Source organism: Solanum dulcamara, chromosome 2 (genome assembly GCF_947179165.1).
Source record: "Solanum dulcamara chromosome 2, daSolDulc1.2, whole genome shotgun sequence".
NCBI lineage: Eukaryota > Viridiplantae > Streptophyta > Magnoliopsida > Solanales > Solanaceae > Solanum > Solanum dulcamara.
Genome location: NC_077238.1, coordinates 3,854,357 through 3,926,445, shown reverse-complemented (window position 1 = coordinate 3,926,445; position 72,089 = coordinate 3,854,357). Strand labels below are relative to the sequence as shown.

Below are 72,089 nucleotides of genomic sequence, written 5' to 3'. Positions count from 1 at the left end.
GCTTGGTCTTATTATCATTATCATCATCACCATCATCATCATCATCATCATTATTATTATTATTATTATTATTATTATTATTATTATTATTATTATTATGATTATGTTGTTGTTGTTGTTGTTACCTTCATAATTTTCCTTAAAAACTTAGAAATTCATACCAAATATATAAAGCAATGGCAGAAGAAAATCGTCAAGGATAAGATTGGATGGATGTAATCTTTTTACTTTTATCATCGGATTTCGAGATCTAAAAATGAAAAAGTTAATAGAAAAATGCATTTTTTTTTATGGATCTTCATGGTGTGATCGAATTCGAATAATCGAGCTAATGAATGTAGTTATTGAGTAAAATAAAACCTTCCAATATTGCAATGATCTCTTCAGTTATGAATAAATAAATAACTTATAAAATTATTTGATAAGTATGTATTTAATTTTGATATTCTTTTACCAGCACATGGTGAGCAGCATAACTATTTTGAAAAAAAAAAAGGCGAAGGAAAAGGATTAGAAAAAGAAAAACAATAGAAACCGAACATGCTTAAGTTCAATTTATAATGTATATATATAATATAATATGGACTGATTACTTTTAAAAAAATGATAAAGTAAAATATGTTATAGTTGGTTCAATTGTATTGATTGCTTATAAAAAAGAAATAAGGAAGGTGGGACGAAAAGAGAATTGGAAAAAGAATATATGTGGTATAGTTGGATGAAGACAAGTCAAACTCAATGTTGTATATAACTATGGACCATAAAATATTTTGGAAGTTCACTAGAAATATTATATTATATGAGCAACTAACCAAGAAGCACGACATATCCATAACATGATAATAATCACGAGTAACAAGTTAAACACGTGTTTTCAAAAAAAAAAAATGGATGAGAACGGCGTATATATCCTCACACCATCTTTTTTTTTTTTCACTTCCCAAAATATGTAAAAAGGATAATATATCAGAGTCGTTATATATGTGTCAGATAGACGATATTATATGGCCAGGCTTAAAAGAATTTGTAGATAAATATTTGGTGTAGTCAGCATCTAGGTATGCATCGTTAACTATTGAATAATAATATAGGTAAAAAACTCATCATACTCTCAATCATGTATTCAGATATGAAACACAAAAAAACTGAGATAGTTTTAATATATTTTTTATCCTTAATTTAAATATATACTAAAATTAAACATGATCGTGAACATATATACACTAATTTCTACAAGTTGTTTTTTCACTTTCAGTTCACCACTTCATAACAATAAATTGGTTTGCATAGTTTTGGAGAAAATATCGTACTAAATATTTATTGATGAAATATTATTGATATCACGCTTTTCAATTTATTATTTAAAAATTTAGTGATGTCATGAAATGTTATTTTCAATAAATATTTTTAATTAGAAAAGTGATTTTAATTAACAAATCATTAACTTTTACATTATATACTTTTTGTACATATTTTATTTTATTATTTTAGTAATAGTTCAGTAGAAGCACACCGTGCATGGAATTATGAGAAAGGGGTTTTTTTTAATGTGCTATTTTATTTAGTTAAATGATTTTATGTTGGTGAAATTATAAGATTACAAATTACAATTGAAAAATAAAAATGAAGAAAATAACTTCACTTCTTGGCTGAGGCGCGGATATCTCGCTCTCTTTAAGGAGATTCAAGCCCACTGCAGTAAATCGTTTCACTGATCCAGCAGTAGTCCTCTTGACTTGTCCCCTCCAGGATACAACAGCCTTATCACAAAAATGTAACTCAACAAACTCTGGACAACAGTTGAGTTTTAAAGCTCTACACAAAGAACACCTCCCTTCAACTAATAAGAACTCTCTTTTTTATATAAACTTAACTCTCTCAATTTTTTCTTCTCATATCTTCCTTTCAAAACAAAGAAGACCTCTCTATTTATAGGAGAGAAAATCATACAAAGATGAAAAAATAATAGAATGCCATCATTATCATCATTTAGTGTACCATTATGATTTAGTGCACCATTATGATTTAGTGCACCACTTATTAGTAATAATTAGATTAAAAATACATAATAATATGATTTAGTCTTGCACTAAATAAAGATGATAATGAAAGACATTTTTATGCACTAAAGAAAGAATAATAAAGATGACATTAAATGTCATCAATGGACAATTGCTAAAATTGCAATTTAATAAAATGTTAAAATGATCACACTAACAATCCCCCACTCATTTTAATATTGTATAAGAGAGTTTATCAGCTGAAGGAAGATTACTATACATACTGAAGGTGTGCTCTGCATTGAACCTCCACTTAGTGAAACAATAACTTTTACTCCAGAGTCGTAGTGGTCTCAGACTTAAACTATGACTGCTTAAGGGACATAAAATGTTACTGCTCACACATAGTAATCAAGGTATTGTCACGAGCTTTATAAGCCAGCACATTACGGCCTTGTGCTATCCCGGTTTTATGAGTGCTTTTGAGAATAAGCCTAATTCTCATAGGAAGCGGCCTACTTCCATACTCACATAGGTGATATCTGTCGAGAGTGCTCCTGTAAATTTAACACTCCACCCATACGGGCTACAGATTTTCATTAAGAGTTTTTTAAACTCAACCTCCACAATTCACTACAGAAAACAATGCACTCACATCATAGGGAAGGAATAAAAAATAGTGCATTTTTTTCACAACAAGTCATCATATGATTTGTTTTTCCCATTGAACCTGGTTATAGGATCTCTAGTCTCCAGGTTGGGTTTCCTCATATATGACTCATGGATTTATAGGCTTCAATCCCATCCCCCTCGATGTGCTCCAGACCTTTTCTCTTGTTAAGGCCTTAGTAAGAGGATCTGCAAGCTTTTCACAAGATTTGACATAATCAACATTAATGGTACCACTTGTCAAATATGATCTTACATTACTGTGTTTCCTCCTTATAGGTCTGGATTTACCGTTGTAATAACGATTTTGAACTCTACCAATTGCTGCAGTGCTATCACAATGAATTAAAATTGGAGGAATTGGTTTTTCAAAATAAAGTATTTGAAATAATAAATCTCTTAACCAAATCGCTTCCTCACTAGCTGAAGCTAAAGCAATTAGTTCAGCCTCTATGGTAGAGTTAGCAATTATAGTTTGTTTTTTTGATTTCCAACAAACAGCACCACCACCCAATGTAAAAATGTAACCAGTGGTAAAACAGGAATCACCTGCTAGAGTGTTCCAATCTGCATCAGAAAAGCCTTCAAGTACAGCAGGATATTTTTTATAGAACAAACCACAAGCTTTTGTTCCAATTAAATATCTCATAACTCTTATTATAGCATGTCAATGTTCATTACCTGGATTGCTAGTAAACCTGCTAAGTACTCCTACTGCATATGCAATATCAGGCCTAGTGCAATCAGTCACATATCTCAAACTTCCAATTACGCTAGCATATTCCTTTTGATTTATCACATCAATTTCACTTTGAACAGGAAACAAGTGTACACTTGAATCAAAAGGAGTTAAAACATGCTTGCAATCAAGAAAGTTATATTTTTTTAAAATTTTCTCAACATAATGTGACTGGTCAAGGAAAATTCCATCACATGTTCTAGTAATTTTTATTCCTAGAATAAAATTTGCCTCACCAAGATCTTTCATATCAAAATGGATTCTAAGAATGTTCTTAGTATTATCAATAACATTCATATTCGAGCCAAAGATCAATAAATCATCAACATATAGGCAAATAATAACATGTGTATTATTCCAAGACTTATGATATATGCACTTATCACACTCATTTGTTTTAAAATCATTTTCAATCATGCAGGAATCAAACTTTTCATGCCATTGCTTTGGTGTCTGTTTCAAGCCATATAGGGATTTAGTAAGTTTACATACTTTGCTTTCTTGGCCTGCTTCAACAAAACCTTCAGGTTGTTTCATATAAATTTCTTCATTAAGTTCTCCATTTAAAAAAGCAGTTTTTACATCCATTTGATGAATATGCAAATCAAAAATTGCAGCCATAGCAATTAAAAGTCTAATGGATGTAATTCTTGTAACCGGAGAAAAAGTATCAAAAAACTCTAGGCCTTCTAGTTGCTTAAACCCTTTAGCAACTAGTCTAGCCTTATATTTATCGATTGATCCATCTGGTTTTAACTTTTTTCGTAAGACCCATTTGCAACCAATTGTTTTATAACCTGGTGGTAAATCAACTAACTTCCAAGTTTTATTAGAAATTAGTGAATCCATTTCATCATTTACAGCCTCTTTCCAAAAAATAGAATCATACAAAGATAAAGCTTCTTGTAAAGTGAAAGGGTCATCTCCAACATTAAAAACATAAAAATCAGACCCAAAATCTTTTTCTACTCTAGCTCTTTTACTTTTTCTTAACTCAAAATCATCAATTTCTTTATTTTTTAAAATGGAAGAAGAAGAACTAGGTAGTGATAAAATATTTTGTTCAATTCTTTGACCCCCACTATTTTTAGAATCAAAAGGAAATTTATTTTCATGAAAAATAGCATCACCTGATTCTATTACAATATTATCTTCAAGATTAAAAAATCTATAGGATGTACTATTTGAAGCATAACCAAGAAAAGCACAAGTAGTAACTTTCTTACCCAATTTTGTAACTTTGGGATCCATTAGCCTCACAAAGGCTAGACAACCTCAAACTCTTAGATATCCCAAATTTGGCTTATGACCTTTCCACAACTCAAAAGGTATTAGTTTAGTCTTTTTATGAGGCACTCAATTTAACACATAACACGTAGTCAAAATAGCTTCACCCCAAAAATTCAAAGGTGCATTTGACTCAATAAGCATGGTATTAGTCAATTCAACCAAAGTTTTATTTTTCCTTTTCGCTACACCATTAGATGAAGGTGAATAAGGAGGAGTAGTTTCATGAATTATTCCTAATGATCTAACAAAAAAATTAAACTCATTTGACTCATATTCACGGCTTCTATCACTTCTAATTCTTTTTATTTTCTTCCCAAACTGATTTTCAACCTCATGGAGAAAAAATTTAAAATTTTCAAAAGCATCACTTTTATTTTTCATTAATTAAACATATGTAAACTTAGAAAAATCATCAATGAAAGTGATAAAATATCTATTTTCTCCACGAGTTAAAATTCCTCCAAGTTCACAAATATCAGTGTGAACTAATTCTAATAAATCAGTTTTTCTTTCAACTTTAAAATGAGGCCTTTTAGTGATTTTTGCTTTACTACAAGCTTCACACTTTTCAAAATTCTTTTTAATCACTGGGATTAATCCTAAATTACTCATGATTCCAACATAACGATCATTAATATGACACAAACGAGCATGCCAAAAATTAGTAGAAGAAAGCATGTAAATAGAAGTAGAAATTTTATTCATTTCAACATTCAGTTTAAACATTCCATCACAAGCATACCCCTTTCCCACAAAAATACCTTTTTCACAATTACATATTGATCAGATTCAATAATTTGTTTAAAGCCTGCTTTATTAAGAAGAAAACTAGACATCAAGTTTTTTCTCATGGAAGGAGTATAAAGTACATCTTTCAAAGTTAATATCCTTCCAGAGGTAAAACACAATTCGACATCTCCCGTTCCAAGCACTTGAGTAGTATGAGAATCACCGAGCATGATGGTTTTGGGCTCTCCAAAAGGAGTATATTTTTTAAACCAATCTTTGTCATAACAGATATGACGGTTTGCACCAGAATCAGCCCACCATCCATCAACATTCTCAACCATGTTTATGTTTGTAATCATTGCCACAAAAGGCTCTTCGGTAACGTTTGCCTGAGGTATATGACCACGTTTTCGGTATCTGCAAAATCGAGCAATATGCCCACTTTTGCCACAGACAAAGCACGGTCCTTTATCATAAACTTGTTGATTTTGTGCTTGGCTATTTTCACCATTATTTTTCTTGGAAAGTCTACCATTATTTTTCTTGAACTTTTTCTTCTTAGGCTTCAAAGAGGTATTTTTGTTAGATTCAGGAGTAACATATTTTGAAGTAACTAAATTTACCTTCGTTGTGATGTTGCTCTCTTCATTTTGTAAAAGTGCATCTTGGCCCCTTGCCTCCTCTTCCATGCGGATTTTCATGATCAAAGTCTCAAGAGAGGTTTCCTTTTGTTTGTGGCGCATAGTTTTTTGAAACTCCTTCCATGAAGGTGGAAGTTTGTCTATTATGCCACAAACAATAAGGTTGTCTCCAATTTTGACTTCCTCGGACCTGAGCTCTCCAACGATCATTATAAAATCTTGAGCTTGGTCTATCACTGATTTATCATCCACCATTTGGAAACGAAAAAATCGACTAGCAGCATATTTTTTCGCTCCAGCTTCTTCGGTATCATATTTACTCTGCAATGCTTTCCATATTTTCTTTGCACTAGAGTAAGTTCTATCATAATAATCATAAAAATTATCAGATAGACAATTCAGAATATAATACCGACACTTGTAGGAATCATTATTGTACTTTTCCACTTTCTCTTGATGAGAAATAAGTTCATCATTATCCATGGAGAGGATGTCAACTTTATTAGGATTTTTTTGAGTTAACACATATGAAACATTGACAAGACTTAAGTAGAAAAGTACTTTACCCTTCCATCTCTTGAAATGATTACCATTAAACCGAAATGGTTTGTTTAGATCTCCCATCTTGATATCCGCGGATTTTTCAATTGTAGCCATATTGAATCTCCTTAAGAATTGTTGGTGAAATTATAAGATTACAAATTACAATTGAAAAATAAAAATGAAGAAAATAACTTCACTTCTTGGCTGAGGCGCGGATATCTCGCTCTCTTTAAAGAGATTCAAGCCCACTGCAGTAAATCATTTCACTGGTCCAGTAGTAGTCCTCTTGACTTGTCCCTCCAGGATACAACAGTCTTATCACAAAAATGTAACTCAACAAACTCTGGACAACAGTTGAGTTTTAAAGCTCTACACAAAGAACACCTCCCTTCAACTAATAAGAACTCTCTTTTTTATATAAACTTAACTCTCTCAATTTTTTTAGATCTCCCATCTTGATATCCGCGGATTTTTCAATTGTAGCCATATTGAATCTCCTTAAGAATTGTTGGTGAAATTATAAGATTACAAATTACAATTGAAAAATAAAAATGAAGAAAATAACTTCACTTCTTGGCTGAGGCGCGGATATCTCGCTCTCTTTAAAGAGATTCAAGCCCACTGCAGTAAATCATTTCACTGGTCCAGTAGTAGTCCTCTTGACTTGTCCCTCCAGGATACAACAGTCTTATCACAAAAATGTAACTCAACAAACTCTGGACAACAGTTGAGTTTTAAAGCTCTACACAAAGAACACCTCCCTTCAACTAATAAGAACTCTCTTTTTTATATAAACTTAACTCTCTCAATTTTTTCTTCTCATATCTTCCTTTCAAAACAAAGAAAACCTCTGTATTTATAGGAGAGAAAATCATACAAAGATGAAAAAATAATAGAATGCCATTATTATCATCATTTAGTGTACCATTATGATTTAGTGCACCATTATGATTTAGTGCACCACTTATTAGTAATAATTAGATTAAAAATACATAATAATATGATTTAGTCTTGCACTAAATAAAGATGATAATGAAAGACATGTTTATGCACTAAAGAAAGAATAATAAAGATGACATTAAATGTCATCAATGGACAATTGCTAAAATTGCAATTTAATAAAATGTTAAAATGATCACACTAACATTTTATTATTATCAATTAATAATTAAATGTATCATCCTTTTTTTATTGGTAAATTTTGGTATTTTATTGATGAAGTAATGAGTATAAACATCATCTTACACCACCTCAGGCAAAGCTCATTCCCTACATTGCCCAATCGACTAGGAAAGAAATAAACAAACAATCAAAACTAAAGCAGCTAACACTTTGAACCTCCATGTCCCCTCTATCCCTTAGCTGAATTTACTCTCAAATAGGGACATTTTAGTTTATCACTGTTAATGATGTTTCTTCCTGCTACTTCCAAACTGCTAAAATCTTGGTAGTGTCATCCTCCTTTATCGATTGCAATATTTGCCAAGTAGTTTGCTAGTTTATTTCCTTCCATGAAAATGTGCTGGAATGTATGTTGTTTGTACTATAAAGATGTTTTGATTTCTGTCACCATCTTTGTAATTATCCAGAGACATGACCATTTTCCTTCTAGAATCTTCTACAATAGCATAGAGTCTGTTTGAATAATTATATTATTGTGGTGTTCCTGCCTGCTATGTTTACATGCTTCTACAATCGTTTTCGCCTCTGCTACAGTGTTAGTGGTGTTTTCAATAGTAGCTCCCTCTGCATACAGTAAATCCCCTCTTTCATTCCTCAAACAAAAGGCATAGGAGCTTATACTTAGATTTCCCCTCGAATCCCCATCTGTGTTGTATTTTAGCCAGCATACAGGTGAGAAATCCCACAATACTCTTGTTACCTTCATTGTGGAAATGTAACCTTTCAATTCTTTAATCATATCTGGCCAATTACTAGGACATTTCATATTAGGATTCCTCATTTGTATCATCATGAAAATGTTCATGGTAATATTATGAATAACTATCTGAATTGATGTATTATTTTCCCCATGTTGTTGTTGTTGTTATTGTTGTTGTTGTTATCTTCATAATTTTCCTTAAAAACTTAGAAATTCGTACCAAATATATAAAGCAATAGCAGAAAAAAATCGTCAAGGATATGATTGGATGATGTAATCTTTTTTACTTTTATTATCGGATTTCGAGATCTAAAAATAAAAAAGCTAATAGAAAAATGCATTTTTTTTGATGGATCTTCACATGGTGTGATCGAATTCGAATAATCGAGCTAATGAATGTAGTTATTGAGTAAAATAAAACCTTCCAATATTGCAATGATCTCTTCAGTTATGAATAAATAAATAACTTATAAAATTATTTGATAAGTATGTATTTAATTTTGATATTGTTTTACCAGCACACGGTGAGCAGCATAACTATTTTGAAATAAAAAGGCGAAGGAAAAGGATTAGAAAAAGAAAAACTATAGAAACCGAACATGTTTAAGTTCAATTTATAATGTATATATATAATATAATATGGACTGATTACTTTAAAAAATATGATAAAGTAAAATATGTTATAGTTGGTTCAATTGTATTGATTGCTTATAAAAAAGAAATAAGGAAGGTGGGACGAAAAGAGAATTGCAAAAAGAATATATGTGGTATAGTTGGATGAAGACAAGTCAAACTCAATGTTGTATATAACTATGGACCATAAAATATTTTGGAAGTTCACTAGAAATATTATATTATATGAGCAACTAACCAAGAAGCACGACATATCGATAACATGATAATAATCACGAGTAACAAGTTAAACACATGTTTTCAAAAAAAAAAAAATGGATGAGAACGGCGTATATATCCTCACACCATTTTATTTTTTTTCCAAAAATATGTAAAAAGAATAATGTATCAATTAATAGAGCCGTTAAATATGTGTCAGATAGACGGATATTATATGGCCAAACACGCTTAGAAGAGTTTGTAGATAAATATTTGGTGTAGTCAGCATCTAGATATGTTTCGCTAACTATTGAGTAATAATATAAGTAGAAAACTCATCATACAGCCAATCATGCATTCAGGTATGAAACACAAAAAATTGAGATAGTTTTAATATATTTTTGACCCTTAATTCAAATACAACAATAACAATAACAACAATCCAGTGTAATCCACAATGTGGGGTTCGCGGAGGGTAAATTATACGCAAACCTAATTTCTACCTAGGTAGGACGGCTGTTAACCCTTAATTCAAATATATACTAAATATAAACATGATCGTGAACATATATACACTAATTTCTACAAGTTTTTTTTCACTTTCAGTTCATCACTTCATAACAATAAATTGGTTTATATAGTTTTGGAGAAAATATCGTACTAAATATTTATTGATGAAATATTATTGATATCACGCTTTTCAATTTATTATTTAAAAATTTAGTGATGTCATGAAATGTTATTTTCAATAAATATTTTTTAATTAGAAAAGTGATTTTAATTAACAAATCATTAACTTTTACGTTATATACTTTTTGTACATATTTTATTTTATTATTTTAGTAATAGTTCAGTAGAAGCACACCGTGCATGGAATTATGAGAAAGGGATTTTTTTTAATGTGCTATTTTATTTAGTTAAATGATTTTATTATTATCAATTAATAATTAAAAGTATCATCTTTTTTTTTATTTGTAAATTTTGGTATGTGATTGATAAAGTAATGAGTATAAACACCATTTTACACAACCTTAGGCAAAGCCCATTCTCTACATTGCCCAATCGACTAGGAAAGAAATAAACAAACAATCAAAACTAAAGCACCTAACACTTTGAACCTCCATGTCCCCTCTATCCCTTAGCTGGAGTTACTCTCAAATAGGGACATTTTAGTTTGTCACTGTTAATGATCTTTCTCCCTGCTACTTCCAAACTGCTGAAATCTTGTTAGTGTCACACTCCTTTATCGATTGCAATATTTGCCTAATAGTCTACTAGTTGATTTCCTTCCCTGAGAATGTGTTGGAATGTATGTTATTTGTCTTGTAAGGATGTTTTGATTTCTGTCACCATCTCTGTGATTATCTAGAGACATGACCATTTTCCTTCTAGAATCTTCTACAATATACTACAATAGTATAGAGTCTGTTTGAATGATTATATTATTGTGTTGTTCCTGCCTCCTATGTTTACATGCTTCTAGAATCGCCTCTGCTATAGTGTTAGTGGTGTTTTCAATAGTAGCTCCATCTGCATACAGTACATCTCTTCTTTCATTCCTCAAACAAAAGGTATAGAAGCTTATACCTGGATTCCCCTCAAAGCTCCATTTGTATTGTATTTTAGCCAGCCTACTAGTGGAAAATCTCACAATACTCTTGTTACCTTCATCTTGGAACTGTAACCTTCCAATTCTTTAATCATATCTGGCCAATTACTAGGACATTTCATATTAGGATTCCTCATTTGTATCATCATGAAAATATTTCAGGTAATATTATGAATAACTCTCTGAATTGATGTCTTCTTTACCCTATGTTTCATTCTATTCCTCCTTCTCCAAAGTTCATCTATAGTATGGTCTCATTCCTTTTTTTAACATCTGTCTCCCCCCATGTCATTATCACTTTCCTCAAGTGCAGTCCTTAATTGTTAAAACATGTAAAAGAACAAAAATAGGACCAAGTCCTGTTAGCTAAAAAAGATCTCAGGAACACATGAACAAGTGTCTCATGATTGGGTTTTTCACAACACCAGCACCTATATGGACCTTCCAGTCCCCATCTTCTCACTCTGTCATTTACAGTTAGTTTGAATTTTCATAATCTCAACATTGTAAATGCCACTTTAAAAGGGATGCCTTTTGTCTAGATCCACTTGTAAATTTTATTTTCTCCTTTTTATGCCTTATATACTGCCAAGCTGATTTCAAAGAAAATGTTCATTTATTGTCAATCATCTATACTGGCTTATCTAACTCAATCATTTGTCTAGGAGGTTGAATATTATGACTAATATATTCTACTAGCTTCTGTGGAAGTATTTCATTCAAAACTTTTATGTTCCATTTTCTCATCTTTACTAATTCATCAACTCTTTTGTAGTTTTCTTTCCATTCATAGTCTTCTCATGTAATGGTATACAAGTTTTCCATTTCCATCCAGTTATCATGCCACACTGATGTTGATCTCTTTCTTAGAAGCCAAAGGATTTGATGCTAAATAAGATCTTTGGCCTGTAACATTTTCTTCAACACTTGTGATCCTCAATTTCTTATTCTCCACACCACTTCATTTGCATGCTCCTTTCGACAATACTTATTCTTCATATACTCACTCCATATTGATGGCTTTGTTCAAAAATTCCACCAAAGTTTGCAAAATAGGGCCATTGTTACATCCTTCATTAGCCTGAATCCTAGTCCCCCTTCCTTCTCTAGCAACCATAAGTTGCTCCAGTTTGTCCAATGTCTTCCTCTCCCTCCAATACAACTGCATCAAAAAAGTTATGCCATCATTTTTTGAGCTTGATTCAATCCATTCATGAAGGATTCATGAATGAGAGTGCTTTGGAGCACATGTTTTATTAGAATAACTCTTCCTCTATAAGATAATAATTTTTATTTTCATGCCTGAATTTTTGAAATAATCCTTTGTAAAATCTGCTGATAATATGTTTTCTGCTTACTTTTATAGAATATAAGACATCCCAAGTAAGTGAAAGGGAATTCCTTTCTTAGGATTCTTGTTGCTACTTTAGCTCCCAAGTAATCATAAAGGGAATTCCTTTCTTAGAATTCCTGTTGCTACCTTGGTTATCACTGCTTCTCCGCTTGCTACAGAATGGAGCATATAGATATCACTTTTCTTCTTGTTTATTTTTTTTCCAGAAGTATCTTGATATCTCTTCAAAGTATTTGTAATTATTTGCATTGTTCTCACTTCTGCATTGCACATTATAATTATATCATTTGCAAATGCTAAATGATTCACTTTGAGACTACCCCTTGGCATTCCAAACCTCTTAAAGTCTTTCTTCTGCACTAGAGCATTTAGGGATCTAGACTTAACTTCAGCTGTCAATATAAATAGGGTACGTGAGTGAGGATCATCATGTTTATGTTCTCTAGATGATTTAAAGAATTCCTTTAGTTGTCCATTTAATATAATCGAGTACCAGTTGTTACTGATTAGTATGAACACCATATCAATAACCCTTTCCCTAAAACCTACTCTTCTTAATACCTTAGTCATGAATATCCATTCTACCCTGTCATAAGCTTTCATCATATCCAGTTTTATTACTAGATTTGGTGATTTTCCTCTCTTTCTGATTTCAGCAATGATTTCTTGCACTAATAGCACAGTCTCTGCTATACTCCTTCCTTTCACAAATTCTGCTTGTTTCGGAGAAATAATCTTAGTTAAACTACCTTTAAGTCATTCATGAATAATTCTTGAAAATATTTTATTCACGAAATTATTTAAAGAGATAGGTCTAAGATCTGATAAAGTATTCTAGGTCTAAGATTTGATAAAGTATTCACATTAACTTTCTTAGGAATGAGCACTAAATTCGTATATGTTATAAACCTCGGAAGCTCTGCCCCTCCAAAGAAAGCCCTGACCATACTGTAAATGTCCTCTCCAGTAATGTCCCATGTTTGCTGATAGAAAGCTCCTGTCATTCCATCCGGCCCTCCTGCACTACCCTTATTTAGTCCCATGATTGCCTCTTTGACTTCGTCTACCGAAGGCATTCCCTAAAGTTGTTTTTTTTACTTCCTTACTAATCACTACTGGTAGTTCATTCATCATTTCAAATTCATCCCTATCTGCTTGTTTTGTAAACTGCTTTATGTAGAACTCTTCAGTTGCCTTTGCAATGTCTTCTTGATCCTCTAACCATTATCCATCATCATTCTGGATTTTGTTCACTCTAAGTTTGTTCCTTCTCCCCTTGACTATTGTATGGAAGAACTTTGTGTTTCTCTCCCCATTCTTAAACCATTTCATTCCTACTTTCTGTTTCCAGAATTCCTCCTTCCTAGAAAGTTGTTTTTAAGCTCCGATTGAGTTTTATGAAGCTTTTCCTTGTTGGTTTCTGATGGGTCTATCTCAAAGTGAGTTTCCTAAACTTTAATGACTTCCTCTAAAGTGATTATCTCCTGAAATATATTCTCAAAAGTATCTTTACTCCATTATCTAAATTTACCAATGTGAACAATGTGAAGAAAAAAATATTTCAATCAACGTTAAAATAATTAGCATACAATTTTTTTCTACGACGACGGCTATTTTTAATAAATATTTAGAACAATTTAATAAACTGCATTGAGAATTCCAAAAAGGTAAAAGGAAACATACTTTCCGTCTTAAACTGCGCCATTCTTACTAAAATTAAGTGTTGATTTTTATTTTTTCAATTTAAAAAAATTAAAAAGAAAAATTTATCATTTAGTTCATAATTTACTCTTGTTATCAACACTAGTCATTTCTGCACTTTTCAAAGTATTGAATTTATGATATTCAAAAATTGATATAGTAAAATTATCGTTCTATTTATTGCTCCTTAAGAGATGTGTCAAAACAATACAAAACAAGTAAAAATAAACGGAGAGAGTAATTAGCATTTTAGAAATTCAAGATAAAATTAATTATTTTTTCATATTTTACCCTTAATAGTAATTGTTCTTAAAAACTACAAACACACCAATTATGACGGATAAATACAATAAATATCAATATTCAAAGGCCGGAGTTTATATTTTAAGATATAAATAAAAATAAAATAGTGAAACATCTCATCTAACTAATGTTCTCTCAAAGGACGTGTAAATAAAAAACACGACTAGTATTTTGAGACCGGGAGTATGTTACATATTTTTGTTAAATAGCACTTATATATACCCCTATTGGATTTAGTTAAACTGCAGCTACGCTCATCTACTTTTCATATAGTATAAGGATAGATGTGTAACTTTATTTTTAAGAAAAATGAAATTAGAGTCCACCCATAAGGGATGTTTTAAAAGCCCATTCAAATTAATAATTGTAATAACTATTTTAACCCCAATAGGCAAATAATTTTGAAAGGATTACACAAATTTCATAGTATTAAGAGCTAATTATATTATATCACTATTTTTTTTTAAAATATAAAAAATTCTGAAATTTGGTGGAATCCGGATACATCCCAAAAAGTCCTGATACATCGTATCTCGATTTCGAATACATCCTTCAACGTCCCGAGACATCGCGTCTTGATTTCGAATACATCTTCAGTATCTCGATACATCACATAAAATGATTTATCCGAACGATCGCGTAGACTGATGTAGTCTTTTCATGCTCACTACACGAAGAATATGAAAATTTTCATTTTATCCTTTATACGTTATTTAATTATTTAAGATTTACGTAGCTATGGATGAAAAAGAAATATCAATGTCATCCTCAAAAAATCATAAGATATAAAAAGTCTAATATATTATATATATTCAGTCAAATGAATTGACGACACAAAATGTTGGTTATGTGCAATGAATCCTCCTAGCTTTTGATTGTGATATGTTCCCATAATTGTGAAAAACTTCTTCGATAAATTATAAAAGAAATGAACCTAACTATTAATGACTTGTACATTTTGGTATTTCGTTGAATTATCTGTTCTGACAGTTAAACTTTTTCCAAATTCACTGTGGAAATTGGTTTATTAATTATTATATCCACCTTTCTTTTTTAAAAGTTGAAAAGTATTATAAAGACATTAGTCTTCTGTTGAAAGTATATGATTACAACTACCATATGGGTTATGTGTTTTTTTTTGGAACATTGTGAGGATCACCATTAACCAAAAAAAAAAAAGAAGCTAATAACATTTAATCCAAACACCACCATCTTGCTAAACAATTCATTAATATTAATCTAATTCAATTAAAATGCTTGATATTCTGTAGTGTTACATTAGCAAGATACTTAAAATTGTATTAATTACTCTTCTTATTTCTTATCATCGAGGAAATTCATCATATTATTCCTAGTTTATTTCAGCAAATAGTAGAATCGTGGCTAGGAAACTATACTAGCAACCTACACAATTTATTGTAGAAATTTTATGATTTGGCTAAAGAAATAGACTACCCGATCTATTTTAGTATCACTCGTGATATATATCTTAACTTGGATATCTATTTCAAGTGCACATCTCATTTTTGCACAATATGATTATGAAAATCCACGAAATGTAATTGGACGTATGGTATGTTTCAATTGCCATTTAGCTAATAAGCCCATAGAGATTGAAGTTCCACAAGTGGTACTTTCTGATACTGTATTTGAAGCAGTTGTTCGAATTTCTTATAATATGCGACTAAAATAGATTATATTCTTATTTTACTGTAAGGGTTTGAATTAGCTCCTTCTTAATGTATTTGATAAGTGATCTTTACTTACTCTTTTGGAAAAAAAATTGGCATAATTATACATAGATAGACACCTAGGTTACATATTTGGCTTTAAGTGACAACTAAACAGTATTCTAACTTTGAGGATGCATATCTAATTAAATATCTTAACTTGTCTCTATTGTACATTTGAATATTTCAACTTACAAAATGATCATTTAGACGCACACCTCCAAAATTTATGTGTCACGTCAATCTCGAATGTCCATAGAACACAATTAATGAAGATAAAGTGAAGTGTCTATATATATCCTAAAATTTCTAATCTTTGAATAAGGATATTCTCAAAAATAGACTTGTCAAAACTATAAAATAAATTTGATAACGAGAGTCAGTAAAGTCTTTAAATTTCACAAGTTCTTTTGTTACAAAGTCCTAAGTTACCCAATCTGCGGTGTGGTTTAATATAAAGATAGTGATTGCCGATATTGACGTGTGTTTTAATATAAAGAGACTGATAGTGTAGGTAGGTAAATGGGACAATAAATTGTTGAAATATGAAACTCACAAAAAGGTGATAATTTGATAGTTTAGATGTATTTTTGATCATTAACTCAAATTATATTTTGGAAAGCAAAGTGTTATACCCCGTAAATTTAACCAAAGTACCCCTAGAGGATAATGTATCACCCCTAATTTTTTTGGCCAATCTGAGGCCGGAATATCAATGGGGATGGGGGGATCATGTGGGAAAATGGTCTAGATTGAATTTTAGGCCAATCGGATCAAAAGATAATGTGTGTGACCAGTCCGCGTCGCGGACTTGCTCCCCCATAGTGCAATTTTTTCACGAAAATAAGCCATAAAACGCATGTATCGAATGCGATTTATGTGTATTTTTTCTTACTTTTTTCACTTTTCATGAGGGGCATTCCAGTCTTTTTTTCACCCATCCTATACTTAACCCACGATGCATTGAGGTCGTTTTGACCCCATAACTAGTCCTTAATTAGCATATTTCTGCTATCATTTACGCAAAAATAACAAAAGAAACTAGGGCTACCACGAGGAGAAAGGGGTAGGGTTCAATAATTTCAAGCCAGAATCTTGTCAGTTTGATTGTTTGTCTTCATTCGAGGTATTAAGGCTAAACTAAAGCATGAACCTTGTTCTTCCATGTGCCCCATGATTGTGATAGGTTGATTTGTGAATGAATTGAGTCCCCGTCGTTGTGTTTCTTGAGAATTTCCTTAAATTTAATATATTTTAAATAATATTGCATAATTGATGTTTTCTACGAACTTGTTTCTTGAACAAATGATTTAAACTACTTATTTCATAATCCCTAATAGTATTTTGACTAATATCGGATGTATATGCCTAAGGATTGAGTCTAGAGCCTTGAACTTGTGAATGCATGATTGTGATTGGGATGTGAGCATGATGATAGTCTTGACGAAACTTGATAGTCCTTTATATCTTCAAAAATTGAACCCAAGTGAATGGTCTCAACTGAATGTTGTCATAAATGATTGGCCCAACTACTCTTAAATAAATAATTGGATAATTGATTGGATAGAACTGATAAGAGTCTATATGAGACGATTTTTTGATTGGGATTGATTATCTTATGAGCATTGAGTCTTGGGAAGAGTATCGAGCACCGAATTGGGTAAGAGTAAGTAACAACTCAAACTCAATACAACAACCTTTTTTTGAGGAATTGAACGTAAAACATTTATTTTGTGCTAGAGATTAATTTTCACATGCTCACCTCCCAGCAATAACCATCATATTGTAGGGACTTGATCTTATACAAATGGAGTCCCTAATACATAAATAGAGGAAGAATTATTTTGTATAGAATTAATCCAATTGAGATATTGTAGCTATTTTTACTTATCACATTGAACTTGTATATTTGTAAAAAATTTGGATATATTTTGCTTGAGTCTTACTTTTTGCAAAGTTGATTGTGATATGGAACAATAGGTCAAGTATATGCTCCCCTCAACATATATTCTAATTTTACCCCTAGGTATATTCATATATAATTTATGGCTAGTGGCCTAGGAGGTGAAAAGGTCTTGTGCATGTGCATGGATTTGCAAGTAGTAGGTTTATATATATGAATTTCAAGCACTTAATAGCAGCCCAGTGCACTAAAGCTCCCGCTATGCGTGGGGTCCGAAGAAGGGTTTATTGTACGCAGTCTTACCTTGCATTTCTGACAGAAGTTGTTTCTAAAACTTGAACCCAGACTCCCCTTCTTCAAGCACTTATATTCTTTGAAAATTAAATAATTCAATTAACGTGTACTCACTCTACTTGGACTGGCAAATTAAATTTGGTTGGTGACACTTTTCTTGACCTTTGATCAATTATAATTAAAATATGATTATGGAAAGTCCAGATTTTCTTATTATCGTCATGTTTTGAATATTCTGGTGAAGATGACACTTCACATAATAATGTAAATAGAATATTAAATAGTCGATTGAAAACTTCCAATGATAAAAGATATAGCCTAATTTGAAGTTTGAACCATGTAACCTTTCTCTTGCCATTTTTTTCTTCTTAAATCATTTGAACGTCCTTTATTATAAATTAAACGGAATACTTTTTTCTTGGGAGAATTCTTAGCTTTATATTGGTGCTTCTAAATCATTCATATCACTATGAAAAAATGAAAATTAGCGATAGAATACTTCTGTTACTAAGTAAGAAAAATATATATATGTACCAACATGGGTTGTGGTACATGGTACAGTGGTGGAACTGTTTCACCCTTAATCAAAGGTCTCAGGTTTGAGCCTTGCGTATGAAAAAAAAATTATTGGGAGCACGGGGCTCCAGGGACTCCGGACACTGGGTGAAAAAACCAAAAAACAAAAAATTAAAATAATAATAATAATTTTATGATTTATGACGGATATACTCATTGTTAAAAAAGTAGCGTATGTATATCTCTATCATGTAATAAATGATACATATTACTATTTTTTCTAAACAAACCTATATTTATTGAATTAGTAAATTCTAAAACTGATTTTTAAAATGCAAAAATATTACGTGGCTTTAATAAATTACCCTCACCGTAGTCTTTAATAAAATTCAGTCTGTTAAAACACATGATTTTCGATGACTTTTAAATTTCGCGAATAAGGTTTATATTTCATCGTACACTTTAATTTCTGACCAAAGCAAAAATTATTACAAAAAATAACCTTTCAAATTCATAATTTGAAGTGTACGATGAATAGTGATACGAGGATATTAAAGGTTGAGCGTAACTCAATTTAATTCGTGAATCTGCGTTTATAAATTATTTATTTTTATTAGAGAAGTTAATTTTTTACTTTAAAAAAAAACCCAGTAATTAAGGAGTCATTTGGTTGATGGATGGAATAGATAAGAATATCTCATAAGCTGGATATTTCATAAAATTATTTTATTTCATCTTTATATGGAATAACTTATTCCATCATTAATATTAAAATGAAGGAATAATATAATTCAGAAACTAAATAATCTCATTACCACACGCAAGAAAAATGATTTCATAAATATTTTAAAATGATTAATCTTATCTCACGATCAAACTATAAGTCCAAATTCAAGATAAAAGAAGACAAGTTACATCAAGAGAAGACAGTGAACCAACATGGGTTGTGGTATTGTAGTGCAACTGCTTCATCATTAATTAGAGATTTCGGGTTCGAACCGTGAATATGGAGAAAATTTTGTTGGGAGCACCATTTCCGAATGAGTCATGCAGTGTGCGATCCGAATTTAATTGGGGCTCTAACGGAGCTCCAGACACCGAAAAGAAAAAAGGAAAAAAGAGGACAGTGAACCATAATATACTGTGTAGTTATACTGACAATCCAAATTGACCACATTCACAAAAAAAAGTAAAAACACACTATTTTCTCAAGAAAAGTCTTAACAAAAAGCACGAGCTAAATTTTCAACAAATTATAACCATCTAATTAAATATAACATAGTTAATTACTCAGTCTAATCAACTTACTAATTAAAAGAATCAACTCGTTAATATTTTCTATATCTGAATTTATGTAACGATCTGTTTCCATCATTATGGATAATCCAATGGGAAAGAAAATTGGGTCAAAAAACTTTTGGATAGTGACTTAGAAACATTGAGCCTATGTCAGACTTGAACGAAATTTGAGTCAGGTGAGATCTAGGGTAATCCGGTAATGGATGGGGGATTGAGTTTCTAGTTTGATCATTTGAGTTGATAGACAAGACGATACGAAGCCTGTACGGCTTTACGGAATCTTATTCGAACGAGTAAAACTCTCTAAATTGAATTTAGCATGAAATATTGATTTTAGAACATCATGGGTTGAGGGTGTGTTGCAAAATGTTAGCTTGGCACTCAAAAATTGACTTTCTGTCTTCATGCATCTCGCCAGGGCGGGGCTATTGTAGCGGGATGGTCCCTCTGTGGCAGGATAGTCGCGAATTAAAACGGGAAAAGTCCCAAAACTGTTTTTAATCTTCTCACTTCGTTCTTGAGAGACCAGAAGTGACCTAGGGCGATTTCTTGCAGTTTTCCACCAATTGTTTATGCTAAAGGTAAGATAATCTCCCCCCTAACTTGTCTTTTGATTGTTAGAACCTAAAATCCACGAGGGATAACTTAGGAGAGAGTTCTTGGCTTGAATTTAATGGTGAAAAATAGCCCTAGATGGGTGATAAGATTATGAAAGTGGCCAAGTTTAGGATTTTGATATGATCCGGATATTGTAGGCCATTAATTGTTGATTCATTATAATTATTGTTGTTTTTTAGACCAAGAACAAGCCGAGAGATTTCAAAAAGGGAAAGCTCCAGCTCTTTAGAATTTCCAAAGCTTGGTTACGAGGTAGGTGATGGTTTGTTTTCTTATATGTGCCATAAGTGCTTGTTAACTGCTTCATTTGTATGCATATATGTAAGTGAATAGGGAAAGATGAAATGAATGTTTATTGTCAATGGCATGCAATGAACCTGTTCTTGGTATTTATGATTGTTGAGACTATTCATTGTATTTGTAATTGTGTTGTGTTTGATTGGACCAGGTGTCACGTTCCTACACATAACTGGATTGGGTGTCACATTCTGACACATAAGTGGATCAGGTGTCATGTTCCGATACATAACTGAATAAGGTGTCACGTTTTGGCATATAAGTGGATCGGGTGTCACGTTTCGACACATAACTAGATCGGATGTCACGTTCCTACACACTAATAGGTGAAGTGTAGGTTCCATGAGAGAACCATTCTTGACTGTGCATTGGACTGAGATTGTAGACTTCTGTATATGTGTGTTTACTGTGTTGTAGTTACTTGTTTCACATCTCACTTACTAGAATAGTCGTGTGATCCTACTAGTACACCGTTATTTTGTGTACTGATACTACACTTGCTCTTTCTTTGTTGAGTACAAGGCATCTTCAAGCGACTGTTGAGAGACCACAAGTAGACAATCGGTGAGTTACAGAATTTAAGGGTAAGCAAGGTTTTCAGGCTACCATGAGTTCTTCTCTATCTTGGTCCCTCCTTTCCAGACTTGGATTTTCGACACTTTTTGTTTAATGACTTTTTGGGGTTGCATCCCCTTTGACTTGTGATTTTATCAAAGTTTTGGTACAACGATTTTTAGATTCTAGTGATATTTTTGCATGTTTTAGTTTGATTGGCTGAGTTTATGTGGACTTAGTACCTTTGTCTTATTTAACATGTTTCCACATTGAAATTGCTTATCTCTTCTTATTGCTGATTAGTCTGGATTGTAATAGTTGTTCTCCCACCGGAGGGTTAGGTTGGATGTCAATCACGGTGGGTCAAAGCCGTGACAATTTATGTGCGGCTCTTCTTGTTTTTCTAATTCTTCCTTATAAAAAAAGTCACCTTTTTTATAATTGAAAATTATTTAACTTTTGAATTTTCTTTTTAACCTTAATGAAATGAATTACAACAATATAAATGAGCATTTTGTGTTTTAGTATCATATATTTCAAAAACACTTCTTTTTTTCTTTCTTAAATTTTATGTCAAATTAAATAATGTCACATAAATTAGTATGCAGAAGCTATCAGAATGACTTAAATGGAGTTCTCTCGAGAATAATTTTTGTGCATAGAATTATTATTTTTTGTTAGGGAGCATTTTCTCCTTAATATATATATATATGTATATATAAAAGTAAAAATCCATCAAAACAATTTAAATGGGATGGATCGATAGGAATTAGGATACCTTTTTTTTAACCAAAAAAGTGTTTTTCTTCTTTGAGTGAATCTTACGTTGTGTATATTCATATTTAATTGAAGCTTCAATATAGTAAATTTCTTAATATATATTACATGATCTGAACAAAAGCTACTCTCTTCGGACTACTTTACTTGTCTTCCATACTAAAAATAAATGATCCAACATAGTTGTCATTTTAAAAAATCAAAGTATAATTATTTATTTATTTCCACCTTTACACTAGTCATAAATATAAAGAGATATTAATTTAACACCTACGAGAGAAGTATTACATTTAGAAAAATAATAAATAAAAATAATTTAATTATATTATCCTCCAATTAATATTTTTCTTTAGAGGTGTCCAAATATATATAACTATAAATTCAATTATTATTATTATAATCTTAACTTGAGTTCATTGCATAAATTATAAATTTTGAATTTTCTCTTATCCAACAATATAGTAAGTTTGATGGTACCTTTTTGTTTCCCTCGTTGAACATCTATCTCCATACCTTTTTATCATTTTATTCAATAATAATAATAATAGTCTATCTTGTCTTTTTCTCTTTTTAACTATTATTAAATAAAAGTGTCGTATATTTTCTAAAATAATCATATGGTAAAAGTCACTGCCCCATAATATGGACTCTCTTATCCTCCAAGTTATACAGCGGCAGACATTATTAGCATTTCATTTAAATAAAAAATTTCAAGCTTTTTCATTCTTGAAAAACGTGTAAAATAATTAAGTAATTACCAAAAATAAAAAACTTTTCTTCTGTAGCCTCCCAATTTGCTATTAGTCCTCTACTATATATAGCCCCATTTATTCCCAAAAAAAAGATATACACCAAGCAGCTTTTGTGAGTTTCTTGAAAATCACAAAGGTTGCACATTTACCCAAGAAAAAAAAATGCGACCAGCATCATCACCTATCACTATTTTCCTCTTTTTTCTAGTTTCTATCTATATTTTGAAAAAATCCCTAAAAATGTTTCCACGATCATCGATATCTATACTCTTAAACTATGTCATTTTTATAGTTACTCAGTTGAAATGGGCTTGGAATATTCTTCTCCTTCAATCTTTTACTCATCCTTATAATCTTAGTACAATTTCTTCTCAAAATGATCATGATTATCATGATCATGAGCTTGAAGTTATGCATTATGAACCTGAACCGGGGTCTTCTAATTCGGATTCAGTAGAATGTTCAGTATGTTTATGCAAGATTGAAGAAGGAGAAGAAGTTAGAGAATTGAGATGTGATCATCTTTTTCATAGGGTTTGTCTTGATAGGTGGTTAGGTATGGGACGTATGACGTGTCCTTTATGTAGAAACCATCTCAAGCAACCTCGTCTATTTGTGAATTTGCATCAAGAGGCTATATTGTTTGATTTCGTGGAGGGGGCTAGGTCAAGAGATCGTTGTCAATGGTGGATACGATAAATAAAAAAAGTTTAATGGCATGATTGGTCGAATCTTCTAAAAATTACATTACTTTTGAAGATCAACATGGACATGATGGTGTTTTTGAACAGTATGAATTGAATAACATAAGTGGAAGGAAGATGAACAATATACAGTTGTTAATTACTTATTAGGATGTATCATGACCCTTTTGTTGCACTTTTATTTTGTAAATAATAATGGCATAATAGGCTTTATGATGATGAAGAAAAAGATCCCTAAATTTATAGATTTGCATCCCTTTTGAATCATTCAGTAATAACAACTAATTATTGGTATATTCACTCTTTTAATTATTATGTATAAATTGCAACTTAGAGTCATTATTGAAGACTACTATACATCGTTATTATTCATAGTACATAGTGTGTAATGTAGATTTGGATATAGCGAGACTTGAAGTTGCGATCATTAGGTTAGAACCCTAATGCTCTACTAAATGAGCTATACAGTAACCCTCCTCCCCCAAAAAGAAAAATATCGTAATAAATAAGGATTGGTACGAAAAAAAAGGCCCACATTCTTTTCATCGTATTTAGCGCAACTCTGTCTGAAGTCTTTACTGCATAAGCCATAGCAAGTGGAAGAAAATGTAAGGTCCTAGGATAGTAGTACTACTGCAAGAAAACAGATGTACTAAGGATAATTTCCATATTTTTGTTCGTCTTTTCTTTCTCCTTTTTGTATAGTGGAGACACTGTTGTGTATAGTGGAGAACCAGTGTCGAAGTTATAAATTTTACGATAAATGTTCAAGATTTAATATATCATTTACGAGAGAGAGATATTTTTCTCTATCTCAAATTATATGATGTATTTTTAAAAAAAAATCAAAAAATAATATATTTCCATATTTTAAAAAAAAAATCATTTTATCATTAATAAAATAATTTATATAAGTACTCAAATATGTCTAATTTGATTTAGATCAAAAGTTTAATTATAAGTTATTCATTCTTTTTAAAATTACATATCTTGTCAAAATGCATCAAATAAATTATATTAACAAAAAAAGATATATGTATTTTTAATATTTTTAATAACCTATATATGTAATAGGAATATAATTCTTTATACATACAATAAATATAAATGTTCTGACAGATTGTTCAACCACATCTTTCACTTCATGTGACTCCAGTCCCACTAGGGGTTAGGGGTCGATTTATTTGTTGTACATTTTGATATATTGTCGATTCAAATTACTTTATTCTGACCAAAAGCTGACCACTCAATTCTATGAAACCCTAGATAATTTACTTGGAAATATATTTAACACGTATATTTATTAACCCCCTTCTTATAAGCTTGAATTGATTTGTGTCATGCACACTTGAATTTGATATTTTCATGGGATTAAAACTATATATTCTAGATTATTCTTATTATTACCAAATATTGTTATCACTCTTCATTATTACTTATCGTCTGTCATTCACCATTATTAATTATATTCACCATTCATTTTTAGGTGTGCAAAAATCGAATCGATCAATAAATTGAACTGAAAAAATATTATTCGTTATTACTATTGGGTTATTGAGTTAATAGGTTTTTAATGGTTTTATAAAAAAAAAAATTATCGGGTTATTGGTTCGATATTGGTTTTAACCCATTAAGACAATATAATTTACTAAATTACCCCTAAATAAATATTAAATATGTAATGACCCGTTAGGTCATTTTGAGAACGAGTCCTCTTTCCTTCATAAAAGACTCCTTCCGTATATTTAAATTGGAAATTTTGGACTATTCGATAACTTCATTTAATTAATTGATGGATGAATTTAAATAATTAATTTAATTGATGAGCTAAAGTATTAATTTATCTAATACTTATACCACTTTTCTTATATTTAATAAAATAGGTTAGTAGAATTTGTTATTTTAGTACATAATTAATAAGAAAAAAAAGGAAATAATAATAATAATAATAATAATAATAATAATAATAATAATATATATAAAATCTGATGGCATAATGCCATCAGATGTAAACGAGTATAACGCAGCGGCGGTAGAAAACTGGAAAACAAAAATATACGGAGGAAGAAGGAAAAGAAAGGGGAAAAGAAAAATAAAGGAGAAGAGAAAAATAGAGATTTTCATTTCAAAGCGTCAAGATAATTATTCTCATCCTTTCCATTAAATTTTCATGTGATTATGAACATATTTTTAGGGTATATTGGTGCAGAAATAACACTGAAATAAGAAAATATGATCCTAGGGTTCTTCACATAAAATCTTGATTTGGGGGTCGAATAACGATCCGTTTTAGCTGAAATTTGACATGTGAGGTTATTTTATCATGAGTGAACATAATAGGAAAGAAAATTTTAGATTTGACTTCAATGACTCGGGATGACTTTTTGATCCAATTTTTTATCCGAAAATAAATATAGCAATATGGGTGTCATTGGATTCGTATTCTTATGAAGATTATGTATTTGAACAGATTTTGATCGTTAGAAAGCGTTACGAAAGGCTCAAGTTTTAATGTGATTATTCAATTTAATTGAGGTTTAACCCTAGTTTTGAAATTTAGAAAATATGGAGTTGTCATGTTAAGTGGCATCAAGATTAGGAACGTGATTATAGATTTGTGTGAGTTTTTGGGTCTAGGCTAGACAAATGGTAATAAGGGTGTTGTTAGTTTCAAAAATCTTATTGTGATTATTTATTTGATTAGATTACGTTGATTTGGAGGCCCAACGAAAAGGCAAGGCTCAAGTCCCGGAGTGTCTGCTTGATTAATTAAGGCAAGTAAATTTTTAAACCTCAGTTTAAGCTTGTAGATGCTTGTATTTCTGTGTTATGTGTACTGGAGAGTAATGAGAATTGGACTGATTATTGACTGTATGATTGGCCTTAAAAAAATGGCGATGAGGGGTATAAAATGGTGATCTAATGACATGTATTGGTGGGATTGATATGTTGTGATTATGGGTTTATTTTGGACATGTGAAATGACTATGTTGATGTGAGATGGAAAAAATTATTATTGTTGTCAGGTTATTCTCGTAAATTATATGAACATGAATTGATTGCATTGGTTCTGACATATTGTGTTGAGACTGAAAATGATATGAAACAAAAGGGATCGGGTCTTACGCTCCGTGACAGGTATTATGAAACAAAGGGGTCGGGTCACATGCTCCGTGGCAGGTATTATGAAACAAAGGGATCGAGTCACACGCTCCGTGGCAGGATATATATATTGAGGGGACGGGCCACACGCTCCGTGGCAGGTTACATGGACAGAAATGTCCCCCATGGGTTCCGGACTGTAATTCAACGGATATGTACCGATAGGACAGACATACATCATCTCATTGCATTGCATCGCATTTTTTTTATATTTGTGAAATTCGTGTTTACCACTTATTGATCTGTATATGCTGAACTTGATTTGATATGATTCATTGATAAGACTATTGATGAGTATTCGTGGACTGTAATACTGTTGTTATTGTACAATTGTAGAGTTGGGTTGGTTTTATGCAGGTTGTAGTTAAGGAGGTTCGGTCGGGAGGACATGAGTACTTGTATCTATTGAGCTTTGCTTAGTTTTAGTTGTCCACTTGCTGAGTACCGTATTTTTTGGTACTCACCCCTTGCTTCTACACTTGTGTAGGTTGTGAGCCCGGACCTGCTTGATCTCTTACTGTTTTTCACTACATCCGAGGCTATCATTCCGAGTGTTGAGGTAGCTGTTACATCCATCTAGCGGACACCTCTTACTCTTTTATTATGTTTTAGTCTTATTCTAGAGACAAAGACATTGTGACTATATTTTCTTTTGTACTTCTGTAATGTATTAGTGATTTGTACACGTGATAACCAATCTTGGGGGATTTTGAGGTTGTTTTAGGTGTTTTCGGTTAAGTTAAATTTTGATTTATGTCTTTTTCTTCCGCATCTACTTTCCGTTGGGTATTAGGCTGACTTATCTCGGTGGGTAGAGATGAGTGCCATCACACCCGTATTTGGATCGTGACAAAATATTAATATCAATACCTTATTGGTTATTACATTTTCCTTTAGCCTTCAATTTACATTATTGTCCTAGTTCTTTTATTTATGTTGCACTTGTAGAGTTCTTTTCATCTTAGTCACTATTGTTTTTATTTTATGAGCATTCCGTAAAGTTTTGTTATTGTCTTGTCGCGCCAAATTATTGGAGAAGTCATATAATTATTTTATGAACATTTTTTTATTGGGTAAATCGAAAACCGAGCCGTTAAGGACAAAAATCGATAAACCAAAAATCGATAAAAAATATCTTATTGGTTTAGCATATTTCAAAATCGAAACTCGATAAATCGAACCGATAATACATAAAACCGAACCGAACCAACCGATGCACACCCCTACCCATCCTCATGAACAACCACCGTCGTTATCAATTATTACAATCAACCTTCACCATATAGCCACCATATAAATCATCACTATCAACCACCGTTAGTCTTTACTATATATGTATTTATATAATCAACCATTGTCGTCATTGCATACCATCATTCGCTATCAAGCTATCATCCACCACAATTATTAGTCGCACCATCAATTACCACCACCGATCAACCAATACTGCTAGTCATCATCACCAATAGTTATACAATCCACAATACCATCATTGCTAACACTATCCTCTATCGACACCTACGTACACTGTCGTTGGTGATCAACATCATCGAACGTCATATAATTTCTTTAAATTTTTTTATTGGTCTATCAATAATAAGATATCATGGTCATTCTAAATTCACTAATTTTAGATTTTTTTTGGAATAAATCCTCTGTTGTGTGGTCTATTAAGATGAGAGTATATATTTATCCTCCTAAACATTGTAAATGTTGGTTGATTTTTTCTTGGAAGCTCGAATTAAAAGAGGACAAATGTATTTAAATCTATGAATAATTGCAAGGGAACATACAATCTAAGCTGAATAATTCCACATGACTTTTCCTAACAAGTCAATGATGCAAATCTCCAGAAGCAATATTAGCCATAGAAGTTATTTAGTGATCACTAAAACGTGTTTCTCAATTTAACACAATATAATTAAAAGATTTTGAAAATACTAATAGGTTAAAATTAATTAAACAGCAACAAAAATATTTTTTTTTAATAATTTATAATTCTACGCACGCATGAGTGTATGAAGCCAAACGACTACATAGCCTACAAAATTATTATAAGACACTGCGACATTGGTTCGAAGCGATTCAATCTTGTGCCTCTATTTATGAGTTAAATATAGAGTTCGAAAAGGTCAAATTTGAACTAGACTAAGCTTGAAGATCTTTTTATGGATCATAAAAATGAATTTTTTTTCTTTATTTTTGTGTGATACTTTTGTAATAGCTCGATGAACTGAATCATCGAAGAATATTTGGTTCTACCTTTTGCTTTGACTTCCAAGTAGGGTTGTACAGGGCAAATCGATAAACCGCATCAAACCGACAAATCGAACCAAACCTGAAAAAAAACCGACTAGTGGTTTGGTTTGACTTGGTTTGGTGTTTGGAAAAAAAAACCAACCATTATAGGGTTGGTTTGGTTTTAACTAAAAAAAGTCAAATCGAACCCAAACCGACCTGATTATAGATATACTACTTTTAAATTATGTTATACATAAAAATATTTATTAAAATGTAATTTATAAATATTTTTAAAAAATTTTGTTTTTTTCTTACATTTAGATTTGGACTTGAGAAGCCCATTTAAATAATATACAAAAAAAAACCATCTTATAAAGTTATATTATAAAGTTAAAACTTCAAACAGTGTTCTGTCTCCATCTTATATGTTGATATTTTGTACTAGAACTCTTTTTAAGAAGCACTGCTCTGTGCTTTTTATTAGATACACTGAAAAATCCGAGAAACCCAAAAAAATCCAAAAAACCCGAGAAAAATTGATATCGAAAAACTCAACTTTTATTGATTTGGTTTGGTTTATAGATTTAATAAACCGACACAAATAGTTTTGTTTGGTTTGTAAAAAATCCGAACCAACCCGGTCCATGTACACCCCTACTTCCAAGTTTGAATAATCAAAAAGAAATTCAATTATCTTAGCTCTTAACTTTTTCCACAAAATAATATCTAATCATTACTCCTCTTAGTTAGTCAAAGTTAATTGTCATTACAGCAGGCTCGATAAATATCATCTTAACTGAAATTACATATGTTTAATCAATGTTAATTATTTTTTTTTCTTCTAATTCAACTGTGTTTTTCCATCGAAACATTATAAATCAACAATACGTGGTCATCGTGTAATGGTGGAGAGAAAAAAAAGGTACTGAGAAAGTATTTGGAATTTGAAATTATTTTTGGACATACATTTCACTTTGGAAAAAAAAACTCACTTAAAAATATTGAAAAGATTATTCCAATGTTGAACCAAAAAATGTTTTGAAAATATTTATTTTAAAAAGATCACGTCTAAACTAACAACAACAACAATAACATACCTAGTAAAATTTCATAAGTGAAATCTGAATATATATATATATATTACCACTACCTCGTGAAGGTCAATAACTTGTCTAAATCAACTCCTAAAAACACTTAAAAAGAGGAATTTTCCAAGAAGGAACTTGTAAAAAATAAATAAATAAATATCATGTGAGGTACTAATTCAATAGACATTTTTTTCTCAGCCACCAAATATGAAGCAAGTTTTTAATAGTCAAGTATGGAAAATTTCAATATTATTTTAATACATTTGGGGCTTCTTTTTATTATTATGATAATTCAAGGTAGTTGTTTTAATAAAATTTTCACTTGCTTTAATTAGTGAGTCAAACAGAATTCTTTTTTAAAATTCATTTTCAGGTAATAATAAAATTAAAAAAATAAACACTCCAATTTGGAAAAAGTGATTGAGAATAATAGTCATTATGGTCAGCTAGGAAGTTTTAATTTGATTCAAAATGTTCTCTTTTCATTTCTTATTAATCGAAAATAAGATAAAGTCGACAAGTACGTACTCACATAGATATATAGTGTATTTGTCATATTATAATTTTGTTTGATCAATCTCTTTTCCATGATTATATATTTATTATATATTATATAGTTGTATACACCAAATATATATTAATGACGTTTACAAACTATTATAACTATGTGGGTGAAATTATAATTTATTATATACTGGGAAAAAAAAAGGCGCACCAACAAGAGTTGTGGTGGAGAAAGGGAAATAGATATGAAATAAAAACGGCGAGAAAACATTTTCCTCTTTAATAAATTTTACATGGCATTTCTAATTAAGAATAATCGTCGATAGATTTAGTTGGCCTTTATTATTACACTGGTTAAGGAAATGGGTCCAATATCCAATCCACATCAAAGAGTTTTCTTGTGGACAACTTATTTTGTCATCCAAAATCCAAGTTTAAACGAAAATGTATATCATCAAGTCATTTAAAAGATTATCGACATATGTGGACAAAAAAAGTGAATAGTAAGTTGAAAATTCTTTTTATTAGTAATATATGTAAACTCTTTCATTTCATGAAGATCAACTATCTTCTTAAAAGAAAATCATGTTAGGTATATCTTTAATTGTGTTAACCGCCATTTATTTTGTTGATTATTAGCATTGACACTTGAAATCAGGATTTCTAAAACTGTCATATAATATACAATTATGAGAACGATATAATTTTTTAAAAAAATTATTTTTTTAAAAAAAAAAACGTTTACCTTTGTCTTCCATATTTCGTGAAAAACATTTTTGAAGTGACTATAATGAATAAATATTTGGATATATCGTGCAATGTTAGTTCAAATTTGGAGAGAGAAAAAATGTGTGGAATAAAATTGCTCTGCAATTATGTTAACTAAACTATATAACCAACATGAGTTGTGGTGCAATGGTGAGACTGTTTCACCCTTAATCAAAGGTTTTGAGTTCGAACTCTGGATATGAAAAAATTATGTTGGGAGCGTCACCCCTAAATGAACCCTACAATGCGCGATTCGGATTTAGTCGAGGCTCCACGGACTTCAGATCGAACACTGAGTGGAAACATTTTCATCATGTAGTTATACTTCTAATTGTGTTAACCGCCTTTCATTTCATTGATGAGTAGTATGGGACTTGAAGTCAAGATTTCTAAAATTGTCATATAATATAAAATTATGAGAACCATATAATAAGTTTATTTTTTTCCTGCAATATGTATCTCGTGAAGAACATTGAAATTGATTATATTAAGCAAATATTTTACTTAGTTAAAATTTGGAGAGAGAAAAAATATGTGGAGTAAAATAACTCTCAAATCGCGTCAATTAAATTATATGGTACATATTACATTCTGATTATGAGATTTAGACTTGTGGTAGTCATTATGTTGTATCATTTTTTTTAAACACATTTAACATTTAAAAAGACACATGCAAGGTGTTATTTTCACAAATAACATAATTCCTTCGTTTCAAATACTTATCAAATTAAACTTCTTTCTCCGGAGCAACAACTGAAAGAAAAAATACCAGTTTATTCATCTGCATCGGAAAAGAGCTAAGCCCGAAAGTTAAACAATATAAATTTTAATTATTTTATGATGTATTTTTTTTTTACCATTTTGATATAAAATTGCAATTTGTAGTACTTTTCATGTATTTTTCGAATATCTAAAATTAGTTTTTAAATTAATCTAATTCAGAAAATAGATATATTGATTCTCGATAAGTGAAACATGACAAGTATTTTTGAACGGAAAGAGTAATAATCAATTGCTACAGGACTAGATGGTTGAAGATACAACTACAACATTTCTAAGCACACAAAAGTGAAAAGGTTAAAAAAACAACCTCTCTACCTCTATAAACGTAGCAGTAAAGTCTACATACAGTTTACCTCCTCTGACCCCACTTGATGAAATTTTACTACATATATTGTACAAAAGTGAAAGTAAGAAACTTGAGGGTGAGTGAATTTTTTATAAACAATTTATGTTACTATTTATTTTTAATACTTCAATTATCAAATTATTTTGATGTGCAATACTTGAGTTGAGAATCTTTCAAAAACAATCTTTTTATCTCCATAAAGTTAAAATAGTGTCCACGTACACTCTATCTTTCCCAAACCTCATTTATGAAATTACGCTAAATATGCTAATGTTATTGCTCACTTTAATTTCTCTAGCTCCTAAACACATTGGATTGTCACAACTAAGTTAGATATATGTTGTTTGTCATAATCGATTACAAAATATAATGAAACCAAGGCACAAAAATTCCTCTCCTAATCCATGACCTATAAATCCTATTAGTCAGAATTTTGAAGATAGTAGAATCATGAATCAATCATAATATGATCAAATTTCCAATAAAAGAATCGACTCACATCATGTAAATATACGAATGCCTCAAACGAATATAAGTTGTTACCTTAATTTTAATCGAAAGAAAATAATCGAAAATTATAAAACTTCGCTTTACAAAAAAAAAAAAAAACTCACAGCCACTCACCAAAGAACCAAATTGAGGGGGAAAACCAGATACTTTCACAATGAACATTGTCCTCACCTATTGTACAACAAAAGAATCTTCATTGCTTCAGCACCATTTGAATAGCATCGTGTTGAGATTTCGTCAAACTCTGCAAACATCGGTTGTTAAAACGATAATAAGGGGTTCAAAATAAGATATCGTATAAATATGTTCCATGAGTCACTTGAACAGACCTGTAAAAGATGACTGAAAATTGCCCCTTCACTATGAGAGAATTTCTTGAGAAAATCTACTAGATAATTCACCAGATTTAGCTGAAGATACGGGTGAATTGGATGGTCAGTTTATGCTAAAGGAAAGATAGCATTCAAGATATGGTGTATCTTGTCTGAACAAATACCTCATTGAGGGGGTCGGCACCACTAAGAAGGTCATCATCGTCACCATCATCCTGGTCCTGTAAAACGTATTACGGATTAAAAGGTGATTAATTTGAAGGAAATTGATGGAATGACAGATGAGAAAAGAGAAAGAAGATCAGCATTAACAAACCTCATCGAAGGCTTTTGCCATCGCGTCAAGGTAATCATGAGATGGTCTACCACGGGGTATGGCACCGCTTGATAGAATTAAAGCTTCATCCGTCTCAGCATCTCCTTCTTGAACTTCCTCCCAATCACTATCCTGGCACAAGGAATTTGTGCAAGATTTAGAATCCTAAAGGCTTGTAACTATACAGTGCTTTACCGACTACAATTACCTCGTCACCGCCAACTAAAACTTGCTCCTGAATTTCGATCAAAGCTTCCGCTAATAAAGCAAGTATCTATTAAGTCCATAAACACAAGTTCTGTTAGAAAACTACTCAGCAAAGTTAGATTACATATCTGCCTAAACATACACCAGAATAAAAGAATACATAGAAAATATTGGAAAACAAATGCTGAAACACAGATTAAAATGCAGACTGCCGTGAAATAAATCAATTTGTCATTAGTGAGTGAGCAAGCTAATGCAACTGAAGAATTAGAAGTCATATAAAACAACGATTGTGTCATGCCTGATGAGTACTCGGTATATATTCAAGTGAAGCATGGCATAACCATACAAAGAAAAATTCACATGTAAACAATAAATTTCAGAATTTGTCCATCATAGGAACAGTAACAATACCTTGGCAGGAAGAGGCATCATCGTCCATTTATCTGGAGCTGTTTTAGCTTTTGAGCGTGTAGTTATCCCTACAGTGGACTTCAAAATACCACAAAATGATTTTGAGTCTTTGGTGGACTCTGCTTCTAAGAGAATCAAGCACAAATATAACCAACCTGAATTAGATAACCTTGAACATTCAGTTTCCCCAATTCAGCATGCTTTGTAGATAAAAGTAGCGCCAAAGCTGTAGTGGTAACTTTGATTTGGTAGGCCCCCTGAATTTCGCCTGAATATTAGCACGTTTATTAGTAGAGTAAATATACAAGCAGCTCTCAAGATGTAGCTCATAAGACGCACAACCTTCTAAGCAAACTACAAGAGAGATTAAGCAAATAGAAGAAATGATCAATAATATGCTCAAACGATGCAGTTACATGTTACTAGATAATGTCACTGAAGGACCAGTAAGCCCATATACTTGCCTTGCAGCTTTGTCCACTCAACCATTAAGTACATGAAGGAGTTAGGATGACCTTCTGCTGGGATTGAAACCAACAACTCAATAAATTGTTCAACATTAGGAGCACTCATGTGGACCTACATAGAGAGATACACCTCTAGATCATTCCAGCATCTCCACATTGCAATAGAAAAGCATCAAGTACAAATAAAAATAAGCAGTTAAAACACCAAGATTCCCAAATTCATTTACTGAAAAACTTGCAGATACTAACTATCTGTAAAGGAAAGATCTTTTACAACTGTCTATCAAATCACCTATTTAAAAGCGAAGGATGGAAACATTGTAAAATGTGAGCATTATCAGAAGATGTTCTGGCAGACAACTACCAAAATTTCAGTTTCTAGGAAAAAATTGAAAAGAAATTACAATTTTGTTTTGGTTCTGATCCTAAAGCCTCCCAAAGTATTCTTATTAAAAGCTAACTAGGAAAAAAATCTTTATGTGTGGTGTGTATAGTCCACGATATATTAGAGCCTACTCGATATTTCCATTTAACATCTACCGCCAAAGAGTGGCATGTCTATATATACAAATTTAGTTCATTGCGAGACTGAAACGCATATGCAGCAGTTACCAGCCAAAAATGCAAAAACAGATCCTCAAATAAGGATTTGGAAACCATACCAATCTCGCAAATATAACCAACAAAGAGCATCTTAACCCAGACAGTTTACAAGATTGCATGCGCCTCAAAAGAGCAGCAACCAAGTCTCTGATATGTTGGGACATTTGTGAAGGGAGATGCAGAATAAGTTGCAAGATAAAGCTCCCAACAAAAAGTGCTCCAGAACTTTCTAAATCAGGGTCTAGAAGCCTGCACGCAGTAATTGTCAACAATTAACTATTCAAGCAGCATAAATCAATCCTTCAAGCAGTATAGTAGATACGTCTACGATTCCGCAACCCTCAAAATAATCACAGGACAAGCTCAATATGTGGTTGTCTTACCATCAAGTTGTACACCTCCTCCCCTGCCCACCCAGGAACAAAAAAATAACTTATGTTGGTATGTATCTTGATATGACATCTATACAACCATGTTAAAGAGGAAGATCAAAGAGATTCATCGAGCAAAAAATAGATGATGGCAAGCGATCGATGAACTCTTACCAGCCCCATGTTACAAAATGAAGCATGACAACCAGACAACTTGAAATTCAAAGGTTCAATAGGGCTCATGAAAAAGGAAGAATGACAACCCAACCTTGAAGCCACATCAAGCAAACTTCTCATTGCAAATGCAGTATCACCACCCCAAGCAAGCAATTCTTCTTTCCCAGCAGATATAAGAGCAGCTAAGCACTGTGTTGCGTTCTGGACCCAAACCAACATCAATATGTTACTTCTAGCTTCTGATCATATCAAGCAATACTAAAAGAAGCGCAAGTTAGGAGCAATTTCCAAGTAGAAACAGAGTTCACATATGCAACCTGCATTTCACTATGATCATCACTTTGAAGGACTATGCGGACAACAGGATCAAAAGATAGTTCATACACCGCCTTTACAATGTCAGTTGGGGCACTCTGAAATAAACACATCATCGATACATCAGATAACTTGATCACAGATTATCTTCCAGTCAGACAGGAAATATGAAAGTTACGTAAAGACGGTATCAATAAAGGTCCTTTTTGACGTAGAACATAACCTTCAGCAACATTGTTACGAGATCTAGTGAAGCAGCAACTAAACCCTCCGGCTGCTGTTGTGGCTGACAGATGACAGAAACTTCTATCAGGCACAATAACTAATACAACCTTTCTTTAAATAAGATAATCTAATTCCTAAAAAAATACCCTTAATAAGACATGAAATTCAGAGCATACATTATTTAGAATGGGCCCAATAAAAGGTAGAACTCGAGAAACCACTGGGTGTATACAACCGGGAACATTTTTTATTGCCTGCAAGCAAAGAGCAATTGGTGGTTAATTTACATTGTTACAGAAGATAATATAACTGAAGTCCTTAAGCAAGCTATGTCACGGAGAAGAAATCTATAAATTCAATAAGACAAATGAATGATAAGTGAGAATTCATCTGAAAAAGAGAACATTACATATACACATACATCTATAATGCACACACACATATATAAATGCTCATTACGGATTTCCATTTACTATAAACCACAAATATATTCTGCTCATTAGCCTGAGCCAAGGGAAAGAAGGTAGGTTCAAAGACAGAACTGACTTTTGCCAAAGCAGTTAGTTGAAGTTCTCCTGGTTTTGGCATGACCTTGCGTGATAGGTTGACTTGCTTACAATTGTAAACTATGTTGCTCGGGTAAGGGTACCTTGATGAGGGTTTGGGTACCCGATACGGGTGCGATCTAGAGGATGGATTATTCATCACATAAATTTTAGGATTCAGAGGTGTGGATTCAGGTGTTGGGTTACGACCAATAGATATATATTACGACATATATACGTATATATTTTTACTAATTGAAGTTATTTGAACTAAAACTAATAAAATCTAATTCTTTATAAACACCTAATATTTTATTCATAAGATATCTCATGCATAACAAAGCGATTACATGCTTTATATGGCTATGACACTCAAAAATCAAACAAAATATACAATCAATCTATACTTCTTGGTCAAAAAATGTAGCCAAAGCACCCAAGTTAAGTTGGCCAAATCCGATGTGAATCCCACATCCACACCCAAATCATGACGATCCGACACAGGTACAGCAGGGATTTTAAGGGTCCAAGCAACATAGCTTGTCAATCAAAATCAAAGGGATGCAGAAACAGGAATGTATTACTTGTCAAGCTTCAGCTTTGATCAAACATCAATCCACTACCATTCCATTGTTTGGATAAAATTGATAGGACACTTTGCTAGAGCAATCCAAAAAATGGTCAAATAACTATATCATGCCTGGTAAAAGGATTTAGCTAACAAACTAAGACACAAGTGATTTTAATAGTTCAGCCTGTCATAAAAAATTTCACCTAGCTGACAGTGATCTCCATCTATAGACTCTATCACGCATACAATAACATGTTAATTCTATTTCCTGGTGAAGTCCATATAACATTGCTAAATTAAATTTCTGTGATCAAATAATAGCCTTTCAATTACTACCTCCAGAACCTCAAGAGCATCAATGCTGACAAAAGGATCAGCAACATTCGAAGCCCACATATTGAGGATAATGGGAGAGAGAACTGGCTCAATAGACACCGCCAAATCAGGGCCTACATAGGTAAAATACATTTGAAATTTCAAACACAGAGCACTTGGAAAATGTTAGGAGATAACCCACTTGAAAGCTTTGAAACTCCAAAGCAGAACTGCATGCTAAGTTGAACTTTTACTCGGTTTATATTCTTCTAACCTGCTTTTACAGCCTCCTGTAGTGTTTCAAGCACTAGATGCATGGTCTCATCAGAAGCCTGAGGAGCAGACAGTCAACCTTAGCTTCAACAATCAGAGTTAAAAAAAGACAATGAGGGAGTTTGCTTCCACAGTTACTTACATGCTTAAGAAGATCTGTCAGTGATGAAAATATATCCAAGAAATGAGGACGGAGAATCTCTTTATTTGTATCAGGTAATAGTTGAGAAAGTGCTCTACATGCCCCTACTTTTACAGGTGGAGGTCTGTTGTAGTTGTTAATCATCAATAACTGAGGTCTTTATTTTTCTTTGAAAGTAGAATTAAGTACTATATTAGGTTCTCACATATCCATGCCAAGTGCTTTGATGGCTGCATATAGGAAGTGCTCGATTAGACCCTGGCTGACCTGAGCAAACAACAATAATTGTGAGCCATATAGTTGCATAGCAAAACAAAAGATGAAGTCTTAATTGTTTTGATGGGAAAAGACAATTACCATGGAGGAGAACTTAGCAATGGAAGAGAATATACGGGCATATAAGAAGGGATATTCATTTACACCTGTAGAATCCACAAGAGCACTAATTTATGAGAGAGATCTCAACATCTACCTTAGCATGCGTCAATACTGTATCCAATATAGTGAACCTCACACGTGTATCTCCATACCACATAACCTAAAATCAAATTTGATCTACAAAACCAGATTTACCTGTTGACATATCTTCCGAAAGAACTTGTTCTAAGATATCTCCTAAACTGATTTTAGTAATTTCAGGGGCCTGAGAGGAAAGTAAAACAAAATAAGTAGTTACTACAATTTACACAGAAATAAGAATCTACCCAGGAACTCTCTTTTATTTAAGTTAACAAGCAGAAAGTCAGGAAATCAAAATTAAAAGTATTGAAAGTAACACGAACCTCAGTTTCAAGTAACTGTTCAGACACTGAAGCCAAAGCAAAAAGTGTGGCCTCCCTCAGCTGCCAAGTAAGAGTTATCAGGGGGCATGGTGCAAGAGTATTACTCGTAAAACGCTACTAAATTGGTTTAGCAGTATGGAATGCAATTATTACTGCCGAAAATCTTAGGGAATAAAGAAGGATTGTGGTGAGATGGTGCTATTGATGTGTAAGGAGAGTGAGGAGGAGGATACAGATATCTCTTGCTACTATGGACCCCTGTTCTCTCATTAATTAGGTACGCCCGAGGACAATGTTTGCAACTATGTGCTGCAGGGTACAGAGAATAGGAAACCATAGGAAAAGAATATGGGAGCCAACACCACCATGTCTTTTCTTGATATTACACAATGAGAGTAGCAGGAGATGTTTGTATTGAGCGGGATAAGGGGAGAGTAAAATGAATCACTTTTCTTGAATTACATATATGGTGTAAAGAAATTTTTCATTTTGCAAAAGTTGTATAGGTTTGATAGGCGTACAATAAATGAAATCATTTGACTTTATAAACAAGATCAACCAACAGATTATAAGAAATCAAAATTCTCATTCATTAAATAGAAATATTATGACAATGTGTTGAAATTAAATGTAGATCATAATGCAAAACCAGACTACAAGTATCTTATTTACAGTTCAACGAAAGGTTAACAAACTTTAACAGAGTCACAAACCTTGATGATCCTACATTGCTTGTCAGAGTATTTTTCTATCATATTAGTCCTTAACCAGACTCTTCATTTCCCTATACATACTTATTACAGATCTGCCAAAATTCAGGCTGGAAGTCGAGTTACTCATTCTAGATGCATTCACATATCTAATACCCATACCGAAGTCCATGTATAGCATAGAGCATTGAGAAAACAATTGAATAAGCTAATTAGCATCAAAGCTGTCAAAACATAGTACTACCTTCGTTTCAATTTTGTTTGCCTTACTTTCCTTTTTAGTCTACCTCAAAAAGAATGTCTCTTTCCTTTTTTGGCAACTCTTTAGTTCCAACTTTCCACATGGCAAGTTTAAGACCACAAGATTAAAGAGTAATGTGGTACATAGTGTTGACACCCAATTTTGACTATCCACAACGTATTTTCTTTTTTAAAAAAAAAATTAAAAAAATAAAAATAAAACCATGCATATATATTATTATTTTTAAAATGATTTCGGTATATATATATATATATATATATATATATATATATATTGAACATTAATATTTTTATTATATATTCAAAAATTATCTCAAAAAAGATTTTTTATTTTTTAAACTTAATATTTTGTTAATTAGCTTGACTTAATTAATAGACTCACATTTTCAAGTTAATTATTTTAATTCTAGCCTTTCTCAATTTTAAACAAATTAAAATAATTAGCTTTTATAAAATCATGTATATTTTCAAGTTTTATTTTTAAATAATTTTGTCATCTTCATAATATATACAATCTCTATTATTTTATTATCTTTTAATAATATTCAAAATTGACCCGTAAAAGATTTTATTTATTTCTAATAATTATTTCATAAATTAATTAATTAATTTTACGTTTTCATTTCTTCCCCTAAATAACATATAATTAATTTTATCTTAACAACATTTTTAATTCTTCCATTAATACTAAAACATGCAAATAAAATATATCTTTTCCCTCATATTCCAACACTATTACTATTCTAATATACTCACCCCTTTCTATAAAACAATAAAATAAAAAATATATATAATAATAATAATAAAAAAAAATACTGCCCACCACGCTTTGTCTCTTTAAAATTAAAAGTAATTAATTATATATGTGTATATTCCGAAATCCAAAAGTAAATATATATATATATATATATATATATATATAAAATAATAATAATAAGATATGATAATTATACACTAATACACATACTTGTCCCCTCCCCCTTATTTTCAGAATAATATATAAATACTATCCCCCATTTCCCCATATATATGTATATATACTATCTACCATGTTTTGTCCCCTCTTTTATATTTTAAAAAAATAAAAATAAAAATAATAAATAAGTTATTGTATTTCATCCGAAAATTAATAATATATAATAATATAATATTCTGATACCTTTTATCCCCCTTTTTAATATAAAAAATTAATAAAATAAATAAAAAATAAATATTTTATTTCATCCGACAGAAATAATTAAAAATAAATAAATAACCCGCCGCACTCTTTTTGTCCCCTCTTTTTCAAAAGAAAAAAATATAATACTAATTAATAAATAAATAATTAGTTTTATTCTTCCGATAAATAATAAATATATATATATAATAATATATATAATAATATTCTGCACACCTTTTTTGTCTCCTTTTTTTAAAATAATAATAAATAAATACATATATAATATATTAATACCACGCGTGCCCTCCCCATACCCTATAATAATATTATATTAATTAACCCATCATTCTTTGTCCATTTTAAATATATATATATATATATTCACCCGAATTCCTATTTAAAAAATAAAAAAAATATGTATAAAAAATAAAAAATATGTATTCTTTCATCCGAATTTTTTTAAAAAAAATAAAAATATATATAATAAATAATTCATCCGATTTTTTTAAATAAAAAATATAAATAAAATATATATATTATTATACACATGCTTTGTCCCCCTTCCCATATCCCTATACCATTTTTTATTCCACGTTTGTCCCCTGCACATATACCCATATTAATATTATTATTATTATTTATCATATTTTTTATTTATTTTATTAATTTTTTATATTAAAAAGGGGGATAAAAGGTATCAGAATATTATATTATTATATATTATTAATTTTCGGATGAAATACAATAACTTATTTATTATTTTTATTTTTATTTTTTTAAAATATAAAAGAGGGGACAAAACATGGTAGATAGTATATATACATATATATGGGGAAATGGGGGATAGTATTTATATATTATTCTGAAAATAAGGGGGAGGGGACAAGTATGTGTATTAGTGTATAATTATCATATCTTATTATTATTATTTTATATATATATATATATATATATATATTTACTTTTGGATTTCGGAATATACACATATATAATTAATTACTTTTAATTTTAAAGAGACAAAGCGTGGTGGGCAGTATTTTTTTTTTATTATTATTATTATATATATTTTTTATTTTATTGTTTTATAGAAAGGGGTGAGTATATTAGAATAGTAATAGTGTTGGAATATGAGGGAAAAGATATATTTTATTTGCATGTTTTAGTATTAATGGAAGAATTAAAAATGTTGTTAAGATAAAATTAATTATGTGTTATTTAGGGGAAGAAATGAAAACGTAAAATTAATTAATTAATTTATGAAATAATTATTAGAAATAAATAAAATCTTTTACGGGTCAATTTTGAATATTATTAAAAGATAATAAAATAATAGAGATTGTATATATTATGAAGATGACAAAATTATTTAAAAATAAAACTTGAAAATATACATGATTTTATAAAAGCTAATTATTTTAATTTGTTTAAAATTGAGAAAGGCTAGAATTAAAATAATTAACTTGAAAAGGTGAGTCTATTAATTAAGTCAAGCTAATTAACAAAATATTAAGTTTAAAAAATAAAAAATCTTTTTTGAGATAATTTTTGAATATATAATAAAAATATTAATGTTCAATAATTATATATATATATATATATATATATATATATATATATATATATACCGAAATTATTTTAAAAATAATAATATATATGCATGGTTTTATTTTTAATTTTTTAATTTTTTTTTAAAAAAAAAGAAAATACGTTGTGCATGATCAAAATTGGGTGTCAACACATAGTACGTATCTTTAGACCACAAGATTAAAAAATCTTTTTTACTTTTTTTAAACCCCTTCCCCGGACCCCGCGCATAGCGGGAGCTTTAGTGCACCGGGCTGCCCTTTTTACTTTTTTTAAACTCCGTGCCAAGTCAAACAAGACAAACAAATTGAGATGGAGGGAGTATATCTTTTCCACTTACTCTCCACCAGCCTGAAGCACCAGATGCTTTTTCTTGCTGAGACTCCCTAAATCGAGTCTTTGCAGAGTCAATGATAGCATGAATTCCCTGTGTACCACAAGAACTAATGACTTCTTCCAACAAAAGAGCACCTGGAATGACAGTTTCATATCAAGGGAAGTACAGAATAGAGCTATCCGACAGCATAGATACATCATGCCCAGAATTGGCATGCAGAGTTCTGAAACTCAACAATCAAGTTGACAGTATAGATAAAATCAAGAAGAAAGAAAGCACAGCCATCAGTAAAGATGCCCAAATCTGAGAAAACAAAAGATCTTTTATTTTATTTTATTTGTTATCATGAGCTTAAGTTTATTAACAAACCACTAAAACAGTCCATATCGAAATCAGAAAACTCCTCAGAAGTAAAGGCTCAAGAAAGTGAAACTGGCCTCCTTTACATCACTAGAATAAATTTGGTCTTGAGAGTAGAACGAGTCAAACCCTCAACAACTTAAAATATTGTCATATATTAGCCAGTAAATTAGTGCCATAATTCCAACCTTGCAAACCAGACCACTGAAACATTATAATATATAAGAGATAAACCAGTTTCATAGGAAGCAGCTGGTAGTTCATGAATTAAATTTGTTCACATTGTACATCTACATACTTCTTGTGGTTAACTATGCTTTGCATGAAGCTTTAACCTGCCTTATCAGAAAAACTATGTTTTGCGTGAAGCTGTAAACAGATGACACTGTGTAACCTTTGACAGAGAGTACAAGAATATAATGGCAAGAAAGACCATTCAAGGTAAAGAGTAAAAGATATATTCAGATAAAAAATAACGCAATTACCACCACAAACACATTAACGGAAGCACTAAACCTTCTAACTAAAATTTCATAAGTCTGATAATAGTAACCCTTGCTGCAATACTATGTTAATGATCCTAAATGTCAAATGACTAATAATTTCTATCCACTGAGAGATTGTTTGTTAACTGAGAGAGAGAAATAGAGAGACCTCAAGGGTTTATGAAAAAGGAGGGAAAGTTAGCACCTAGAAACAACTTACCAGAAGCACGACAACTGTAAGTATTATCATCCTCATCAGCAACATATTGATTGGCATCAACATACCAAGCGTGAATCTGGGACACAGATCAAAAGACAAGATAAGCACAGAAGCATATGAAGACTTCTTTTTGCAATTAAATGATATAAGACGTATAAATACAAGTAAAGTCATGATCAAGTAGCAAACAAAGAAATAGGTGCATCAATTCCATAGAGAGGAGAGATACTACTAATACAAATACTGCAGAAATGATAGCAGACACAGAACCTTGATACTAATAATCAGCAACTGAAAACAAGCTGCCCATATCTACTGAACTTAATATATATCTCCTGCAGTTTGGCCTGTTCCTTTATCTCTCAGAAGGTGCAGTGGGTTATCCCAAACATACTGAAGAACATTACTACTAACTGGAGAGGAAGAAATAATAGATATTTTGAAAAAGATCAGAAGCACTACAGTCTGTTCATTATGTTCACAATCTTTAACATATTGGTGTAACTTGAATAAAATAATCACTTTGACACACTGAAAGACTTTCCTAACTCCTCACTGAGCTCACTCTGTGGAAAGATGAGCATATCAGAGCTCTGTTTAGCATTCCCTCTCTTAGATATCCATGGGGACATATCTGCTGGTGAACTCATAACAATGCTTTTTTCCCTCTTATAGTTGTTAAATAACAACAACATACCCAGTGTAATCCCACAAGTGGGGTCTAGGGAGGGTGGTGTGTACGCAGCCTTACCCCTACCTTGAGAAGGTAGAGAGGCATAGTTGTTACATAGTTTTCCATAATTAAGGTAGAAAAAGCACTCAAAGACAAACCCAGGTTTTAAATTGCCAGTAAAACAAGGATATTGCATCTGTAAGTCAACACACAGGATACCAAAAGGATCACAAAAAAAAAGGGGGGGGGGGGTGTTTAGATTGGGTTTTTTAAAGTGGCTTATAAGCTAAAAGCTAAAGCCAGAAGTTGGGGACACCCAACTTTTGGCTTTTGGCATTTTTCTTACTTTTTTAGCCTAAAAAGGTGCTTAAAAGCACCTTTTGTGTTTGCCAAATGCTTACAAAACTAAAAAAGAGCTTTAAAGCCAAAAGTAAAATAAGACAATCCAAACACCCACTAAGATGAACAGGTACCATGACCACACAATTCTGGGTTAGTGACACAAAATCTCCGTCAGTTTCCCCAGTTTGGAAATTAGAAGCAAAGGGGCACAAAGCCCATAGGAAGTAGCTTCTACTTCTATAACAAATAAATGCTGCAAATCTTAGTATGTTTAAAATTCAGGTACACTCAGTAAATGGTTGTTCAACTAATTTGTGAAGACAATCCAAGGATCTTTTATCAGAGGTTTGACTAATGATTATGTGTTTTTTAGCCTGCTGAGATAACCAAAAATAAGTGACTTCTCGTTCTTTTACGCCATAATAAAGCAGAACTACACAATCGCAGCTTTTGAATCTCAAACCAATTGAAAAAAGAAATCAATCATTACCTGCTGTTCTGTCGTCTGCATAAAGGCAATAGTGTAGTAAACCAACTCGTTTACATTGTTCCCAACTACCTACAATGATATTTCCAACTCTAAACCATCACCAACCATTATAAATAAACAGGCGCAGAAAATTAAAAGAAGCTATGCAACATACCTTTACAAATTTGGGGCTGCCCAAAATAGTCAATAGAAACTCAAACAACTGCGAGAACACAACAAAAAATGTATCTCTCATATAGACAAAGCTTAGACAAAAGAACACACAAAGATGAGAATCTCCAAAATCAGTCAATGTCCACATTATAACTGAGATCCACAAAATTCAGATCTAATAATTTGTTGCTTAAATACGATTCTGCTTTCATATGAAGGAGAAAGAAGAACCAGGTTTCCATAGTCAAAGAACAAAACTTTAACAATTTCAAATGTTGCAAGAGATATAGGTAGCGCCTGAAATCTAAAAGTCCGAACAACTGAAACTTTTGTTTTTACAGGAGGAGGAAATCATTTTAAAAAATAAATAAGCTTTGTTTAGTGATCATTAGATTACAACAGCGCTCAGTCTCTTTTACCTGGATGATGAATGATTCAAGACTTTGCTCTGCACCATCAGAATCATATCTCCCATCATAAGGATCTTCTATTCCTTTGATTGATGATCGTGTATATACTCCTAGAGATGATACAAATGTCTGCCACAATGGTCCCATAAAAACTGAAATGAAATAGGATAACAAAACAAAATAGCCAGAAATGTCAGTATATTTTACCATCTATGCATGGCCATGTCACTTTAACATATAACATTGAAGAGTAACCTAGTCCTAAAGAATAGATGAGGATACTGACCCCCAAATTGACTTTCCATAAGACTTGGGAAGTTCTGGAGGAACTGATTCAAGCACTTTATAACCTAAACGTATCAAGGGGAAGTTATAATCTGTGACACAACAAAAGCTAAGATACGGCATCATATATTTTTGACGAAAACAAAGAAAATCAACCTCCATCCGGATGCTCCAATCATCAGGGTCTTCCGATTGCACTGGATGTTCTAGAATAGAAGAGAATTGGTTGATCCAAGATTGAAGCATAGGTGACATCATTGCACTTGTCTCCGTCTTAACACAGAAAATAAGCAATGATGATATGATTACACAATGTTGTAAACTTCAAGTTTTTTTCTTACAGAATGAAAATACCTTATACACACCGCTCATAGCCCCTAGCATTGAGGTGCAAGCATAAACTATTGAAAGAGCCTTCATGCGCAAAGGTTTCTCGTACATCTGCAGAAAAAGAGAGGAATCTGAAGAGCAGTACTTTCTGGGTGACACAAGAAGCAAAAGAATTAAAAGAAATTACTAACTACTACCATTTGCAGACATTTAGGATATCTACTACCACAAATTAAAAGAAAAGCACTGTAAACAAATTAACCTGAGGTGATGAAACAATTGTGTGCAAGCAAGGAAACAAAACAGGAACAAGTTTCGGAACCATATTATCGTCCAAATCCGCCGATACAAGAGCAAAGCACCTCAAAGCTCCATGAACTGCACAATTTAAACATCTGGCTTCTAAATTCTCAGTTTTAAGCAGTCAGCAAAAGAAGGATGCCAACCAATAGGTTGCATGACAATTCAGATGACAAAAACAAGTTTATTCCAATCTGTTCACTTCATGATAAGGTGCAACAAATGACTCACCAGCATTCATGTTTGTTTTGTCGGTGATACACTTCATTAGTGATGGTAAAAGATCAGGCCAGTCTTCTGGCCAATCATAATGGGCAATAGATGCCACAGCCATACCAATGGCTGTGCAGATCTTTCTATGAGGATCATCGAGCAATGGCAACAGCAGGCCACGTATAGCTACCTGACAAAACACACAGAATCACACCAGGAATCTGTATAGAGAAAGTGAAACAACAGAGCTTCCCTAAACACCTAGATGTAATCTCAAAGATACAACAGGATCTAGATCCTCAGAAAGTAGGTGCTGCGTGAAGGAAGCTTGATTTATTGCTATCCTGATAATCACCAAATCAATATGGTACAAAAAATTTAGGTTCAAGCAGGAGCCTACTCTTGCTCATTTTGCTATAGGTTTTTTCCTTTTTGAATCTATAACTTATAAACAAGATGAGAATGTCTAAATATCCTACTATTATATCTTATATCTATCTAAAATCTGATCTTTTCAAACACCAACTGTAAGTTGTTATTACGTTGATCAGCATAATTCCTCTAGTTCTACAAAAGAAAACCGTATAGTCGTGAAGGCTACTCCAGCCAATCTTCATCTTTCTACTAAAAATTATTGTTAGAAAGCCAAGTTTTTTCAAAGGTTAAAACCACATTGCGCACATATATATGCCTTTTAGAACGAATTAAAAGCAAATTTACGTAGGTCAATAACCTGAAGGATTCCTAAGAAGCCTACAGTCACCTCTCTGTTATTGCTCCCTACAAAAATCAGAAGGGGGCGCAGTCGGTGCAAAGACTTCTATGGCCTCACCAACTACTATTCCTTCCAGCATCAGAAGGGGGTGTAATCGATGCAAAATAACGGAAAAGGCTGTCCTTACTGCTCTATTCTTCTTATTCTAAATCCCAAACTGCCTATACAAAAAAATAGCAAAAATTTGTTTAACATACGATAAAATAATAACGGAGAAAGTCATTGATATCCAAACCACAAATTTCTCCACCTGCAAATGCTTGAGGCCTTTGTCCGTTAAAATAACAGCATTTTCATGAAGAAAGTTCATGCTACCTCTAAACAAAAGTTAGAGAATATATCACGATAATCTAGTTAGCCATATGATAACAAGCTAATCAGTTGTTCTAGTATGACTATTGATCATTTAACAGCACAAACTGACCAATAAATAAGACTGTTAAAAGAGGAAAAAGTTAATAACACCAACAGTAAGTTAAACCCACATGTTAAAGGACTACAAAATGTCTTAAAATTTTGCATTTCAAAGAAGCAATAAAACAATGGTAAAAATTAGGAGCTGAAACAGATCCAACGGATAGGGAAACAGGACGGGCCACCTTTTCATCACTTGAAACAACAGGATGCTCAAAACCCTCCTCATCCTCCTGCCAATGCTTCTTTATAAACTGCTTTAGAATAACAGCAGCTAGGTAAAAAGCAAGTTAAGCTAACAAGGCCATAAAGAAGCAAACAAGACAATCAAAAAAAGATGGCGTACAAAAGCCTAGTCATCATTGATTATCACATTGGTACAACTTGAAAGGAAAGAAGCTAATATATACATTTATATATGTGTGTCTGTGTGTGTATACATGCACACATAAACATATATACATATACATATATATATATATATATATATATATATAACAGGATATCTGACGTAATCCCAAAGGTAGCTCTCTCTTTGCCGCAATTCTACACAATGAGCTTCCAAAACCTTCAGGAGAAGACAAAATTAACAAAGATTGTTAATGTTTATCCTATCTAAAGAAAATTTCCAAATAACATGAATAAAATTCATGAAGAATCCTGGAATATCTAAACCCAGCCATGTGTATAGATCAGCAGAATTCACACACATAGCAGTATGCTTGGTTCTAGACTTGTAACTTTTGTCAGTAGTCAAGATTTCATGGATTGCACTACATGTTTATAGATCAATAATACTTGGTGCTTTGATGATTTCTCTTTTTCTTTTTACCTTACTTGGAGATATGGAATATGCTATTAAGAAAGTTAAGAACAATCATCCAAGCTGCAAAGAGAAAAATGATATTACAAGAGGTTACAAAATAATGGTCGCGTTAGATTGCAACAATTACATAGCGTACAAACAAGATTTTTGAACAAGCTCCTCACATTACAATGACCAGCAAACCAACACATTCTTTTTGCTCTTTCTTTGAACTCCCCTGAAGACCTGAACTTCATTCTTTTTGAGAAAGGTTACAGTGTACTAATCATACGCACAAAGACAGTGCTGGAAGCCAATTTATAATTCAAAAAAACACAAGTATGTCCTTGTTCATCTTACAAGGACTCTAGAAACTCTAGTAATGTTTCAACTTCATCTACAAAGTTTCCTTTACACCAAAAATGAATTAACAATACACAGTTCATCTTGAATCTTTGAATTGAGCAGATTATATCTTCAAAATACCTTCCAAACAGTCCACCTTATGTAGGCAGGAACTATTTTCCACCATTTCTTTTGTCTTACATTGTTCCAACACCTCAAATGATCACATACTCCTATCTGTCTTCAAGTTTCTAAATTACGGAAAAATCCATACATGTCATGGTAAGTGTCCATACCTACTAGGGTACTATGTATATAGACAGTCTGCGACTGCAAGTAGAAAAATATTGTACTATTGAAAATGTCCGAAACTTGACAAACATAGATTTTAGAATTTTCAACAATACAATTTTGGAAAGAGAAAAATCTTTCTAACATCGAGGGGCCATGGCGCCTAAATCTATAAGTAGTTCCATCTTTGTGACTTCCATTTCTTTTACAAGGTCAAGTGATCTTTGTGACTTCCATTATCCAACAAGTCTATCATAGAGGAGTTTCAGTATATATTAAATCAGTAGGCAAGAACAACGAAATCTGTACAGAGAGAGTAGCACCATGCCCTCTAACACTAGAAAATGGTCAATCACCATCAAACAAAGTTCAGGAGTATATCTCCACCCTAAATACACCAACCCCTCCTTTCCAAATACACTGCACAACAGCATCTCTCCTTCAAACACTGGTAGCACCTATTCATTTTCCCACCTGATGTCGATTCCCGGTATGTACTTACATTCCAAATTCCATATCTTTAACATGAAACAAAAGGTGTCATGACTATGATTTAGCATTGTCACTTAGCTTTCTGGGAAGTGGGAAAGTATGCTTCTTTTACTGCTCCAGATTCAGACGGAAAGGAAAAATCTAGGATGATTTTCCAAGTGCATTTGACCTATCAGGACATCGTATTATCAGTAACCAAATCTCAAAATCACCCAATAAATGAAAGTCAATCAAATAGCAAGAGTAGCAAAACTATGCCATCTCCAACTTCAACTTCATATTTTGGACCTGTAATGCAAGATTTACTTTTGACTGACCAAAAGAGTTAAATTTGACATCAGCAGTTAGTTTCTAATATTCGACAACACATTATCCAAATTTCAAACTTTACAAAGAAAAAAGATCTTTAAGCATGTTCTAACAACTCAAACGAAAAAGGGTATCTCAAATCTTTGACATGAACAGTTAGCTTTGAAGCTTTCTTTTTCTTTTTTGATAACCACGAAATCCCAACAGCCAGTAGCACACAGTTCAAAACTCAGTATATAATAGGTCTGCTCCTCTACCCCTTTATACTTAAATACCAAACATTTGTCTGAAAAGCTCGAACACGTGCACCTTATGCACACACCAACCGCAATGTTCTTACCACTATACCACAGCATGCGGGGCAGTTAGTTTTTAAATCTGAAGTCAACATTTTGTACTTTAACACCATTCCAACCAACACACTTTCCCCGAAACGTCCAAATTGAAACTCACTAAACTACTCCAAGATCCAAACATTACATATATAAGAGAACTTTAAGCATCTTCCAAGCAACTCAAAACACAAAAACTAACCCCCACACCCCCAATTTTTTAGCATGAATGCACCGACACATCAATGCCAGTTAATTTATGATCATTCTATTCATATCAGCTACTGTTAAAATGAAACTCACTAAACTACTCCAAGATCCAAACTTTACATAAATAAGAGAACTTTAGGCATCATCCAGACAACTCAAACACAAAAATTAACCTCCCCACCCCCACCCCAATTTTTTCAGCATGAATGCACCAACATATCAATGCCAGCTAATTTATGATCATTCTATTAATATCAGCTACAGTAAAATTGAAACTCACTAAACTACTCCAAGATCCAAACTTTACATAAATAAGAGAACTTTAGGCATCTTCCAAACAACTCAAACACAAAAATTAACCTCCCCACCCCCACCTCAATTTTTTCAGCATGAATGCAACAACACATCAATGCCATCTAACTTATGATCATTCTATTAATATCAGCTACAGTAAAATTGAAACCCACTAAACTACTCCAAGATCCAAACTTTACATAAATAAGAAAACTTTAAGCATCTTCCAAGAAACTACAACAACAACATACTCACTGTAATACCACAAGCAGAGTCTGAAGCAGGTAGAGTGTTGTTTCCAATAGACATCTTCCAAGCAAGTCAAACACAAAATTAACCCCCACACGCCCAATTCTTTTAGCATAAATGCACCAACACATCAATGCCAGCTAATTTATGATCATTCTATTAATATCAGCTACAGTAAAATTGAAACCCACTAAACTACTCCAAGTTCCAAACTTTATATAAATAAGAGACCTTTAAGCGTCTTCCGATTCAAGATTACCTGGTTGAATGGTAGCTTGTTGGAGAGAAGTTTCAGCAAAAGAACGAACTTGTTGATTTGGGTCAAGCGTAGCATTCAAGCAGTTGATAAGCCATTCTTGATCTTGATCCATTTTGAATTTTACCCACCAAACAAAACACACACACAGAAGTCTGCTGTTTTGAAAGATTTAGCTAAATGGGTGTCACTCTGTCAGTGTGTGTGTGTGGCAAAATGGGAGGGAATTTGGGTTTTGTAATGTGTGTGTGTTTTATAGGTCTCCTTAGGGTTTTGCCCGGTTTAAATTATTGGTGTTCATTTTCTGAACAGACCGGGTTCAGCGATTCCAGCAGGTTTTTTTTGTTTGTTGTGGGGGGGGAGGGGTTTCGGGGCCATCCGCGTGTAATTTTATAAATAAAGTTTGAACATGGTAATGCGTACACAGAGTTTGTCCTTGCCATGATAGGTGGAGAGCCTGTTTTTAATAGATAGTCAACCATGGGTGAAGCTATCGTAAGTAAAGGATGGTCCAGTCTGATTTGATGCACACCTTTTATCGAAAAATTATGTAGTGTATAAAGGTTGAATATTAGTTATAACGAGTATATGTTTACTTTTGCACACCTTTAGCACAAATGAGAAGAAAAATTACACAATCTTAGTCAAAATTTGCTCCGCCTCTATCGTAGACTTAGAAAAAAGCAATTCGAAAAAGAACTAACTTGAGTGAAAAAATCACGATAAAATACTAAATTAACATATTTAACCATTTTTTTTAGAAGAACAATATCTACAACAATATTATAGTTGAAGTAGCCAGAGTCGGTGTAAAAAAATTGAAATTTATGTATTTGTCATTCTAATTATTTTTTAAAATTAATAATTTATACATATTCCACGAATATAATACACAATTCGGACAAAAAACACTTGATTCGCCCAAACTCATAATTAAAGGAGTTGCTTCTCCCCTCTCGGCAATAACATGTTACAACAGATGAAATTAAATGATGATTTACATAATTTTATCAAATTATTATTGCATATATAACTTAAATTATGTTAGAAGCACAATTCTGAAAGAACAAGACAGAAAAAATGGATCTTTTTGGTGTTCCTATCACTGTCTCAAACCCAATGTTAAGTTTCAAGAATCAAAAAACAAAATTGTTAAAGAATATGTGCATATGAAGTGTGATTGCAAACGAAGAAGGGCATATGAAGTGACAATTATGGATTTTTCAAGGGAGATTATGGTGGAAATTCTTTCAAGATTGCCAATCAAGCCCATTTTTCGATGTAAGATTGTTTGTAAAAGCTGGTATAATCTTTTAACTTCCGACCCTTTATTCGTTAAGATGTATCAAACAAGATCCCTTAATTTTCCCAGCATTTTGCTTTCGTTTGATGACTCCATTGCTTCAGTTCTTGAACTTAAAGCAGATTATGATTATCATTCTCGACCCCGAAACAGACCTATTATGTTGAGCCCTGAGTTTCACCTCCCTCGACATAGGGACCAATTTGGTTTTAGTTATGATAGAAAAAAGTTTGACTTTAATTGGTTCGTGTAATGGGTTCATTTGTTTGTGGAGTGGTGATAGGTATGATGAAAAACATTCGATTTATTTTAACAATCCTTTTTAGGGTGAGTATTTTAAGGTTAAATTGCCTGAATGGGAGAAAAGGGTTCGTCGTGTTGCTTATGGGTTCTGCTATAGTGAAGGTTTTGGACAGTATAAAGTATTGAGATCAGTTATTAGAAAGTTTCGGGGTCGTCCTGAGGTATCTGAATTGGAGGTTTGTACACTTGGAGTTGATGAGAAATGGAAAAACGTGGGGGAGGCTGCTTATCCTTTATTTGGAATATTTGGTAATGTTAATGTCAATGGTGTTATTTATTGGCTGAAGGATGATGATGATATTAAAATAAGTGCCAGCATTCACTCCTTTAATATTGTGACGGAAGAGGTGAAGCCCGTGCCAGTTCCACCTGGTTTGAAAACTCCATCCTTGGGCTTGAGGCTAGCGGAGTTGGGGAATTGTCTGTGTTTGCTGATAGTTGCTCTTTTCAGCATGTTGATATATGGTGGATGAAAGAGTATGGAATAGCTGATTCTTGGACTAAAGATCGCATTTTGACAAATTCTATTCTGCGTGATATCTATAGCAATGGTTTAATACCAATCATAATCTGGAAAGATGGAGAAATCTTGATGCAATGCAAACGTGACACACAACTACTTTCTTACGACCCAAAAGAGAAGAAGCTTAGGAAGGCCAATGTTTAGGACAGTGTCTCTGCAGCAACTAGATACATTCCAAGTTTTTACTCACTCAAGACTGTCATGGGGGACTCTTTTCTAATTTCAAATGCTTATCCGAAGACTCAGATAGTTTAGATATTAAATTTGTTTTACTTCCTCCAGGATATTATGTTTTGCTTCTATGTTTCTTGTATAATTTAGCTTAAAACCTGACAACTGTTACTATTTTATGGATGCTTTTGAGTTCTGGTAGTACAATTCTGCCTGTTATTTGCATTGTAAACTCTCCAAAGCTGCATTTCTTTTGTTCATTTCATTCTGCACTTGTCTGAATAGAACTAACTACAAAGGAACAGAACGCTGGCCTATCAATTGGGCTGGTCTTGTTTGGGTGCTTCAGTTGGGAGTGACATTCGATTATGTCCTGATTTTTGAGGTAGTTCTTTCCTTGGTGATTTTTTTTGAGCAATAGGCTATTGCCTGAAAGAGTCAAGCTTGCCATTGTACAAGGAATAAGGTTAGACTCCCTAAAAGCAGGATGAGAGGTGACTTTGTGTAATCTTTACAGGTTTCTTCAATTTGCCATTGTATTATTCTGCTCACTGTTGATAGCGATGTTCTTGATCCATCGTCCCTGCATTGTCCCCATTTGTGCATTTTTCTTCACCTCAAAAAGTCATCCTGTTCCTGAAATTTTGCTTCCATAGACAATCCCTTAGATCGATGAGAACTTCACCTCAGAACAGAAGTCAGGGCAGAGGACAAAGGGATTGTGCTGAATCTCTCGTCCTCTACGACGAATCCAACTATAGGATCAGTACTACTTTGGGTTATAAATCTGAGTGACAACTCAATGCCTGAAAAGAAAAGGATAAACAATCACAATAGATAAAAGGCAACTCATTATATGTTTAGTTGGTTCTCAACTCTTGCACTAGCTGCTCAGATAGTTCAATACAACTTATAAATAAACTCATCTGAAGATTGTTAACCCATTTTGACTTATTACCAATAAGGATTTGACTTAACCAGAGGTTTCGGGTTCTAGTTTTGGCATGAAAAGAATCGTATTAGGAAGCACTTCCCCCCTTAAATGGGCCTAATGTGGCGTGAATTCGGATTAGTCTGACCTCAATGTGGATACTAGACAATGAGTGGAAAACTATGTAGGATATCATATATGTGTAGATACACTACACTTATTAAACATGTGAATACAATGTATTTCACTGTAGATATATTGTACACATGTGGATACACTTATTATGCGTGTTGGTACAATATATTTCACAATTATTATGTGTGTGGATATAGTGTATTATATTTCTCTATGTTTTGAAACCCAAATGTTGCTACATTTCGTAATAAATTAAAATCTCCCTGTTCTTCTTTGTATATGTGGGCACAAATTAGGCTATTTATGAAAATTTCTCAACCTACGATATTCAGTTCAACATAATCCTTACTAGCATTCCATTTATGAACTTGCAAATAAATATAATAAAGTAATAAACTTTGCTACTTAAAGTCCCATAGATGCAAGTAAATATTGCACAGATTCATGGTACTCTCTTAAAGCCATTAAAACTTAAAAAAGATAATTGACAACTATTAAAACGTACAATAAAGTCCTCATATTAAAGACATTTAAATAAATTAAAAGTTCACCACCTATAAACGTTACATCCTACATTATAAATATGAAATCCTCCTAAATCTTCATCAAATTTCAAATCCTCTCAACTCCAAATACAATTGTAACCAACTTATATAATGGTAAGAAAAATGACTTCTGTCCATGTGTATGCACTTATTTTCTTGTGCATATCCATTGAGGTTTCTCTGAGCGTCTCACAAATACTTGGAGGAGGAGAAGGAGGAGCCCTTTTGCCAGCTTCAGACGATGGTCTTTTTCCGGATATCTCTAAATGTTTAGCATCAGTGTTGAATGTTCATGGATGCGTTGAAGAGATCATAACATCTTTCTTAAGTATTAAACTTCGATTAATCGGACCTCAATGTTGCAAAGCTATATTAGACATTCATGATAGTTGTTGGCCTAAGATTTTCCCTTTTAGTTCAATTTTCCCTTTAACACTTAGGAGTTTTTGCTCCATTCAAGGTTCATTACCACCACCAACAATCCCTCAACCTCTAGTTCCAAATAGTAGCATGAAGATTGTACGCAAAATTAAGAACTAAGTTGTTTAATTATCGTCCTTCGAATTCTTTCTAATAAATGGGTGGCGATGAGATTTCCACCTAGCTAGGAGTTTGTTCTTCTCTTTTCGTACAATGTTAAATTGTGTGATCGTTTTCATTTAAATGATTAGTTTGTTAGATATATATCGCACACTTTTATATTAATTTGTTATGGCTAAGCAGATTGTAACACTTGTTAGTACAAGTGCTTTATTCAAATAGTAATGTCAATCAAGAATTGAAAATTCAATTACTTCTCTCTGTTTTTCTTGACGAAACAAAAGTAAAAAGAAATCTCTAACAATAGGAATCGAGTCCCAAGAACAAATATAGAACAAAGTGCATCGGAAAATGTGATGGTTTGCTCCACCCATTCTTCAGTTTCACAACTCTATAAGATCCTTAAATCCATCCCTCCTATATAGTCCACCTTAAACGATCAACAACTGCTAATTTTCCTTTCAATTCTATCAAGTCATAAAATCTTCTTGAAAGCAAGTGTTAAATCCACTTTTAATCTCTTTCCATGATTCACTTGAGTCGAGAGTTAAATAGAGTATTAAGACTTCGACAATTCAAAATAAGATCACAATTGTATCATACTAACACATTACACATGTACAAATATATATATTCAAAAGAAAATACAAATAACTCATTTTCCTAATCAATTACATTTAATATACATTTCAACAAAATAGAGTAATCAAAGTTTCAACTTTTAAACATATAGTTTACTAATATGAGGTTGCATATTTGTTAGCATTTTAATAATATATATATATATGTTATTTATATAACTAATTACTTCGGTATGGTATTCGGTATTTCGGTATATTAATTCTAAATACCAAATACCATATCGAATACCAAAAAAATTGTAAAAAGGATGACATTCTTTTATATGGAATTCATAGATACAAAAGGTATAGATCAAAATTACACCAGAAAACCAATAGTAAGTTAACACATGAAATTCAACTTAGAAACCTATAAGTTGCCAAATTAATAAGATACTTTTTATCGATTTTGGTCTTTAATGGTTTGATTTTCGGTTTAATCAATAAGAAAATGTTCATAAAATAATTATATGACTTCTCCAATAATTTGGAGTGACAAAACAATAATATAACTTTACGAAATACTCATAAAATAGAAACAATAGTGACTAACATGAAAAGAACTCTACAAGTGCAACACAAATAAAAGAACCAAGACAAAAATGTGAATTGAAGGCTAAAGGGCAAAAGTAGTAACCAATAAGGTATTGATATTAATATTTAATATTTATTTAGGGGTAAAGTAGTAAATTATTGTTGTCTTAATGGGTTATCGCCTATCGGCTTACCCAATAACCCAATATTAAAAACCAATATCTAACCAATAACTCAATATTTTTTTAAAAAAAATCATTAAAAACTCATTAACCCAATAACAATTTTTTCGATTTGGTTTATTGATCGATTCGATTTTTGCACACCCCTAGACACTAGGGCTCAAAAAAAGCAAGTTGCATAAATTTTATTTTTAAGTAGATAAATTGGATTTTGAGTTTTTAAGGAGTTGAGGGTTATCTAAAGAATTTTCGGAGTAATTTAATGATATTCATCAAAGAATTTCGCCTTGATATTGAGGGTTTGTCAAAAACAATCTCTCTGCCATTCACAAGGTACATATCTTACTCTTCCTAAATCCTACTTATGAAATTATCACCTTGGATATGTTATTATTGTTGTTGTATAAAGGAATTTCGTACGCCTATTGGAGCAAACAACAAAGTAAATAACTCCACCAATGCAAACTCCTTTCATGGGTGGTATTCCAAAAAATTCAATTTTGGCACGAAAGAGATATTACTTTTCTTGTACTACGATTGAAAATAATAGGAGGCAGCTCACTTGGATTCCATAAGCAAAACAAACCTTCAATATAGTCAAACTTATGATATGTGAAGTCATTTAATTCATTGATAAGATGAGCGGTTGTACTCTTTATTGTCAGCTCGATTAATTCTGATTCGCATGAAATTCAAGACTTCTGCTCTATAGTGTAAAACTTTTGTTGAGGATATGTCCATATAAGGAATTTGAATGATATAAAAGAATTACAAAATTTGGAAACACATTTGAAATGCGTTAAAGACTTAATAGGATCACTTTTCCTTCTAGGACTTCAACTGTTTTTGGTTTAATTGGACGATTATCTTTATACTTAACAACCTAATTATTCCTTCAAGGCATATTTAAACATTCAAGTGTTTCGTGAAATATCATAGTCATATATTTGATATTTTTCAAAAATACTTGTCATGTTTCACTTTTCAAGAATTAAATATATGAATTTTGATTGATATTTTAAAATGTATTTTTTAATCATATTAATATAGAAAGAAATAATAATTTATTCTAATAGTTTTTATATAATTTTTAATCTAAATTTATGCGAAGCAAATTAGGTCCAAATAGATAAAGATATTTTGATTTATAGACCATCCCGAAATAAGGACAATCTGTTAAAAAAATGAAACAAAGATGACCTGATGAAACAAAAGGCCTAGTTTCACTTTTGTTTCTGACCCTTTTAAATAATTTAGCTCCAAAAATTAATCAAATCAATATTTAAAAAGTGAAATGTGATAATTTTTGAAATAGTTTAAAGTTTTTATTATTTTATTTGTATACTGCATCGATCAATGATTTCCCACAAATGGAGCAAGCCTCGAGTCAAAGACCTAGAAAGCCTCCAAAGTATTGCACTTTACGATGATTTTAAAAATAAAATCAATTCAACTTTTAAAATTACAAATTAAATAAAATAAAAATAAAAACTACTACATTAACATCAATATTTTGTTCAAGGAAATTAAAATTAAAAAAAGTCCACAATAATCAAATATATCCTAATGGTAAGAGGCTCTCTCTACATAACTAAATATACCAAAAATATTAACGCCCCCAACACTTGAATTTCTCTCCAACTATTTTTCTTCAAATCATAAAAGAGCATCCAATTTGGCTTGTGAATGGAGTCTATAAATACAATCTCACCATTAAGAGTATTACTGAAGATACAATTCTCCAAATGATAAAAATTCATTTTTGCTACTTGAGGAAGTGCAACAGTATGGTTCATCCATTCTCCAGTTCCAGAATTTTGTAAAATCCTTAAAATCATTTCTTCTGTTTTCACTTTTCCAAAATTTTTCGTTCTAAAATTAAATGTTGCCAGTCTAAGACATTCTCTACTATTAGGGGAGCAAAATACGAAGTAAATAACTCCACCAATGCAAATTCCTTTCAAGGATGGTATCCCTAAAATTCCAATCATTGGTTTTATTTCTCGACATGATTGATCACTTGTTCCTAAAGTTAAAATCCAATATCTTCTTAGTAATACAAGTGAACGTTCAAGATATGTAATTATAAAAACTTTATACTTCTTTTCTTCTGGCTCAAAACCTAACATAATATGGTATCGATTGGTTCCATCCTTCAAGAAATTTGGGCACGAAAGAGATGTTACTTTGCTTGTACTGGGATTGAAAATAATAGGGGGCAGCTGACTTGAATTCCACAAGCAGAACAAACCTTCAATATAGGCAAGATTGTGATAGGGAAAGCCATTTAATTTCTTAATAAGATGAGCGGAGCCTTTCTTATCGGTGCATGGAACATGAGATTTTTGCTCTATGGTGTAAATTGTTTTTAAGAATATGTCCACGTGAGGAATTTGAATGATATAAGGGAGTTACAAGATCTGGAAACAAATTTAAAACGCGTTAAAGATTTGATAGGGATGTGTGAAAATATTTCATAAATAATATCTTGTGGTATTGAAGATTTTCCTTGAGCAATTGTTTTCTCCATGAGACAATGGTTAGAGATGTAGTTAATATTATTTCTATTACCGCTACACATAATAAATAAAATACTTATATAGGTATGTTTTGGTTCCTATTTATGTGAGGATTTGGTTTAATTATAACAATAGAGCAAATAATTATAAACTCCATTCCTTTTCCTTCTAGGATCGACTCCTATTATTTCTTTAAACATATTTAAATATTCAAGTGTTACGTGAAATACAATGGTTATATATATATGATACTTTTCGAAAATATTTGTTATGTTTCACTTTTTGATAATCAAACTATATAAAATTTGATTAATATTTTAAGATGTATTTTTTTTACTTATATTGATATGAGCAAAAATTACAAGTTATAATACTTTTTATATAGTTTTTGAATATTTAAATTTTAATATTAAAATATTAAATTAATCTAATTTAGTTTAACTCAGGAGATTGGTCATATTGATTTTCTAGAAGTGGAATGTGATAATTGTTATGGGATAGAGAAAGTAGTTATTGAAAGTTTTCATTGCTTCATTCGTATATCTTTTTTGTTTAATATAAAAAACACAACACCCATAACCCCCACATATTTTTCTATCATCCCACACTATCAATCAATTGTTTTTCCTATAAAACATACGCCCCAAAAAGACATAACATAATTTCTAAATATAATAACAAATTTTAAAAATACTACATAACTTATTGTAGACATCAAAATTTCTAGGTTTCTACGAGACGAGTTTTATTTCAGTGAGGCTACTTTATCTTAAATTATAATTCATGTTTATATAAAGGGTATTATATTTTTTTGAAAAGTCCTCTCTTAAATTCCGTAAATTCATGAAATATTCATACAGAGTTCAAAATATGTCAAACTCTTCTTGATAGTCAAAAACTTCAAGAAGATCCACAAGTCCTTTCATGGAAATCAAGTTTAAATTATCCAAGCTAGTTCGAGAAATACGCCACTAACGATCCTCCATCACGATGAAGATCAAATCCAAATAATCCTAGTTCGAGAAACATGTCACTAATGACTCTCGAATCAAGGAGAAAATCCAGAGAGAAGAATCAAGGGAACAAACAGATTTGTACCCACTTATCAATAAAATTATGTTTCTTCAAATTTTATTTATGGTTGATTTATTTTCATCACTTTAAAATTTGTTGCAAACACTTATATCGCACAATTCATTTTCTATAAAATCTCTGTCTATCAAATTAGATCTAGATAACCAACGAGGGTTGTGGTGGAATGGTAAGTACTCCTTCATCCTTAACCAAGAGGTCTCGGGTTCGAGTCCCCTTGGGTGTGAAGTCGCCTTTGTTAGGAAGCGCTTTACCCCCAATGTGGGACTTTCCAGCGTGAATCTGGATTTAGTCGGACTCTAATGTGGAAATCAGACACGATGGAAAACCAAAAAAAATAATTAGATCTAGATAAATAAAGTTATTTAATTTAATAATTTTTTATTAATAAACAATAATGCATAAAAATAAAAATTACATGGGGAATTTTCACATATAGCCACTCAAAAATATCTTAATCATGCTCCATAGCTATAATTTGCTAATTGTAATTCGTAGCTATAGTTATAACAACGTTTTTATAATTAATGCAATATTTGTATACGTTTGTATAATTTGATATACAATTCGTAGTTTTTGTATAACGTTTGTATATTTCACTATACAATTCATGCCCAATGTTTGTATAGTTCGCTATATAATTTGTAGTGTTTGTATATTTCGCTATACAATTCGATTCGCGCACAACATTTGTATAAATTGCGCGAATTATACAAAACTCAACTGTATAATTGCGTGAATTATACAAAACTCAACTTTATAATTGCGCCAATTATACAAAACTCAAACTGTAATTACAGTTAGCTGTTTACCGCGAGCCATAATTAATTCAAACTATAACTATATTAGCTAATTAACTAATATATATTTGTTTATCCGCATAATTTTCTTAAATTAAATAATTAACTAATATAATTTGCTTATCCGCATAATTTTCTTAAATTAAATATCAATTCATTTGAAGAACAATCACTTGAGAACATAAGCCTAAACAACAAAAATAACCTACGGTTGCTTCTCCCTTAACAAAAGAGTCTCGAAAATCCAAAATAATCGGTTTTAATGTGGGTAATGGCCTTGTCCCATGAAACAAAAGGCCCCAAAAAACAGTCCTGCTTTTGTTTCGGAGCCTCCAACCTTTTTCTCTTTGTGTTTCCCCGCACACAAAAAAAAAAAACAAAAAAAAATTTAAAAATTAAAATAAAATTGAAGATCAAAAGAAATCGAACAAATATTTTTTCCCAAATTCAAGAATTTTTGTTTACCTACAATGATGACAGCTAAAGCCAACCTCAATTCCCTTTTTCTTTCATCTTCATCATCAACCCATTACTCTGTTTTGTCTCTTAATCGAATTTCTTTAAAAAAAGTTTCTTTTTTGTTTGATTTTCAATGTAGAAAGCTTGTTTCTTCTTGTTCTAAGAAACCCATTCCGGGTTCTGTGAATTTGGATTCGAGTTTCTCGAATTCCGGGTCCGGGTCCGGGTCCGGATCATCAAAGAATGCAAGTGATGAAGCTGAAGCTTCTCCTTCCAATGCCATTGATTTCCTCACTTTGTGTCATAATCTGAAGGTAATGTTTACATGCATGTGAGTTTTTTTTTTGTGATTTTTAAGGAGAGATTTTTCTGTGTAGTTTTCAGTTTTACTTTTTGGGTATTGGAACTTTTGTGTATTGACTCTGTTTGTCCAAAAAAGAATGACTTGGTTTGAGGTTTGGGCATTGATGTTTACATATTTAGCAACTAATCTGATTTTTTTTGGGATTGAGCATAAAAGGCAGTTTGGTGTACTAAACTCTGCTATGGTCCCTTCAGGAGGACAGGCCACAAGGTCTATTGTACACAACTTTAACTTATGTATATGAAAATAATATGTTGTAGTCAAAGAAAAGCTGTTTTTACTATGCTTCTTGTAGGAAAAAGTAAAATAAAATAAGGGTATGTGATAAAGATGTGATCTTTTACATATTTGAAATTCTAAGGACCTATGTTGCTCGGACTTTTCAAAAATGTTAACGGGTGCATTTTGGATTCTTCAAAAGTAGTGTTTTTGTTGGAGAATGTGACATGGGTGCGGCATCGGAAGTGAAGAGTCCGCTCAACTTAGATAAGGACACATTGGTAGTTGTGGGTTGAGGAGGGGCATTGTTGGAATCGTCCACGGAAAAACTGACTTAGCAGAGTATGATGTAGTGGATGAGAATGTGATATGCATTACTGGTGAGTAACTAAGTTCATGAATTTATGGTGCACATTGCAGGGAGAAGTAGAGAGTCTTGAGTTTGTAATTAAGGTTTGAAGTGGAATTGGGGAATTTGCTATATTGACTTGTATGTATTTGAAGTTTGTAGTTTGATGGATTAAAGAATGTACATATGCCTAGTGAAGGCTTTTCCAGATAGAAACTAAAATCTAACAGAGTTCCTTACTCTATTTTTTCTGATAACCAAGAAATCCTCGAGGGCCAGCTGGTGCATGTTTCGAAACTCTATGGGTAATGGGCACGCCTCGTTACCCTTCTCCACTTAATTGCCAATTTTTTGTCCGCGGCAAAGTTCGAACTCAACACGTGTGCTTAACCCACACATCACACTCTTACTGCTTAACCAAAGCCCTGGGACAATAATAGATTGTTCCCTTTTCTAAATGTTGAGTTTAGCATTGAACTGAAACTGTCTTCGACTCTTCGTTAAATATGTAGCAATAAACTTAAGAGAAAAGGTCACTTTGTATTGTTTCAAATAATGCAGTTTTTAATATAAGTAATCCATTTATTAACTTTCTAAAGCTATAAGGTAGAGTCTGTAACTTTTTGCTCAATCCTTAAACTATTTTGTACAAAGGCAGTGACCTTTCAAAATTGGAATCCACAAACTTCAGCTTAGCCGAAAGGGCAGTTAATCTCCTTCAGGAAAGACTGAAGCTGTTGATGGAATTATCTTGTTCCATCTAAAAAAATGTTTATTCCCAGCAGTCTTCTTGTCCTAATACCATCTGATTCTCTACACTTATGTAGGCATTGATGTATATATCTAGGCCTTAAGCAAACAGAGAGACTTCCTTGGTGCAATGTTTAACAAACAATGATACTGAGTTAACTTTCATGATGTTGCTCTTTGCAAACAAAGGCTTATTAAGAAAGTAGAAAATTGTGTTCCGTTACCCTTGAAATTAGGTTTTACTTAGGCAATCTGAGTTCTCCTTTACACTCAAGGTTTAGTACTTTCTATAAATGTGGTATAGGAAAGAGAAATAGTGCCCTCCATTTTTTCTGCTGGCAGTTCTTTCTTTATTACCCTCTTTACTGTACAGTGCTATCTTAATGAATTATTAATCTTTTATTCCCTTTTTGCATTTGATTACTATCTGCGTCTGTATTTAATTAGGCTAGATGTATCCCCTAATTCCTCTACTTGTTTTGTAGACCACAAAGCGGAAGGGATGGGTAAATCATGCAATAAAAGGTTCTGAATCTATTGCTGATCATATGTATCGTATGTCCTTGATGGCTCTGATTGCTGGTGACCTTCCTGGCATTAACAGGGAAAGGTTGGCATTGATATAGCTGATAATGCTCTTGCTATTTTGTTTCAAGATTTTGATTTAAGTTTGTACACATCCATTGATTCTTCTCCTGTGTTGCTAGTAAAATGGAGGGGCAAAAAGAGGTTTAAAACAGTTGCTTATCATTGTTTTCCAAACTTCTCCATTCTCAGCCAAGAGCATACGTTTCAAGTATACTTCCACTGGAACGTATCTGCCTTAATCACTTTTCAAAATGTGGGGCAAAAAATTGTTAGTGAACATGTTAAGAAGATATAGTGGATGCAGTTTTAATGAAGTTTTACTTTACCTGATGAAAAAAAAGCATACTAACACTATTCCAAGCATTTACATGTGATGAGAAATTGTCCATGTGGATTACTGATATCTCTCATGAATTTATATCTGATTTTTCTTGCAAATCCATTTGTAGAAACAATTTTGTTACATAAATCAGGGAGTGTTTCCCATTTTGTTCTTCCATTTGTAGTGCTTGTGGTTCAACCCTGTGTTTTATTGCCTTTCCTTGGAATGGCTTCTATTGTTGAAAATTGAGGTTAAAATCATCTAGAACTTATGATGGAATATGTTAGTTATGTTAATTTTCAATTTGTTAATAGTTAGAATGCTGCTTTTGATTAATACAGGAAATTGTCATCTTCAAAAGTTTATTAAGTTTCATGTAAAGCATGCATAAAGGAAATCTTGGCACTTAATTTGGTTTGTGATATAAAGCATACAAAATATCATTGCTTGGTTTCTCCATAATTAACTGTGAAAAATTATTTAGTTCACAACTAGTTCTTCTTTGCATTCCATAAAATGGATTGAAGTGTTAGTCCTTGAAGATATTGCTATACTCTTCTTAAAGAATCAGGAGGCAGCAACTTAATAATGCAGTTTAGGCCTATTTTCCAGAATTACCACACCCCTTAATTAATTTTCTGATAATTATTATTTGGTGGTGCACATTGTCTTCTGTGCATAAACCAATTTTAATTACTGAGGGATCATGCTGAAATTGTATGAGATCTGAATGGTGTGATCCAGCATATCTACTCAGGGTTATAGCATCTAAAATGTATTTCACCTTTTAGGATGGGTACTCGTTAGAATTTTCTCTGAGTTGCTTTCTCGTCTAGACAAATTGAACTGAGCTGGTGTTTAATTAATATATGAATGAGCAGAGCTGCATACTGAACATATAGTTCGCTTGGTTGTAGAACCTGGTGTACTGTTGATGAACATTTTTTTGAATGTGGGTTGTAATTCTTCCTTAGAAACCTGAAGTTTGTTCATGCAAACATGATCTCGATGCTCTTTCTGTAGTGTTACTTTCTTGACACTTATGTTCATCTGTTCACTTCATCCCATAAATAAAAAAAGATGTTTATATTTATCTGACTGTTATCCGGTAGAAGGTAATCATAGTGCTTCTCTATTTATGTAACAGGTGTATCAAGATGGCCATTGTTCATGATATTGCAGAAGGTATTGCCTCCAAATTTGAAATTATCTTTCTGATATTTCGGTGTTTTTTTTTCCAACTTGAAGGCTAAATTATTTGCAGCGACTACCCTTTAATATGACTTATTTCAACATAAAATGGTGAAAAAATTGCCACTGCAGAAGCATCCATAAAAAAAGAAAAGGAATGATGAGCATGCATATAATGCTTTTCAGGGATCCGTGGGAAGAGGCAATTATGCACACCAAACAAACGAAAAAAGAAAAGGAAAAAAGAAAGAAAAACTGAAACCGTCCAGGACGTTATGGAGGAAAAGAAATAGGAGAACGTTTAAGGGGTTTGATAAAGATTTTGTATCCGTGAGGAGTAGCTTCATGTCTTTAGTTTCTTATTTGGTAATCTCATGAGGTTCTTGATTGTATATATGATAGGATGACTTTTATGGAAAACCATATTTTGGCTAGATCTCTCTTCTCTTTAGTATACTACTTGCATATGGAGATTTCTTTGAACATCTGAGGAGTAGCTGCGTGTCTGTAGTTTTTCTTTGGTGAACCCATGAGGTGCTTGCTTGTATAGATGATTGGATGACTTTTATATAGAACCATAGTTTGGCTTAGATCTTTCATACTTTTTAGTATCCTACTTGTATACGGGGATTTCTCCTACATTAATAAATGTATTTACCTTATCAAAAGAAAAAATATGTATGACTATGAACTACAAAAATGTACACCTGTTGTCTTATCTTTTCCTTTTTTCTAAATTTGATTGGCTATGCACCTTGTGGTGTTTACTGTTTGGTTATTAGTTAATTTGCGAGTTCCAGTATAGGAAATTCTGTGGTCCTCCTTATTCCAATGATCTAAGAAGCATCAAGCTCTGAGATTATGAGTTTATCTAAGTAAAGAAAATATTGTTGATACACCGCAATTACTAAAGCACTTCGAAACCCCCTTGCCAGCGAAAGCAAGGGTTTGCCTTCTGGGTCAAGCTCGTTGCACCGGGTTTGCCTAGTGCGGGTTACCTCTCGTGTGGTTTGTGAGCTATTACATAAGAGCGGGGGTTTTACCCTGTGGTCACCCAAAGGGTAGCGGCTACGGGTTTCCCTTGTCAAAAAAAAAACAAACTACTAAAGCACTTACATATATTACCAAGCTTCTTACAGGCATAGTATTTTCTGTTGTAAAAAATAGGTTTACCATCTTCATCAGTTTCACTTTGGTGTTTTCTTCTTCCACATGTTCATTTTGTCTGCTTTTTCCTTTGGTTGGACTGGGACTGAGATTTTCACCTTATTTTCTATAAATTTGAGGTTTTTGCATTTGATAGTAATTTTGAACTTTTATAGCAATTGTCGGAGATATAACTCCATCTGATGGTGTACCTAAGGCTGAAAAAAGCAGACGTGAGCAAGCTGCTTTGACTGAAATGTGCAAAGTTCTTGGTGGAGGGATGAGAGGTATTCCCTTATGGTGTTTATCTAACCAACAAGACTCTTTGTCTTTCATATCATACCTTATTTTTTTTCTCCAAAGCAGTCAAAAACTCTAGTAAAGGAGTTTCTTTTAGCATGACAATTTAATATCACGTTTCTTAATATTTCCAGCTGAAGAGATTAAAGAACTGTGGCAAGAGTACGAAAACAATGCTTCACTGGAGGCCAATCTCGTAAAAGATTTTGACAAGGTATGAATTACTAACTTCCATACAATATTTAGTAAAATTTTATACGAGAAGCTTTACATATTGAGTGTACTACTTTTTTCCCTGGTCTAATTTTGTCAGAGTTCGTATTGCATTTTGGAACTTTGAGTGATTTGTTAATTTATTGCTTCACTAGTTTTTCTCAATTACTGGTTCTTTCATCCTAGTCTTCTTCAAAATTACTGCATATACTCCCGTTGGAAACAGCTGGAGACAATGCTACTATGCTCGTAATAATTTTGTCTTGCTTACTGGAATCTGGAAAAAGATGGTATTGATCCTTTAGATTTAGTTTTGCAACCTCCTCGTGTTGCTATCTCTTGCTTTAAGAGATTGGTGGGTATGCTCATCTTGGTTTCAAATTCCACTATAAATCCAGTTCTTGCATCTTTACCTGTAGTGATTGTAAATTACATTCATTCACCGCTTCTATGATGTCTTACCTCCTGTAAGTCTTGAGTCTGTAATTTAATGAGTACCACGTTGGCTCTTATCACTCTACCAGGTCCTTAAATCATATAACATCTCATAGATATTACATTTTTTCCGATCTTCTCTAGGTTGAAATGATTCTGCAGGCATTGGAATATGAATCAGGTGAATAACTCTTCTCCAAAAAATTGAAGTTACAGCATTACAACCTTCTACTTTTACTGAATAATTTTTTTCTAGTTTGTGCCTGTCACTACTTTACTAGATTGTATATAGTAATTTATATGTTGTCTTATGGAAGACAGCAATCGGAGAAGCACCCAAGGGTGTGGCCTAGTGGTCAATGACGCGGGTTGAGAACCATGAGGTCTCAGGTTCAAATACCAACCAAGACAAAAAACACTAGGTGATTTCTTCCCATTTGTCCTGGCCATGGTGGATAGAGTTACCTGGTACCCTGTACCTATTGCAGGTGGGAGGTGGGAGGTGGTAGGTATCTCGTGAAATTTGTCGAAGTGCGCGAAAGCTAGTCCGGACACCATGGTTATTTTAAAAAAAGACGAGAAGAGGGACTACAGACAGAGTGAAAGGTGATTTTAGTATCATAAGTAGAACAAGTGCAGTAAAACTAATTTTCTCGAGTTGTTTCTTCAATCTGTTCTCCTCCGTCTGGTGACTGTGGGACCATAGCTACTCATCATTTGGCATAAACTGTTCTTGGAGCTCATTAATCAGTCTGAGTGCCACTTTTTGTCACATCTTGGAGTTAGAATACTTTTATTAGAGTGCAGCTGAAAACGCATAGTTTGTCTGCAGTTTTGTTATAAATTTTGGAGGTATCTGTGTGTCACTAGCTGGTGTTTGGTGCTAACTTCCTTAGGCTAAGTTATCTGCCTATGCAGCGTAAATTTCTTGTTGTAAGGTTGCTCTTTGTGGACTAAGATTAGTAAGAACTATCTTTTTTAAGTAAACCTGTACCTTAGATCTTAACATTTTGTCAAAACGCGGTGTCTACTGTCTTCAAGCAAAGAGTATCTTATATATTCCTATCTATCATGCCACTGTGAATTTGGTCTAATGGTAAGAGTGCACTGCGTGTTAAGTGAGTTAGGCACACATCACGAGTTCAAACCCTACCACGAATAAAAGCTTGGTATTTAAGTGGGGAAGGGTAGGAGGTAGGGCTGCTATTCGCCGAGTTCCAAATCTGTCCCACTTAGCCTTGCGATTTCTCGGTTACAAATATTCGTATCTATCATCCTATGAACTCAAATCTATAAATGGGCTGATACTATGTTCTATCTGTAACTTCCGTTGATACTTTGTTTTTGACAGAACATGGGAAGGTGCTCGATGAATTTTTCCTTTCAACTGCAGGTCATTGATCCTTTTAATTTACGTGCTCTTTTTTTGACCTAGCACATTATGAGTCACATATCGATGATTTGTATACATATATACATGCAGGAAAATTTCAAACCGAAATAGGAAAAAGCTGGGCAGCTGAAATCCATTTGAGGAGAAACTCCAGATTGGGAAACTGACTCAAAACTGATCCATCATTACTATTTTGCATTTATACCGTCTTAGTGCCTCCCGTCTTCAAATAACATGGAGATAGAGAGAGCGCGTAATGTGTTAACATAGTCGGAGTAAAAATGCACTTCCTTTTTGTTCAGCTAAGCTCCGGTTTAGCTGAATGCTCGAGGTGAAATTTAGGTAGATGTACTCTAGGGAGATATACTTTACGTGTTACGTGCACCAAGTAACGAGTAAGTTTTTTTTCCAGAACTCTTGGTAGTCTTGACATGATGAACATCTTCACAATGTTTTCTAAAAATTTAGCAGTTTTTGACATGATACATTCTACTGCTTTGTGTATAGTTATATGTACTCACACCCCCCACCCTGCGATTGGCGCATCCATTTGCGCCTTTAGATTGGAGAGAAAAAGTTGAATGAGGGGAGATAATGGAAGATACATGATCAGTTCTCTTGTTTCAAAGGCATCGTTAGGCTGGTGAACAAGTTATATCCGAATTATATTTATTGGGATCATAAATTCCGATATAACTTGTCCCCAACCAAACGACTCTATACATTCAACTTCTGCTTTGAAAACACATACATGCATATAACGTTGGCTACACATATATACACATTTAGTTACAATCAGATACTGTATTCACACGATTTCAGTTGGGATGAGATAAGATATTATATGTGCGCTGTGTTTTGAAATCAAAATACTACTACTATTTAAACTATAGCAAAATCTCGCCATATTTTGCAAAAATAGATCCCAATCGCGCTACTTAATTATATGAAAATTTTCCATTGAAGAACATTAGAACACTGGTCTATAGTAGGCCTTGAAGTATAACATTAGCCCATAAGAACTTTTTGTCATTTCAAAATCATCTAACGAGAAACTTACGTAGATATGTCATATTAAGAAAATATTTATTATTTATAGCAATAACCTTTTTTTTCACTGGGCACTTATAATACAATTTTAATACATATTACCGAGAATAATTTATAAATCACATCTAATACATGTTTTATTCATGAATAATATATTTATCACACATTTTAATACACTTGTAATAAATTATGTCAATTTCTTACCAAACAACCATAATATATTTTAAAACACTTATAATATATTTATATTGCACACATAATTCACTTTTAATACATAATAGATTCATCATAGTATTGTTATGTATTGCTATAGATGATAATAAGTAAAAAATATCGCAAAAATCAGTAATTATTTATTAAAAAGTACTAATTTTTACTTATGCAAATATAAGCAAACATATGGACAACTTTGTTTGAGCTATGAAATTTTGAACAAATAAAAAAGTCAAGAGGAATAATTAAACTTTGGAAATCAACTTTATGAGACCATATTTTATGTTTTGGAGGTTAGTTAGGTCAAATAAATTAATTATTGCAAGACATGGTGTTGTGACGAAATAGAGTGTTTGTAGAAGAAAAATCATATCTCACTATAGGATGCTCCAAATCAGTTGATTCTTGAATGACATAAAAGTAGACTTCTAGAGAAACAATTCATATAGACACCAAATCCTAATGAGTAAGTTATCTTTTTCAAACGTAGCTCCAAAAAGGGTATTCCGTTAAAAGAAGGTTCATCTAACCAACAATGAAAGATCTAGATCCATTTGACATCACCAATGACATCAATAGTCCTCCATTTGACATCACTCAACCCGAACCCCTGACACCTAAA

The 72,089-nt window shown here is 32.3% G+C and overlaps 2 protein-coding genes and 1 pseudogene across 2 annotated transcripts; 1 reads left to right on the top strand and 2 right to left on the bottom strand.

Moving 5' to 3' along the window:
• Nucleotides 1–33,103: 33,103 nt before the first annotated feature.
• On the bottom strand, nt 33,104–52,565 carry LOC129880017 (uncharacterized). Its single transcript, XM_055953822.1, has 33 exons — nt 52,281–52,565; nt 49,201–49,262; nt 48,880–48,972; nt 47,524–47,695; nt 47,255–47,370; nt 47,017–47,103; nt 46,819–46,935; nt 46,664–46,727; nt 46,387–46,529; nt 45,969–46,016; nt 45,815–45,883; nt 44,310–44,385; nt 43,248–43,378; nt 39,194–39,253; nt 38,985–39,054; nt 38,769–38,833; nt 38,617–38,678; nt 38,412–38,535; nt 38,271–38,328; nt 38,018–38,130; nt 36,742–36,819; nt 36,564–36,626; nt 36,343–36,438; nt 36,117–36,226; nt 35,537–35,726; nt 34,872–34,986; nt 34,563–34,675; nt 34,408–34,485; nt 33,995–34,060; nt 33,787–33,918; nt 33,635–33,691; nt 33,468–33,548; nt 33,104–33,382 (listed from the first exon to the last, which is right to left on the bottom strand). The coding sequence occupies exons 1-33, from the start codon at nt 52,390–52,392 to the stop codon at nt 33,332–33,334; spliced, it is 3,072 nt and encodes a 1,023-aa protein (XP_055809797.1). The 5' UTR covers nt 52,393–52,565; the 3' UTR covers nt 33,104–33,331.
• A 7,062-nt stretch (nt 52,566–59,627) lies between these two features.
• On the bottom strand, nt 59,628–60,594 carry LOC129879503 (F-box protein At3g57590-like; annotated as a pseudogene).
• Nucleotides 60,595–62,759: 2,165 nt separating this feature from the next.
• On the top strand, nt 62,760–70,684 carry LOC129880015 (uncharacterized). The gene is made up of 8 exons (XM_055953821.1): nt 62,760–63,248; nt 65,102–65,226; nt 66,674–66,711; nt 68,040–68,150; nt 68,298–68,377; nt 68,956–68,992; nt 70,163–70,204; nt 70,295–70,684. The coding sequence occupies exons 1-8, from the start codon at nt 62,946–62,948 to the stop codon at nt 70,369–70,371; spliced, it is 813 nt and encodes a 270-aa protein (XP_055809796.1). The 5' UTR covers nt 62,760–62,945; the 3' UTR covers nt 70,372–70,684.
• Nucleotides 70,685–72,089: the final 1,405 nt, after the last annotated feature.

Excerpts from the sequence above, each read along its gene's own strand:
- LOC129880017 (XM_055953822.1), bottom strand. The coding sequence starts at position 52,392 with ATGGATCAAGATCAAGAATGGCTTATCAACTGCTTGAATGCTACGCTT. Across the intron at positions 39,055-39,193 it reads AACAGTTACTTGAAACTGAG|GCCCCTGAAATTACTAAAAT; the intron begins GTTCGTGTTACT and ends CTTTCCTCTCAG. Across the intron at positions 38,679-38,768 it reads TTGCTAAGTTCTCCTCCATG|GTCAGCCAGGGTCTAATCGA; the intron begins GTAATTGTCTTT and ends TTGTTTGCTCAG.
- LOC129880015 (XM_055953821.1), top strand. The coding sequence starts at position 62,946 with ATGATGACAGCTAAAGCCAACCTCAATTCCCTTTTTCTTTCATCTTCA. Across the intron at positions 68,151-68,297 it reads TCTTGGTGGAGGGATGAGAG|CTGAAGAGATTAAAGAACTG; the intron begins GTATTCCCTTAT and ends TAATATTTCCAG. Across the intron at positions 70,205-70,294 it reads ATTTTTCCTTTCAACTGCAG|GAAAATTTCAAACCGAAATA; the intron begins GTCATTGATCCT and ends ATATACATGCAG.